The sequence below is a fragment of the Oncorhynchus gorbuscha genome, linkage group LG12 (genome assembly GCF_021184085.1).
Source record: "Oncorhynchus gorbuscha isolate QuinsamMale2020 ecotype Even-year linkage group LG12, OgorEven_v1.0, whole genome shotgun sequence".
NCBI lineage: Eukaryota > Metazoa > Chordata > Actinopteri > Salmoniformes > Salmonidae > Oncorhynchus > Oncorhynchus gorbuscha.
In genome coordinates, this window is record NC_060184.1 from 43,909,279 (window position 1) to 43,981,367 (window position 72,089).

The 72,089-nt window shown below is 45.0% G+C and overlaps 1 pseudogene; it reads right to left on the minus strand.

The window, feature by feature from the left end:
* Positions 1-1,442: 1,442 nt before the first annotated feature.
* On the minus strand, positions 1,443-50,468 carry LOC123990376 (annotated as a pseudogene).
* Between the last annotated feature and the right edge of the window lie 21,621 nt (positions 50,469-72,089).

The window sequence follows — 72,089 nt, forward strand, 5'->3', positions numbered from 1 at the left end:
ACAAAATGAGGTGGAAACTGAGCTGTACTTCCTAAACTCCTGCCAAATGCATGACCATATTGTAATGGTTTTCTTCTGGTGAAAGAGAGGCGGACCAAAATGCAGCGTGGTTAGTTTTGTACATCTTTAATAATGATGAAATAACAACAATCTACAAAAACAAGAAACGTGAAAAACCGAAACAGTCCTATCTGGTGCCACAAACACAAAGACAGGAACAATCACCCACAAGAGACCTAAAGAATATGGCTGCCTAAATATGGTTCCCAATCAGAGACAACAAACACCTGCCTCTGATTGAGAATCACTCTAGGCAACCATAGACTTACCTAGAGTACTACTCTAACCACAATCCCATACCTACAAACAACCCCAGACAAAACAAACCACATAAATCCCCATGTCACACCCTGGCCTAACCAAAATAATAACGAAAACACAGAATACTAAGGCCAGGGCGTGACAGTACCCCCCCCCCCCCCCCCAAAGCAGCGGACTCCCGGCCGCCACCTAAATCCATAGGGGAGGGTCTGGGTGGGCGTGGACCCCATTCTAACAGTCTCTGTCCACCTCCTTCACGTCCCTTGATTGGCGACCCTCGCCGCCGACCCAGGCCTACTAACCCCAACAAAGGGCCCACCTGGACTGAGGGGTGTCTCATGACTGAGGAAGTTCAGGACCGAGGGGAAGCTCGGGACTGAGAGGAAGCTCAGGCAGGTTGATGGATCCGGCAGATCCTGGCTGACTGGCGGTTCCGACAGATCCTGGCTGACTGGCGGTTCCAACAGATCCTGGCTGACTGGCGGTTCCGACGGATCCTGGCTGACTGGCGGTTCCGGCGGATCCTGGCTGACTGGCGGTTCCGACGGATCCTGGTTGACTGGCAGCTCTGGCGGATCCTGGCTGACTGGCGGCTCCTGGCTGACTGGTGGCGCTGGTGGCTACTGGCTGACTGGCGTCGCTGGGCGGACTGGCGGCGCTGGGCGGACTGGCGGCTCAGGGCGGACGGGCGGACGGGCGGCTCAGGGCGGACGGGCGGCTCAGGCGGCGCTGGGCGGACGGGCGGCGCTGGGCGGACGGGTGGCTCAGGCGGCGCTGGGCAGACGGGAAGCTCCGGCAACGCTGGAGAGGAAGGCTCTGGCAGTGCTGGACTGAGAGGCTCTGGCGCCTCTGGAATGAGGGGCTCTGGCTCCTCTGGAATGAGGGGTGGGAGCTCTGGCAGCGCCGGACAGGCGGGAGACTCCGGCTGCGCTGGAGAGGAGGTAGGCTCTGACGGCGCTGGACAGACGGACAGCTCAGATGGCGCTGGGCAGACGGACAGCTCAGGCGGCGCTGGACAGACTGGAGACTCCGGCAGAGGAGCTCTGGCGCCTCTGGACTGAGGGGCTCTGGCGCCTCAGGACTGAGGGGCTCTGGTGCCTCAGGACTGAGGGGCGCAAGCTCTAACAGCGCCAGACAGGCGGGAGACTCCGGCTGCACTGGAGAGGAGGAAGGCTCATGCAGCGCTGGACAGAGAAGCTCTGGAGCCTCTGGACTGAGGGGCTCTGGCGCCTCTGGACTGAGGGGCGGAAACTCAGGTAGCGCCGGACAGGCGGGAGCACCTGTGTTGATGGGATGGAGAGACAGCCTGGTGTGGGGTGCCGGCACTGGTGGTACCGGGCTGGGGACACGCACCTCAGGGAGAATGCCTTGCATACTACGCCAAATCAACTGCCCTCTTTCTTCACACTCACCCAATTCTATTAACACCTCCTCGAGTGTCTCCTCATCTCCCATCCGTTCACTCTCCTCCATTCTGTCCAATAACTCCTCGACCCTCTGACTTAGCTTCGCCGATAGCTCCGATAACATCCATGGCTCCTTACGGTAAACAGGGATAGTTGGCTCAGGTCTGGCTCCTGACTCTGCCACACTCTCCCTGTGCCTCCCCCCAATACATTTTTGGGGCTGCCTCTCAGGCTTCCAGCCGCTCTAGCTCCTCATAATGCCGCCTCTCTGCTTTCGCTGCCTCCAGGATTGGTTTATGGTTCTGAGTTTGAGAGAGGAGACAAAGCTGAACAATGAATTATGCCGATGCTGTCTTATCCTGTGTATCTTTGCTATAAAGGATCCCATTTTGCCGTTGTGTTGGGACTCTCAACTTTTCATTAGAGATACTGAACTGCTGAGAGTCAAAATGCTATTGCAATGTGGAGGGGGCTCTCAGAGAATTCACTGAGAGACACTGAATTACCTGAGAGTCACAGGATTGTGATAGAGCTCGTATAATTAAAGATGAACTTTGATAACTAACTCTGACTTGTGTGTGTGGTTTGCTCCCATGATTTGGTAAATAGAGGACATTTCCACGACAGGTTAGACAGGGATGCAGCTTAAGCCCCACCCTCTTCAACATATACAGTGGGGAGAACAAGTATTTGATACACTGATGATTTTGCTGGTTTTCCTACTTACAAAGCATGTAGAGGTATGTAATTTGTATCATAGGTACACTTCAACGGTGATAGACGGAATCTAAAACAACTATAAAGAAAATCACATATGATTTTTAAGTAATTAATTTGAATTTATTTAATGTTTTATTAACATTTTAGAGGCGATAAGGTGATAAGTTGGACAGATCGAGTGAAAAAAAGCAGTTTTCCCACATGACATCTCTCCTTCTCACTACCACGCATTAGTTTCGCTTCCCCACCCGCCATTTTTTTAAAGACCCGACAGAGTTCATTGCCTTCTTGAATCATGCAGAGATGGGCATCATGAAGATCTCTGCATGAATTCTGTTGGAAAGGGGAGAAATTGTGCTTTACAATGGTATTGACATTACAGTTGATCTGGAAGTATTACATTTTTTGGCCGCTAAAATAAGGTCAATTGTACGGACCTAGGCAATGTACAAAAGTGAGTGAGTTTACATTAGGTAATAAGCATGCCAAAAAAAAGATAATGCACATACCTAAAAATCCCAGGTCTCAAAATGAGTTATTTATTTTATTTTCACAAGTTCCTTAATTGAACTTTTAGCTATCCCCAACAACTTACCTTATGGGGATGGCTAGCTACTAGTCACCATAATGTCAATGCGGTAGTAGCCCGCACTACAGCTTATAGTTCCTTCAGCTGTGTAAAGACGTTGGTCAGGGTTAGCGTCTATCTAGCTAGCAACAGGATGAGCTAGCTAAAGTTAGCATTATGCTACAGATTTAATGCAACTGGCTAGTAGCAACACTTTGTTAGCTACATTACATAACCTACACAACAAAAGCAGAGCTTACATTCCATAATTACACTGTCTCCTCTTTTCTGCTTGAAGCTTAAGTGTTCTTTGTGATGCGGCCAGGGATTTCCTTTGTCGTGGTCTTCAGAAGACCCAGCCACTCGCTCTGTCTCTGTGTGTCTGTATTGTCTGTATTGTCTCCTGAACCTGCTCAACCTCGTTAGGCTCCATTTATTTTCAAGTTGATTAGGAAACCATTTTTGTCATGGCATGTAGCTGCCTTTTTTTACTGTTAGAAAATCCTGCTACGATGTGATTGGGCCGTTTTGGCGCGATATGTGAAATTGAATTTTATTGGTCCATCTGGTCATGTTACTTGTCACTGACAAACAAGTGATCAGTTCTAGCTGCTACAAAAGGTTAACTTTATGTGTTTGCTATGATGATGCGTATCCGTTATGGTAAGGGTTTAGGGAAAATCGGATTTTCAATGGGACTGAATTCTGTGTTGCCACAAGGTTAGCTGTACAAAACTGTGTGTGTGTGAGTGTGTACTGTATGCGTGCGTGCGTGTACCTGCGCCTGTCATGGGTGTTTCCCAAACCTGGTCCTCGAGTACCCCCAACAGTACACATTTTTTTTGTATCCCTGGACAAGCACACCTGATTCAATTGTCAGCTAATCATCAAGCCCTCAATGAATTGAATGATGTGTGTTTGTCAAGGACTAGTTTGCCAACTAAACTGTGTCCTGTTGGGTGTACTCGAGGATCAGGGTTGGGAAACACTGCCATGGAGTTCCTCTGGTGCAGGTAGAAGTCAGTGGGCAGCTCTCAGAGGTGAGGCTAAGACTCTAATGGTTGGTACACCTGCAAAAACAGGTTGATGGCATCCTGCCGGTCTGAAACTGAAGGGGGGGGGGTTAGAGGGAGAGAGAGACAGAGGGAGAGAAAGAAAAGACAGAATAGAAAGGAGACAATATGCACAGGACTGAGGTGTACAGAGAGTCAAATTGGACTATAGTGTTGGTCAGTTGAGCCTCTGCTGTGGTCAGTCGTCTGAATGTCGATCTTCTATCAGACATTGGTCTGAGGTGCCAATGGAAGATGGGAAATGGAAGATGAGGATTTTTTTTTTTTCATTTCACCTTTATTTAACCAGGTAGGTAGTTGAGAACAAGTTCTCATTTGCAACTGCGACCTGGCCAAGATAAAGCATAGCAGTGTGAACAGACAACACAGAGTTACACATGGAGTAAACTATTAACAAGTCAATAACACAGTAGAAAAAAGGGGAGTCTATATACATTGGGTGCAAAAGGCATGAGGAGGTAGGCGAATAATTACAATTTTGCAGATTAACACTGGAGTGATAAATGATCAGATGGTCATGTACAGGTAGAGATATTGGTGTGCAAAAGAGCAGAAAAGTAAATAAATATAAACAGTATGGGGATGTGGTAGGTAAAAATGGGTGGGCTATTTACCGATAGACTATGTACAGCTGCAGCGATCGGTTAGCTGCTCAGATAGCAGATGTTTGAAGTTGGTGAGGGAGATAAGTCTCCAACTTCAGCGATTTTTGCAATTCGTTCCAGTCACAGGCAGCAGAGAACTGGAACGAAAGGCGGCCAAATGAGGTGTTGGCTTTAGGGATGATCAGTGAGATACACCTGCTGGAGCGCGTGCTACGGATGGGTGTTGCCATCGTGACCAGTGAACTGAGATAAGGCGGAGCTTTACCTAGCATGGACTTGTAGATGACCTGGAGCCAGTGGGTCTGGCGACGAATATGTAGCGAGGGCCAGCCGACTAGAGCATACAGGTCGCAGTGGTGGGTGGTATAAGGTGCTTTAGTGACAAAACGGATGGCACTGTGATAAACTGAATCCAGTTTGCTGAGTAGAGTGTTGGAAGCTATTTTGTAGATGACATCGCCGAAGTCGAGGATCGGTAGGATAGTCAGTTTTACTAGGGTAAGTTTGGCGGCGTGAGTGAAGGAGGCTTTGTTGCGGAATAGAAAGCTGACTCTAGATTTGATTTTCGATTTGAGATGTTTGATATGAGTCTGGAAGGAGAGTTTACAGTCTAGCCAGACACCTAGGTACTTATAGATGTCCACATATTCAAGGTCGGAACCATCCAGGGTGGTGATGCTGGTCAGGCGTGTGGGTGCAGGCTGCGAACGGTTGAAAAGCATGCATTTGGTTTTACTAGCGTTTAAGAGCAGTTGGAGGCCACGGAAGGAGTGTTGTATGGCATTGAAGCTCGTTTGGAGGTTAGATAGCACTGTGTCCAAGGATGGGCCGGATGTATATAGAATGGTGTCGTCTGCGTAGAGGTAGATAAGGGAATCGCCCCCAGCAAGAGCAACATCATTGATATATACAGAGAAAAGAGCCGGCCCGAGGATTGAACCCTGTGGCACCCCCATAGAGAAAGCCAGAGGACCGGACATCATGCCCTCCGATTTGACACACTGAACTCTGTCTGCAAAGTAGTTGGTGAACTAGGCAAGGCAGTCATCCGAAAAACCGAGGCTACTGAGTCTGCCGGTAAGAATATGGTGATTGACAGAGACGAAAGCCTTGGCAAGGTCGATGAAGATGGCTGCACAGTACTGTCTTTTATCGATGGCGGCTATGATATCGTTTAGTACCTTGAGCGTGGCTGAGGTGCACCCGTGACCGGCTCGGAAACCAGATTGCACAGTGGAGAAGGTACGTGGGATTCGAGATGGTCAGTGACCTGTTTGTTGACTTGGCTTTCGAAGACCTTAGATAGGCAGGGCATCGAGAGAGAGACAAGGAAGATGTATATAATCTAATCAAACTATATCTACATGAAAGCTCCAGGGGCTCCTGAGATGAAAGCATCACTGAAAGGAAAACACAATTAAAACCAGACTACATCATGATGATGACTACACGGTTTGGGCGTGTGGCAGGTGGGTGCTGTAGAGATAATTGTTTAGTTGGTGCAGGTGCGCATGTGTGTGTGCATTTAGCGTCTATGTGCCACGTGTTGTATCATGTTGCGGTGGGGCGAGGTGTGATTGGTAAGATACACCTCCCTCTCTGCCCCGTAGCCATGTGGTAATGTACTAATGGCCATGGCGGGTAATTAGCCACTAAGCGAGGGTGTTTGGCTGCAATTACACGCTCTCACTCTCTCTCCCTGGCAATTTCTACAGGCAATTTTCAGCTGAAGATTTGTTCAATAAATCAGGGGAATTAATGTCAAACAATAGAAGTACACACGCAGGCACATGAGTCCACATACGTCAATGAGAAGAAAATGAACATGTTTTTGTCATATTATTAGGGTGTGTCATCGATGTTTGTTAATTGTACATGGGAGACAGGTGAGGGAACTGTGTGTGTGTGTGTGTGTGTGTGTGTGTGTCAGCTTGTGTTCTTTTAATTAAACAATGCAGTTTCTCTGTTCTGTACATCCTCCACAGCTCCCAATGTAATTGATTACATGTGTACAGTACAATGTGATGTCAAGGCAATTTCTGTCCTTCTCCAAATAACATTTATTTAGGGTATAAAACTGAGAAATGGAGTGAAAGCTTAAACTTTAGAAAACAGTTGTGGAGCTGGTGTGTGCGTCTCTAGACAGTTGCATTCATATTACGTTTTTCTGCAAGAATATCGTCAAATCTGTATGCTGGACTTTGATTTAGCTTTCCAGTATTAGTAGCCATATTATAAGTTCAACATTTGCAAAACAATCAGTTTTCATAACTTCATAACTCTGAATATTCTGATCATTTTTGTGCAAAAGGAAAAGGCATGCTGTCACAAAAGGTTAGCCCCTTCATTTTGCAACAGATACAGGGTTTCCAGATACTCCCATAAAGCCCAGCTCAGTGGCTATCTAGCTAGCTTTGTTTGACACCGATTGGTGGTTATTTGATAAAGTTAGTCAATCAAATGAAGACCGGCCGCGTCATCGGCGTGCCAAGAAGGCGTCGCTCTCTGACCTAATTTGGTGTCCTATAGGATACACCCCTAATTATATAGTGAAGTCTGGTTATGTTCTAGGATCTCTGAGGAATACATACGAACGTGGTTTGACTGCTGGAAACAACGTTTAGGGTTACATTTTCACAGATTCCTTTCTTTGCAAATTGAATGAGTGGAAATACAAAATCGATCGTGCACTCTATTTTTAGGATATGAAAAAGGATTTTATCTAACAAAACAACCCTTCATGTTATCTCTGGGACCCTTTGGATGATAAATCAGAATTTCAGAATGTAAGTACACATTTGAACTTCAGAGGTGAATTTATCAAACCTATTTCTGTGAAAAAAGTATTTTGTTGTTAGGAGCTCTCCTCAAACAATAGCATGGCATTTCTCCGCAGTAATAGCTACTGTAAATTGGACAGTGCAGTTATATTAACAAGAGTTTAAGCTTTCAGCCGATAGACACTTATATGTACCGACGTTGTTTCTCTAAAATCTCTCAAATTTGTGACACAAAGCGCTGCATGTCCCATGTCCCAGAATCCTACTTTTTTGTCACTCTAAATTGAAAGAACTCAAGGAACATAATTATTTTCTGTGAAATAATCACTCTTGTCTTATATTTGAATCAAACCCAAATGGTTGTGCTCAATGGCTAGCGGTATAGTGAGTTTCTCTCTCCAGGGGACAGTGTGAGGTGTGGAACGTGCCAACACACACATAAAGACACACACACATGCAATGCACTAAGCTCACTAATGAAGACCTGGCCACCACACTGGGACATTGACCTGATTCCCACTCTCACTCAGCAGACAGTGAAGCTACAACATAGTGAGAATGCACTTACTGAACTCAAGTGCATCACACTCTCAGGCCCCTGATCCTCTCTTTTCTCTCACTCACTTCTCAAGCCCTATTTTTTTCTCCCACTCACTCCATACCAGCCAGGCCCCAGCAGAGCTCTTTCTGGATATCTTATATAACCCCTGTGGATTTAGTGCACGTCATTTCACTGAACCAAAGTTGCATTACCACCACAATCAGATAACTCACCTCCAAAGCCCTGTGTGTGTGTGTGTGTGTGTGTGTGTGTGTGTGTGTGTGTGTGTGTGTGTGTGTGTGTGTGTGTGTGTGTGTGTGTGTGTGTGTGTGTGTGTGTGTGTGTGTGTGTGTGTGTGTGTGTGTGTGTGTGTGTGTGTGTGTGTGTGTGTGTGTGTGTGTGTGTGTGTGTGTGTGTGTGTGTGGGGGCAGAGGGAGCAGATAGTGATGACAAGACACAGCCAGACACTCAAACACACACAGACACACACTGTGTGTATGTAGTCAACACACAAGGTCAATTACATGAACCTAGGGAGCCTCAAACGTTTTAATATGAAAAGACCATGATGCAATATCAACGATAATAATCTCATCTAAATAAACAATTCCCCCTATAATCCAATATTACCATCTCTCCCATCAGGCCTCTGTTGAGTGGATCAATCCCATTACTCACTAGGATTGAGGTAAATCGATCAAGGCCCCCAGTAAAAAACTTCAGAGTCGCATTCCTCACTAAAGTCCTGAGTAGGAAATAATGTGTTGGTTAACGAGCTGAGAAGCCATTTTGTCCTCTGTAAGATGGCAGTGTGACTGAAGGGAGATATGGGTTCTGTGGTGATGATAGAATGGGGGAGGTGGGTGGGTGTACGCGTGTGTGTGAGAGAGTGAGAGTTTGTGTGTGTGAGAGTGTGTCTCTGCGCACATGTGCATGCGTGTGTGAATAAGTATTTTCACGTGGGAGTGTTTGAGGGTGATTCAGAAGAAAATTCTCTGGGAGACCCGGGGGAATTTCTACAGCTCTATTAAATCCTCCACTAAACAGGAGAGATATGAAACAGAGACAAGGGGAAGCTTTTCTAATAAACTCTGTGTCTACAGTGTTCTACAATACCAGAGCTGTGAAGTCAGAAATAGAGCCATTGTGATTTGAAGGGATAGGAACATAACATAAGCCAGGAACATAACACTTAGTGCTCTGTATTGAAGATTTCCCCTGTGTTCTATATTGGCTGTTCTAAGGTACTCCAAGGCAACAACAATGGAGAGTTCTACCCCTCTGCTCTCTACTTTAACTATTCCCTAGAATGTCGTTGGAAATGAGAATATGTCCTCAAACAACGGTGCCAGTAAATGCAATCAATAAATAAATGGACACATTTACAATGCATTGGAAAGTATTCAGACCTCTTGACTTTATCCACATTTTGTTACGTTACAGCCTTATTCTAAAATTGATTAAATAAATAAACTTCTTACATTTAAGAATGATGTAGGCCACTGTATTGTCAATTATGCATAAATTGTTGGTACCATTCCCCAGATCTGTGCCTCGACATATTCCTGTCTCGGAGCTTCCTTCGACCCCATGGCTTGGTTTTCGCTCTGACATGCACTGTCAACTGTGGGACCTTATATAGACAGGTGTGTGCCTATCCAAATGATGTCCAATCAATTGGATTTACCGCAGGTGGACTCCAATAAAGTTGTAGAAACATCTCGAGAATGATCAATGGGAACATGGAAAAATGTTACATGTTGGAAAGATTTTACATTTCGAGTCTCATAGCAAAGGGTCTGAATACGTAATGTAAATAAGATATTTCTGTGTTCTTATTTTAATAAATTTGCACAAAAACAAAAAAAACTGTATTCACTTTGCCATTATGGGATATTGTGTGTAGATTGATGAGGGAAAAATGTATTTAATCCATTTAAGAATAAGGCTGTAACATAACAAAATGTGGAAAAAGTCAAGGGATCTGAATACTTTCTGAATGCACTGTACATTTAGGGTTGATTTATGAAGATAATGTCCAGCTCTCTACAAAGTGTTTGTCTACCAGAATACTCTACAGCCATAGTATCCACTGTAATGCTAACAGTGTGCCTTCACAGTGTGTGTGCCTTCACAGTGTATGTGTATGTGCATGTGTGTGTGTGTGTGTGTGTGCAAGGTCGTGGGAAAGAGTATGTACAATTCACTTGATGTATGATATTATTAAGAGGTCGCCGCTCACCGTACACTGGGTCTACAAGCTCATAATTGATTCTCTTTGAAATTTAAAGCTTTGGGTAAATGAAAGATGGGAGAGGGAGGAGGGGGGAGAGCTGGATCTTGTTATGTAACAAGAGTTCAGGTCTGGATGACGAATCAGTGTTTCCATGGTAACGGGGAGAGGCAGGGGTGGTAGGTTCATGGGGGGCAGGTGTGGGTGGAAGGACAGACAGATTAATTGGCAGGGCTCACATTATCTGACAGAGAGAGCATGGAGGTAGTGGGAGCACTGGTTCAACAGTAGTGGGAGAAGGGGAGAGGGGTGAGGGGATGAGGATGGGGTGAAAGGAATTCACTAGTGGATAAGTTAAGCAGTGGTCTCATAATTACAGGGCAGGGGTGTGTTGTGTGGGTAGGGGTGTGTGTGTGTGGTGTCTACCTGAGAAAGCATTGCTGTCGTAGCAGGACAGGGTCTGCATGATGTCTTTTGAGTGCTGTGTCCAGGGGGTTATCTTGCAGTAGGCCTTGACCCTGTGGCCCAGCTGGGAGCCCCTGTACTGCAGAGACAGGGTGGCCCCCACGGTCCTCATACAGCTTCTCAAAAAGCCTACATGGGGGTAAAGGTCACACAGAGGGCACCGCAAGGTTAGAGAACTGAAGTCAATGTATATTTGATGTACTGAATGCTTTAAGTTCTTATGTCAGCTTTCTGTAATGTTTAAATGAATTTCTGGTTAGAGTAAGGAGTAGGGTAGGGTTTAACCTGACACAGTCCGTGTCAAACTGCAACCATGACTTGTCAATCATGCCCAGAGAGTAGAGCTGATAGACAAGAGCACACTTCCCCACTATGAACTGGGTGGAGTTAGTACGGTACAGACAGTCCACACAGTATTCCTCAACACACCCGTCTGAGTTGAGGAGAGGGAATCTCAACAACAACGAAAAAACATCTCAAAGTAGGTGCTGATAAAAGTTGGGCAACATCTCCATCTTGAGGTTTCAATGTCTTTCTAAAGCCCCTGACCCAGATCCACTGCAGATTCATTGGAAATAAACAAGACAACATAAATGACAAGACAACATCTTTAATCCATCATTCCTCACTTATATAAGCTATAAAACAGCTAAGGGGAAAAAACATGGCTGTCATGCTAGGAGCAGCCAAGCCACAGGAAAACAGTAAGTTGATATGTGCCCTCTTGAGGTGAGAAATCCAGCAAGGTATCCCCACCCGAGGAGGGTATGTTTAGTATGTTTGTTGAACTTTTATACTCCAATTTTCTAGAGATGGCACAACTCTAAGTTTCTGAATCTGAACACATTTAGGACAGGTGCATTAAGTGATATTGGAGTAATTCTCCAATTCCACAATGGCCTATAGCACTGTATGATAACAACCAGAGGAACATAGGCTCTACTCATAGCATCTCTTTCATTACCATCCAGATTACCATCCAATCTTCTCTGCTTATCCATTTAGTCACTCTAGGCTTGCTTCATTGTCAAGTCCAGCCCCATGCTCTTATGCAAAGCATCATACGCTAATGTTTTTTCCATCCATGTCTTGATTTGATGGGGTTGAACTCAAGATGCAATCTAATCAAAGCTAGAGATACAGTATTAAGACCTAGCTGTACTAGCCTGATAACAGATTATATAAGCGGTCATGCTGACATCTCATACAGGAGACAAGGTTACAGGCCAACCAAGGCTGGCTGAGGAACCAGTATTGTCCTGCCTCTTCCCCAGCAGAGCCCAAAATCCTTACCTTCCATTCTCTTTCCTGCTTTAAAAAGCTGGCCCTCCAGAGAGCAGCATGGTAGCCTCCAAGCGAGAAACCCCAGAGCTACTCAGAACGTCTGAAAGTAAGAAACAAATAGCAAAATAAGAAGTAAACAGAGGTTTAACGGCTTTGTGTGTGTATGTGTGTGTGTGTGTGTGTGTGTGCCTGTGTTTCTTAGGAGTGAGAACTTGCATAAAAGCGAGTGAGTGGGAGGGTGTTTGATAATGTAACATATAAGGCTAGTAAATACAGGCAGTAGAAGCATGGCTAGTAGGTTATGTAACCAGATGGAAATGTCAATGCATGTGATTAAGATATGCAGATATTGTGAGCAGAGCACCTCTCCACACCCTGATTCTGCATGAACTGTAATCTACTCAGAAAGTCAGGGTAACCCTGGCCATGAGCAAGACCAACTCCCATCTTACACACCCATCTACTCCCATTACTGAATATAATTCATATTGGAAGGAAAGGTTCTACATTAAATTGCTATTAATGCATGATTGTGAAATATGATTCGCTATCAGATGGAACTTTACCGCAGCCCTCTGAGGAACTCTCTAACCTTAAAGTTCTCTCTTGATACGTCAGTCAGTGACAGTCACTCAATTAGTCATGTCAGTTAAGACTTTTTAGATTGGTAATTTAGTCTAGCCAGCTATATAAAATGGTAATAATCTTGGCAGAATTACCAGCCAGGCACGCAGGGCACGTACCCAGGTGCCCTGACCTCCATGGGACCCCCATTGATTTTGTTAGTCACTCTCACTCAGATATCATATTAACATGGCAGCAACATTTTCTTTACACCCCATGGCAAAATGTGAAGAATTGCAGGAAATTAAATGTAAAACTAAAAATGTTCTCTCCGTCAAGTGCGGAGCCACTCTCACCCAACCAAATCTTGCTTAGGGCCCCCAAAAGGGAGCACGTTTTCATGAGCTTGGGTCCCAGGAAACACTGAATTTCTCATTTGGTTCCCAGGCTCCTCCAACTCCTGGTCTAACCCTTTAAAACAAACTTAACAATTATCAGAACTGAAACCAATTATGACAATTTAACACCAACCCGCCAACAAATCTAGAGGGTGGGTGAACATGTGAGTGTTAGGGGTGGTAGGCATAGAAGTATAGGTTGTGTTTCCCCCTTAAATGGTGAAGAATAAAACTTGGGGAGGGAAAGCTGATCCAAGATCTGGGTTCCTCCATACCTCTTGGTGTACCGGGCCATGTCCCAGGCGATGTAGTCAATGTAATGTTCTGGAGAGAGGAACTGGTTGAGGTTGATGACTGATGGGAAGAGCTCCTCAGGAAGGATCTTATCATGCTTCCTCTTCTCTCGTTTCTACATACAGACACGGAGACACACACATCGTCAGCGTTACCCATTTAGACTGAAAGAAAAGTCTCTGATTTATCAAAAAAGGCATGAAAGTCTATGGCAATGTCATTACTTTTGTCTTTGGGCAAAATTTCTTCTGCTGCAAAACTAGGTTGTTTGAACATTTCGATCCATTAACTACCTAACTAAGATCAGCTGGAGCTACGTTACAGAAGAGAAGAGGAGATGGATGAAATTGTGAATAAGGGGTGACCACCCTACCCTCCTCCCTCCCTCCCTAACCCCACTCCTCAGTCCTCTGCCTGCACATGGCCAGAGCTTGTGCAAGCAATGGATGGTTGTGATAGGCTATTTCTGTCCTCGCTCCCTTGTGTCAACGTGCGCAGGACACCTGAGCTCAAGTGCAAGAAGGGGTGTGTGTGTGTGTGTGTGTGTGTAATGGCGTGTAATGGCGTGTAATGGCGCCGGTGTCATGTTTTGTCATTTATTATCTTGTCTTGTCCCTGTGCTTCCCATTCTATTCGTTTCCCTCTGCTGGTCTTATTAGGTTCTTTCCCTCTTTCTATCCCTCTCTCTCCCCCTCCCTCTCTCACTCTCTCGCTCTCTCTTCTCTCTATCGTTCCGTTCCTGCTCCCAGCTGTTCCTATTCCCCTAATCATCATTTAGTCTTCCCACACCTGTTCCCGATCCTTTTCCCTGATTAGAGTCCCTATTTCTCTCCTTGTTATTCGTTTCTGCCCTGTCGGTTCCTTGTCTAGAATTCACCGTGCTGTGTTTGTGTATCGCCCTGTCGTGTCGTGTTTTCCTCAGATGCTGCGTGGTGAGCAGGTGTCTGAGTCTGTCTGGTTCAAGTGCCTTCCCGAGGCAACCTGCTGTTCACCTGCTGTTCAAGATCGAGTCTCCAGTTTGTCCTCGTCATTTCGAGTGATTGTTGTGTTTTTTGATTGTATTTACTTTACTGGATTAAAGACTCTGTTTTCGCCAAGTCGCTTTTGGGTCCTCTTTCACCTGCATGACAGAAGGAACCGACCAAGGAATGGACCCAGCGACTTCAGACGCTCGTTACACTGCCGTCGAGATCCAAGGAGCCATGCTCGGCAGACACGAGCAATTGTCTGCTGCTCGCCATGCCGTGGAGAACCTGGCCGCTCAGGTTTCCGACCTCTCTGGACAGTTCCAGAGTCTACGTCTCGTGCCACCTGTTACTTCCTGGCCTGCCGAGCCTCCAGAACCTAGGGTTAATAACCCACCTTGCTACTCCGGGCAGCCCACTGAGTGCCGCTCCTTTCTCACGCAGTGTGAGATTGTGTTCTCTCTCCAACCCAACACATACTCTAGAGAGAGAGCTCGGGTTGCTTACGTCATTTCACTCCTTACTGGCCGGGCTCGAGAATGGGGCACAGCTATCTGGGAGGCAAGGGCTGATTGCTCTAACAAGTTCCAGAACTTTAAAGAGGAGATGATTCGGGTTTTTGACCGTTCAGTTTTTGGTAGGGAGGCTTCTAGGGCCCTGGCTTCCTTATGCCAAGGTGAACGGTCCATAACGGATTATTCTATTGAGTTTCGCACTCTTGCTGCCTCTAGTGAGTGGAACGAGCCGGCGCTGCTCGCTCGTTTTCTGGAGGGACTCCACGCAGTGGTGGATGAGATTCTCTCCCGGGAGGTTCCTTCAGATGTGGACTCTTTGATTGCTCTCGCCATCCGCATAGAACGACGGGTAGATCTTCGTCACCGGGCTCGTGGAAGAGAGCTCGCATCAACGGTGTTTCCCTGCTCCGCATCGCAACCATCTCCCTCCTCTGGCTCAGAGTCTGAGCCCATGCAGCTGGGAGGGATTCGCATCTCGACTAAGGAGAGGGAACGGAGGATCACCAACCGCCTGTGCCTCTATTGCGGAGTTGCTGGACATTTTGTTAATTCATGTCCAGTAAAAGCCAGAGCTCATCTGTAAGCGGAGGGCTACAGGTGAGCGCAACTACTCAAGTCTCTCCATCAAAATCCTGTACTACTTTGTCGGTCCATCTACGCTGGACCGGTTCGGGTGCTACATGTAGTGCCTTGATAGACTCTGGGGCTGAGGGTTGTTTCATGGACGAAGCATGGGTTCGGAAACATGACATTCCTTTCAGAGAGTTAGAGAAGCCTACGCCCATGTTCGCCTTAGATGGTAGTCATCTTCCCAGTATCAGATTTGAGACACTACCTTTAACCCTCACAGTATCTGGTAACCACAGTGAGACTATTTCTTTTTGATTTTTCGTTCACCGTTTACACCTGTTGTTTTGGGTCATCCCTGGCTAGTATGTCATAATCCTTCTATTAATTGGTCTAGTAATTCTATCCTATCCTGGAACGTTTCTTGTCATGTGAAGTGTTTAATGTCTGCCATCCCTCCCGTTTCTTCTGTCCCTACTTCTCAGGAGGAACCTGGCGATTTGACAGGAGTGCCGGAGGAATATCATGATCTGCGCACGGTCTTCAGTCGGTCCCGAGCCAACTCCCTTCCTCCTCACCGGTCGTATGATTGTAGTATTGATCTCCTTCCGGGGACCACTCCTCCTCGGGGTAGACTATACTCTCTGTCGGCTCCCGAACGTAAGGCTCTCGAGGATTATTTGTCTGTGTCTCTTGACGCCGGTACCATAGTGCCTTCTTCCTCTCCGGCCGGGGCGGGGTTCTTTTTGTTAAGAAGAAGGACGGTACTCTGCGCCCTGCGTGGATTATCGAGGGCTGAATGACATAACGGTTAAGAATCGTTATCCGCTTCCCCTTATGTCATCAGCCTTCGAGATTCTGCAGGGAGCCAGGTGCTTTACTAAGTTGGACCTTCGTAACGCTTACCATCTCGTGCGCATCAGAGAGGGGGACGAGTGGAAAACGGCGTTTAACACTCCGTTAGGGCATTTTGAGTACCGGGTTCTGCCGTTTGGTCTCGCCAATGCGCCAGCTGTTTTTCAGGCATTAGTTAATGATGTTCTGAGAGACATGCTGAACATCTTTGTTTTTGTCTATCTTGACGATATCCTGATTTTTTCTCCGTCACTCGAGATTCATGTTCAGCACGTTCGACGTGTTCTACAGCGCCTTTTAGAGAATTGTCTCTACGTAAAGGCTGAGAAGTGCTCTTTTCATGTCTCCTCCGTTACTTTTCTCGGTTCCGTTATTTCCGCTGAAGGCATTCAGATGGATTCCGCTAAGGTCCAAGCTGTCAGTGATTGGCCCGTTCCAAGGTCACGTGTCGAGTTGCAGCGCTTTTTAGGTTTCGCTAATTTCTATCGGCGTTTCATTCGTAATTTCGGTCAAGTTGCTGCCCCTCTCACAGCTCTTACTTCTGTCAAGACGTGTTTTAAGTGGTCCGGTTCCGCCCAGGGAGCTTTTGATCTTCTAAAAGAACGTTTTACGTCCGCTCCTATCCTCGTTACTCCTGACGTCACTAGACAATTCATTGTCGAGGTTGACGCTTCAGAGGTAGGCGTGGGAGCCATTCTATCCCAGCGCTTCCAGTCTGACGATAAGGTTCATCCTTGCGCTTATTTTTCTCATCGCCTGTCGCCATCTGAGCGCAACTATGATGTGGGTAACCGTGAACTGCTCGCCATCCGCTTAGCCCTAGGCGAATGGCGACAGTGGTTGGAGGGGGCGACCGTTCCTTTTGTCGTTTGGACAGACCATAAGAACCTTGAGTACATCCGTTCTGCCAAACGACTTAATGCCCGTCAAGCTCGTTGGGCGTTGTTTTTCGCTCGTTTCGAGTTTGTGATTTCTTACCGTCCGGGTAGCAAGAACACCAAGCCTGATGCCTTATCCCGTCTGTTTAGTTCTTCTGTGGCTTCTACTGATCCCGAGGGGATTCTTCCTTATGGGCGTGTTGTCGGGTTAACAGTCTGGGGAATTGAAAGACAGGTTAAGCAAGCACTCACGCACACTGCGTCGCCGCGCGCTTGTCCTAGTAACCTCCTTTTCGTTCCTGTTTCCACTCGTCTGGCTGTTCTTCAGTGGGCTCACTCTGCCAAGTTAGCTGGTCATCCCGGTGTTCGAGGCACTCTTGCGTCTATTCGCCAGCGCTTTTGGTGGCCGACTCAGGAGCGTGACACGCGCCGTTTCGTGGCTGCTTGTTCGGACTGCGCGCAGACTAAGTCGGGTAACTCTCCTCCTGCCGGTCGTCTCAGACCGCTCCCCATTCCTTCTCGACCATGGTCTCACATCGCCCTAGACTTCATTACCGGTCTGCCTTTGTCTGCGGGGAAGACTGTGATTCTTACGGTTGTCGATAGGTTCTCTAAGGCGGCACATTTCATTCCCCTCGCTAAACTTCCTTCCGCTAAGGAGACGGCACAAATCATTATCGAGAATGTATTCAGAATTCATGGCCTCCCGTTAGACGCCGTTTCAGACAGAGGCCCGCAATTCACGTCACAGTTTTGGAGGGAGTTCTGTCGTTTGATTGGTGCGTCCGTCAGTCTCTCTTCCGGGTTTCATCCCCAGTCTAACGGTCAAGCAGAGAGGGCCAATCAGACGATTGGTCGCATACTACGCAGCCTTTCTTTCAGAAACCCTGCGTCTTGGGCAGAACAGTTCCCCTGGGCAGAATACGCTCACAATTCGCTTCCTTCGTCTGCTACCGGGTTATCTCCGTTTCAGAGTAGTCTGGGTTACCAGCCTCCTCTGTTCTCATCCCAGCTTGCCGAGTCCAGCGTTCCCTCCGCTCAAGCGTTTGTCCAACGTTGTGAGCGCACCTGGAGGAGGGTGAGGTCTGCACTTTGCCGTTACAGGGCACAGACTGTGAGAGCCGCCAATAAACGCAGGATTAAGAGTCCAAGGTATTGTTGCGGCCAGAGAGTGTGGCTTTCCACTCGCAACCTTCCTCTTACGACAGCTTCTCGTAAGTTGACTCCGCGGTTCATTGGTCCGTTCCGTGTCTCCCAGGTCGTCAATCCTGTCGTTGTGCGACTGCTTCTTCCGCGACATCTTCGTCGCGTCCATCCTGTCTTCCATGTCTCCTGTGTCAAGCCCTTTCTTCGCACCCCTGTTCGTCTTCCCTCCCCCCCCTCCCGTCCTTGTCGAGAGCGCACCTATTTACAAGGTACATAAGATCATGGACATGCGTTCTCGGGGACGGGGTCACCAATACTTAGTGGATTGGGAGGGTTACGGTCCTGAGGAGAGGAGTTGGGTTCCGTCTCGGGACGTGCTGGACCGTTCACTCATTGATGATTTCCTCCGTTGCCGCCAGGATTCCTCCTCGAGTGCGCCAGGAGGCGCTCGGTGAGTGGGGGGGTACTGTCATGTTTTGTCATTTATTATCTTGTCTTGTCCCTGTGCTTCCCATTCTATTCGTTTCCCTCTGCTGGTCTTATTAGGTTCTTTCCCTCTTTCTATCCCTCTCTCTCCCCCTCCCTCTCTCACTCTCTCGCTCTCTCTTCTCTCTATCGTTCCGTTCCTGCTCCCAGCTGTTCCTATTCCCCTAATCATCATTTAGTCTTCCCACACCTGTTCCCGATCCTTTTCCCTGATTAGAGTCCCTATTTCTCTCCTTGTTATTCGTTTCTGCCCTGTCGGTTCCTTGTCTAGAATTCACCGTGCTGTGTTTGTGTATCGCCCTGTCGTGTCGTGTTTTCCTCAGATGCTGCGTGGTGAGCAGGTGTCTGAGTCTGTCTGGTTCAAGTGCCTTCCCGAGGCAACCTGCTGTTCACCTGCTGTTCAAGATCGAGTCTCCAGTTTGTCCTCGTCATTTCGAGTGATTGTTGTGTTTTTTGATTGTATTTACTTTACTGGATTAAAGACTCTGTTTTCGCCAAGTCGCTTTTGGGTCCTCTTTCACCTGCATGACAGCCGGAGGGGATGGCTGCCATTTTACGTCTCCTAACCAACTGTGCTATTTTGTGTGTACATAATGTTTCTGCTATTGTGTTACTTTACATTCAATGTCTTAGTTCAGCCTATTTAGTAAATATTTTCTTAACTCTATTTCTTGAACTTCATTTTTGGTTAGCTTGTAAGTAAGCATTTGACATTAAGGTCTACTACACCTGTTGAATTCGGCGCATGTGACAAAAAAACATTTTATTTGATGTATATTTAAGGTGGTTTTCAAACGGCTTATAACCACTAGCCCCTAACCAGTTTCATCCCTCTAGGATTCCTCTTCTATACCTCTTACTTTCAGAGTAAGCACAGCTACTGTTCTTTTCCAATGGATTGACAAAGCTAGGGATTTAGCCTACACCTTGTCCAATCACACAGAGATGCAATTCCAGGAATCCTGGTATCTTAGAATAATCCTCAATTGAAATCCTTAGTCATTTTCTTGTGTCTGTCAACACTTAATTTTCACCATGTTGGAGTTTACATCAGATTTCCCTTGTTTCTTCCTCTCCCTTTTTTTCCTCCTCCACCCACCCACAGTGAAAGAGACATCAGAGACGCACACTTGAGAAAGCAGTAATGTCGTAGAAAGCTTGGAAAAGAATACTATAGTTTCCAACACATATTGCAGAACCAAGAACAACAAGAACCAGGAACAATCACTTTCCTTCAAAGAGAGAATTAAACAACATGGCTGATTGAGTCATAGAAGTGCTTTTATAACCACAATAACAGAGGCCTTTGAGTTTGAAGTCAGAGCAGCAACATATTGGCAACAAAAGTACTGCTTGCGGGTCAGGTCCTCTCACTACTGCTGGAATGGGCTATAAAAGCCAAGGCAGTAGTAGTATCTTTCATTGATTGTGGTGTCTGAAGAGGCATTGTTTCCCCTATACTCATTTAGCAGTGCTCAGGGTTTCCGTAAGGAAATTTTGACGCAGGATATCGTGACCGACAAGACTTAAAATTTACCTGACATTTGAGAAATTTACCGGACATCCATATATGCTGGGTGCATAACGCATTAGGTCGTCCACCTAGGGTGCTCAAAAACATATTTAAGACATTGTAATATATCTGAACAGAATAGAAATCAGCCTTTAAAGTTGTACTAAAATAAAGTAGAACGATGTTCTTATACCAACATGACAGGTTTTATTGAAAAGCAAAACATTGTACGTTGTGTCTTCATCTCTGCTATAAATCATAAATATTTTATTATATATATAAAAAAACATTTAGCCTAGAAGAACAAGTCACCTACACAGTAATAAAACAACTTTAAAAAATAATATTGTATAATATAATTTGTGAAGACCTGTCCTATAGGCTATTTGCATGATTTAAAAAATAATAATAAATAACAAAACACAGCTAATTTCATTTAGCCTATCTCACTCTTTATACAGTTCTACTGCATGATGTTAATGTTTATTGTAATTTGAACTATTGTGGGGTCATGACTTGTCATGTGTGATATATGTGGCTTGTTGATAACTGTTTCCTACTATAGGCAGCTGGCTGCCTAGTGATTGGATCATTGTTACTCTTCGATGTGAATAGTGGGCAATGATGTTTCATTTCCAAGTGCTACTGGAATGCACTAATTGCGCATGATACACAGCATTACTCTACTCTAGTCGATCAATCCTTTCCAAATCTTTATAGCCTACTATACATGACACAGGGGTGGCATATGTTGATCTTATAGGGCAGCAGGCGAGCTGCTAGGACCAGGCCTGTTGAACACAATAATCCTCTATGAGGCTGTGGAGGGATCCACATCGTGGATTTAAAATAAAACATGAATCATCAGCGTACAATGACACCTTTGTTACAATGAAGCCCTGGATTTCTAAATCCTTGATATTATTGTGGTATCTGATTTTAATAGCTACCATTTTGATGGAAATAATAAATAGGAATGCTGATAGAGGACAACCTTTTGTACTCCTCTTGACAGTTCAAAACCTTCTGAGAAGTAGCCATTATGTACTATTTTACACCTAGGGTTACTATACTTATTCAAAAGACTTTTCAAAGTCAGCTCTGAATACCAGGCATGGTTTCCCAGATTTTTCATAGTGTTGTATTGGAAACACTTGTCTTCTATTATCTCCAATGTATCGTCCATGTAAAAAACCTGACAGGATTGTGTCGAGGCAAAGATCTGGGGAAGGGTACCAAAACATGTCTGCAGCACTGTAGGTTCCGAAGAACACAGTGGCCTCCATCATTCTTAAATGGAAGGGGTTTGGCTCTGTTACTAATCCCTTTTGGCCCAACAGTCTAGGGGGGATGGTAATGAGACCCGTAACATAACTCATGCAAATTATAATTGTGACAAAGTAAAAGTGAGAACGAAATAACCACGACTACTGAAATCTACCGTCAAACTCAGGGTTTATTAAGAAACACACGGTAATGGGGGGGGGCAGGAAAAGGGGCTGAGCTGGACCCAAGGAAAGAAACAATAAGTTTTCAAAAACACCCCTAAGCTAGACTAGCCTACTTTAACAACAGCTAACTAACTAACCAAAAATACAGTGGGTGGTCCGCCCAGTTCTAACTAGTGTATTTAACAAAGTCTACCTACGGGTAGTGTATGCCCATGGGCGACTTGTCTTGGTTTCCCCTTTTCCCACCAGCAAACAAACAAACACCATAACCAAAAACAATACTCACAGGTGATGACAAAGTGCTATGGAGGTGCTCAAACAAAAGAGAGAGTGAAACATAGAGACCTACAAACATGGCATTTACAGAGAGATTGAGCTCTAGAGCAAACAACTAACTGAGTTTTTAAACCAAGGGAAAGGAATTGTGATAGGGTAGGAAACAGGAGGAGGTGTGTCTTCTGATTGATGATTGGATTGGTGACTGATTGGGGAGGGATGATTTTCACCTGTGAGGGGAGAAGAAGAGAAAAGAACACAGAATACACACACACACACACAGGACACACACACACAGGATACTGGTATCCGTAACAGGCTCCACCTAGACTCTTCCTAGAGCTAGCCATCCGGCGAAACAGAACTTTCGGGGGAGAAGGGCCTTGGTCAGGGAGGTGACCAAGAACAAAATGGTCACTCTGACAGAGCTCCAGAGTTTCTCTGTGGATATGGGAGACCTTTCCAGAAGGACAATCACCTCTGCAGCACTCCACTAAACAGGCCTTAATAGTAGAATGGACAGATGGAAGCCAATCCTCAGTAAAAAGACAAGACAGCCTGCTTGGAGTTTGCCAAAGGGCACGTAAAGTCTCTCAAACCATGAGAAACAAAATTCTCCGGTCTGATGAAACCAAGATTAAACTCGTTGGCCTGAATGCCACGCGTCATGTCTGAAGGAAACCTGGCACCATTCCTGAAGCATGATGGTGACGGCATCATGCTGTGGGCATGTTTTTCAGCAGCACTGGGAGACTAGTCAGGATCGAGGAAAAGATTAGCAGAGCAAAGTACAGAGAGATCCTTGATGAAAACCTTCTCCAGAGCGCTCAGGATCTCAGACTGGGGCGAAGGTTCACCTTCCAACAGGACTTCCACCTTAAGCACACTGTCTCTGAATCTCCTTGAGTGGCCGGTATTTGCGAAATTTCTCCCATTCTTCTCTACAGATCCTCTCAAACTCTGTCAGGTTGGAAGTGGAGCATTGCTGCACAGCTTTTTTCAGGTCTCTTCAGAGATGTTCGATCAGGATCAAGTCCGGGCTCTGGCTGGGCCACTCAAGGTTATTCAGAGACTTCTCCCGGAGCCACTCATGAGATTTGATTAACCACTGTCAAGTCCTAGGTGATGGCGATTCAATCAAATCGAATCAACCCCCCCAAAATATTTGTCTTATGTGCCGAATACAAAAGGTGTTCACCTTACAGTGAAATGCTTACTTATAAGCCCTTAACCAACAATGTGGTTTTAAGGAGATAGAGTTAAAATAAACTAAATATAAAAAGTTACACAATAAAATAACAATAATGAGGCTACATACAGCGGATAATGGTACCGAGTCAATGTGCTGGGGTACAGGTTAGTCGAGGTAATTTGTACATGTAGGTAGGGGTAACTATGCATAAATAGCAAACAGTGAGCAACAGCGGGGGGGGGGGGGTGTCAATGCAAATAGTCCAGGTGACCACTTGATTAATTGTTCAGTAGTCTTATGGCTTGGGGGTAGAAGCTGTTAAGGAATCTTTTGGACCTAGACATGGCACTCCGGTAACGCTTGCCCTGTGGTAGTAGAGAGAACAGACTTGGGTGACTGGAGTCCGACTTTTTTTTTTGGTCCTTCCTCTGACACTGCCTAGTATATAGGTCCTGGATGGCAGGGAGCTTGGCCCCAGTTATGTACAGGGCAGTACGCACTATCCTCTGTAGCGCCTTGTGGTCGGATGCTGAGCAGTTGCCATACGAGGTGGTGATGTAACCGGTCAGGATGCTCTGGATGGTGCAGCTGTAGAACTTTTTGAGGATGTGGGGACCCATAACAAATCTTTACAGTCTCCTGGGGGGGAAAAGGCGTTGTCGTGCCCTCTTCACGACTGTCTTTGTGTGTTTGGACCATGATAGTTTTTTTGGTGATGTGTACACTAAGGAACTTGAAACTCTCGACCCGGTCCAGTACAGCCCTGTTGATCTGAATAGGGGAATGTCCAGCCCTCCTTTTCCTGTAGTCTACGACCATCTCCTTTGTCTTGCTCACATTGAGGGACAGGTTGTTGTCCTGGCACCACACTGCCAGGTCTTTGACCTCGTCCCTATAGGCTGTCGTTGGTGATAAGACCTATCCCTGTTGTCATCAGAAAACTTAATGATGGTGTTGGTGAGCCTCTCGACCTGTGGGGCGTTGTCTGGGTTAGGGCAGGATTTGACTGGCACACTATCGACTCCTGTGGAGGGCCGGGCACATGCACATTGACACGGTCGTCAGGTGTACGGTGTTTCCTCTGACACATTAGTGTGGCTGGCTTCTGGTTTAAGCGGGCATTGTGTCAGTAGGTACACGTCTCTGTGTGTGGAGTAAAGGTGGAGTTTTTTTCCCTCTGGTTGCATATGTGACATGCTGGTAGAAATGAGGTAAAACGGATTTAAGTTTGCCTACATTAAAGTCCCCGGCCACTAGGAGCACCTCCTCTGGATGAGCATTTTCTTGTTTGCTTATGTAGCTCGTTGAGTGCGGTCTTAGTGCCAGCATCGGTTTGCAGTGGTAAATAGACGGCTATGAAAATATAGATGAAAATTCTCTTGGTAGATAGTGTGGTCTACAGCTTGTCATGAGGTACTCTACCTCAGGTGAGCAATACCTCGAGACTACCTTAATATTATACATTGCATTCCAGCTGTTAATAACAAATAGACAATGCATGGAAAACCCAGCCAACTGTAAATGATCCGCGTCATCGTTCAGCCACAATGTTAAAAAATGTTTATGTCCCATTGTTAGGATAGTGTCAAACAGCGTTCATCCAGTTTTTTCTCCAGTGATTGCACGTTAGCCAATAGAGTGGATGGTAGAGGCGGGTTACCCACTCACTGACAAATTCTCACAAGGCACCCTGATCTGCGTTCGACCAACCCTGCCAAGCTAAGCAGGCTCAGAATCTTGAGGGGGCTGTGCTGCTTTAGTCGGTCTCTGACCGCATTCACCTTTCTGATTTGGCTGCATATCGGCTACTTACAGAAGGCCCATAAAACAGATAAGGACTTCTCCTAAGTGTATGGGTCACTCAGGTGGGCGTCTAGGGTATAGGGTTGGGTACCGTTCCATCATGATAGGACAATAAATAAACAATACTTGTAATTTATTTTTAAATGTATATCTGCACAAAATTGAAAGCTTTCTCTCACAACCCCTGCTCACAAACACACATGGGCTCTGGGATTTGCAACCTTTTTCCTTTTTCACTCACTTAACTCCACACTTTTCCAAACACCAAAAACACACACCACACCTTCCATCACAGTACATCCACACATACTGTGCCTTCTATGTCCTCAGTTTGCTGTGTTTCATCTCTACCATGTTGATTGAATCATTTTGTGTTCCAGTTCCTTATATTTGAAGATCTATTATTTTGCTAGTTATCCTTTCTGTCTTATCCATTTTTAAAATACCATAAATGGAAAGTTAAATACGAATTATTTGCCAACATTCCCTCTCTAGAATGGTATAGTGTAGTTGTAGTTTATTTCTTTAACAATTGTTGTATTTTATTGCTTTCCTATATATTTTTTTATTACAATCCCTACCATGGCTAGTATTGGGTGTTACATCATTTGACTCCTCTATGGGAACTGTGTAATATTTAAAATAGCCACGGAGTAGTTTTTGTGTCTCGGAACATTTGGTTGTCAATATACAGTTGATCAAATACGAGAGCGACACCTTTGAATCTATTCTCCTTGAAGATTGGGTACAGAACTTTGCCACGTTCTGCAATTTCCTCCGGAAACTGATCATTCATGCCTATTTTCGTGACAGCGAGACTTATACCAAGGCTTTTAACCATTATTTTATCTTTAAAGAAAGCAAATTTGGCAATGATTGGGCGCTCGTATCTCTGTCCTCTCTGTCCGAAATGGTGTACATGTTCGAGTTGGATTTTGTCGACAGCTTCGCGTGGGATCTGAAGCGTTGTAAGAAACAGTTCCTTCATCACACTTTCAGGAACTTCTCCTTATTGTTCTTGGATCCAAATAAGTACCAGCTTCTGTCATAGATCTAGTCTGTATGTCAAGTAAAGGCTTCTCTCAGAAAGATTTTAAAGTTCATTAACGTCCATTTCAATCTTACTGACTGTCCCTTTTAGCTTGTTTGTTTCTTTCTCCATTGTCGTAGCTTTATCGTCACTCGTCTCGAGGATCCTTTATATCAGGGGTGTCAAACATACGGCCCGCGGGCCGGAACCGGCCCCCAAGGAGGTTCGATCAGGCCCGCAGGATAATTTGAAAGTGGAAAAAATGCATAAAAGACATGGAATTAATATTTTTAATTCGCTGCAATTCATGGATTATCCGCTAAGGGGCGCACTCTTTCCATCAGAGTAGAAGACAAGCCGCATCACTGAGACAGACTGAAAACAGCAGACGGTATCAATGCGCCATCTGCTGCTTGTTACGACGTTGTTAATACCTTGGTCTCTACCTCTCCGCTACACCATCATTAGCCAAAATGTCGTTATCCAAACGGAGAAAAGTAGATAAGGAGTGTAGAATTTTCAAAGAAAAATGGACCACGTCCTATTTATTTACAGAGATGCACAGAAAACCTTTGTGCTTGGTGTGTTTGCAACAAGTTTCGGTATTGAAGGAATATAATATTCGACGCCACTACGAGACTCATCACAGCGAAAAAATATGACGGCTTGCAAGGACAACTGAGAAGAGATAAGATTAACGAATTGCTGGCGGGTCTGAGGAAACAGCAGTCAACTTTCATCCAGAGCCGAGAAGTCAGTGAAGCAGCGGTAAAAGCCAGCTACCTAATTGCTAGCGAAATAGCATTAGCATCGAAGCCGTATTCGACGGTGACTTTGTTAAACGATGCATGATGAAGGCGGCTGAACTTGTATGTCCCGAGAAGCGACAAGCTTTTGCCAATATTAGCCTGACGAGGAATACTATAGCAGAGAGGATTTCGGAACTATCGGCAGATTTAGACAGTCAATTGAAACAGAGAGTCAAGTCATTTATTGCATTTTCCGTGGCAATTGACGAGAGCACTGACATCACAGACGTGGCCCAACTGGCCATATTTATTCGAGGAGTTGATGAGACATTGACTGTTACTGAAGAGTTTCTTGAGTTGGTGCCAATGATGGACACCACAACAGCCGAGGACATTTTCGGCTCTGTCGTTGCTGCATTGGACAGAGTTGGAGTGGACTGGTCCCGCGCTGTCAGCCTGGCTACAGACGGCGCGCCATCCATGGTCGGAAAGAAAGCAGGTGCCGCGACAAAGTTCAAAGACAAAGTACAAGCCCTTAATGGAGGAGATCGTTTCTGGACATTTCACTGTATTTTGCACCAGGAGGCATTGTGTTGCAAGTCGCTGAAAATGGACCACGTCATGGAGGTGGTTGTTCGCACTGTAAATTTCATCCGGTCCAGAGGTCTGAACCATCGTCAGTTTGATAAACTTCTCAGCGACAGCAACATTACCCACAGCCTGCCATACCACACTGAAGTGAGATGGTTAAGCCGAGGCGCTGTGCTGAGGCATTTCTTTGATCTACAAGAGGAAATCAGACAGTTTATGGAGAAAAAAGGAAAACCGGTGTTGGAATTACAATCTCAGGAATGGCTACGGGACCTTGCATTCTTGGTTGATATTACTGAACACTTGAACAATCTGAACAAAATGTTGCAAGGCCGCAAAAAAGTTGTCACACAGTTTTCTGACAACATACATGCATTTAAGTTGAAGCTGACTTTGTGGGAGATGCAACTGGCAAATGGCAACCCTGCTCATTTCCCCTGTCTGAGAGATGTGTGTGTGACCAGACCTGATGCGGACATGAAACGGTACAAAGACAAAATTGCAGGACTACTGCGGGAGTTTGAGAAACGTTTTCAGGTATTTGGTGAACTTGAGACAGAATTTTCAGTTTTTCGCTCACCTTTCACAGTTAAAGCTTCTGATCTGCCGGTCGAAATTCAGCTAGAGATAATTGATTTGCAGTGTGATGCAGATTTGAAGGGCAAATTTGCCTCTGTAGGTCTGGACAGATTTTATCAGTATCTACTACCAGGTTACTCCAAATTAACAGCCCTGGCTGCTAAAATTTTGTGCATGTTTGGGACAACCTACCTTTGTGAACAAATTTTCTCAGTGATGAATATCAATAAAACAAAAATGCGTTCAAGGCTCACAAACAAGCACTTAAATGACATTCTGAAAGTGACAGCTAGTCAGGACATGACACCTGGTGTTGATGCACTTGTACAGGCCAAAAGATGCCAAGTTTCAGGTACAAATACAAGTCCAGACTAGACTAACACCTTTAAAATGCTGCCTTAGATACTGTTTGCATTGAAAGAATACAGCTCTGTGAAGATGAATCCTTACTGTGGTGATTTAAAAAATGTGCACTTTAATGTTAGTCAGCAGCTTCAAAACAAAAGTTGTGTGATGGAATTCTACTGTTCATACAACTCCATAAATTTTCAGTATGTATTGTATGTGTATGTATGTTTCATGTATGAAGTTTACAGATTTACAGGACAGGCGAACACTTTCTTCATTACACATTTAAAATCACTCTCCTTAGTTTGTAAGGTGTACGCAGGGATTACATTTAGATTTTATATGCGTATGTGTAAGTGGTTTAAAAATTCCTTTCTTTAAAAGTCTCATTTAATCTTAAAGTGCATTACTATATTTTTCAGTACCAATTAAAGTTGTGTGCCTTTGTACAATCAGTGGGATCAGTTGCAATGCATATTTGTGAATGATAAAAGTAAATTGCACATTTGTCTAAGGAAATATGAGGTGTTTCATGAAATGTTTTGTAAAAGGATAGTTCATTAAATTTCAATATTTTCCTAATGTTCTTGTGCTTCTTTACACCAAAACAAAGGAAAGACATGTTATTTTGGTTATTTATAGCAGAGTATGGTATAATTTTAATGGTCCGGCCCACTTGACATCTCCCTAGGCCGTATGTGGCCCACGATGCGAAATGAGTTTGACACCCCTGCTTTATATCTTTACTGACTAATTAAAGTATACCCAGTTTGTCATGTATCGATTTTAACAGATCGGTTTCCACCCTTAACATTCCCAGTGGTGTGTGTGTCCATCGAGGATTCTTGTTTTCTTTTGGAGATTCATTCTCCATGTTTACTCTCTGTCATGTTTGGGTGTTGCTTGTTTTCATAATATTTGTCAATACATTTTTTTAGCCTTATGATTTGTTTTGTGTTGTTATCCAGATTGAAGGTTACTACCCATGAGTATGTAAAGGCTAGTATTTAATCGAAGATACAGATATTGAATATGATGTTTTATCTTGAGGCGATCTGCACCACTGTGTTCAGTCCACCATCTTGTTTAGGTCCTGCTATTCTAGTGGTTGGGGGACCTCAGCATTTGATTGGTGATGTTAATTAGACGATGAGAGATACTGGAATCTGGAGTTCACGGAAGAATAAAAGCTGGGCTTAAACTTAGATTGTGGGGTCATAGTGGGGAATTTTGTGGGGGAAGAATCACAATTACTTAGGTAACATAGATAATTAAGATTTCTTATCTGCATAATATGCTTATATGATATGCGTGTTATCAGAATGCATCCCTTTGGACACTGGTGTTCGCAGTTGCACTTCCTCCCTCAGCTGGGTCTCAGTCACCAGGGGCCCAAAGAGGAGAGAAGTCAGGCTTGTCTTTCACATGTCCCTGCAGAATATCAGAAAGAATATCAGAAAGAGAAGAAGACAGAAGGGAACTTGTCTTCACATGTGAATGTGTCTTTACCTATTTTTAAACCATGTGAAGGAATGGCGTGATTAATGGTGAACCAACTACTTGTCTCCATAATGTCTTTGCGCCATTCACTCTCTCCTTTGGCCTTGAGGGAGATAAGGTCTGAGACAAGATGTGTGGGGTAGTATCTGGAACCATTGTATGTCATCTCTGATGTTTCACCTATCCTGGGATAGTGTATGACCTAGAGGCTCACTCCCCTCAGTGAGCTTGTCCTGGCGTGTGGTCAAGATGGGGTTTTAATTGAGATGGGAGTATCTGGAGTTGACAATTGAGACAAGATTGGACCCTTGTTTTAGGGGCCAGACTCTGAACAATAAGAACAGTCTTCGTAGAAAATGATATCTGACTGTGGGATATTTCTTTCTCATATATCAAGTTTCACCCTGTGACCCATTCCAATTTCAACATGCTTATAGGAAAGGACACTCAAGAAGCACAGCACTTACACAAATGACTGATGATTGACTGAGAGAAATTGATGATAAAAAGATTGGGGGGGCTGTATTGTTAGTAGTAGTCTGCTGCTGGAAATTGTATGTGTTATGGCTTTACAACCCCTGCTATAATGTGGATAGAGTTAATTGTCTAACAAAACACAAGAGGGCCTTCTTTAATGGAAGCCTCTCAAATATAATCCAGTTAGAATCAGGAATTCCCCAGAGTAGCCGTTTAGGCCCATTGCTTTTTTCAATGTTTACTAACGACATGCCACTGACTTTGAGTAAAGCCAGAGTGTCTATGTATGCAGATGACTCAACACTATACATGTCAGCTACTACAGTGACTGAAATGACTGCAACACTCAACAAAGAGCTGCAGTTAGTTTCAGAGTGGGTGGCAAGGTCTAAGTTAGCCCTAAATATTTCTAAAACTAAAAGTGTTCTATTTGGAACATAACACTCACTAAACCCTAAACGTCAACAAAATGTTGTAATAAATAATGTGGAAATTGAGCAAGTTGAGATGACTAAACTGCTTGGAGTAACCCTAGATGGTGAACTTTCATGGTCAAAACACATTGATGCAGTAGTAGCTAAGATGGGGAGAAGTCTGTCTATAATAAAGCGATTCTCTGCCTTCTTAACAACACTATCAACAAGGCAGGTCCTACAGGCTCTAGTTTTGTCGCACCTTGACTACTGTTCAGTCGTGTGGTCAGGTCCCACAAAAAAAGGACAATTGGCTCAGAACAGGGCAGCACGGCTGGCCCTTGGATGTACACAGATAGCTAATATTAATAATATGCTTGTCAATCTCTCCTGGCTGAAAGTGGAGGAGAGATTGACTTCACTACTTTTATTTATGAGAGGTATTGACATGTTGAATGCACCGAGCTGTCTGTCTAAACTACTGGCACACAGCTCAGACACCCATGCATACCCCAAAAGACATGTCACAATAGGTCTCTACACAGTCCCCAAGTCCAGTACAGACTATTTGAGGCACACAGTACTACATAGAGCCATGACTACGTGGAACTCTATTCCAAATCAAGTAACTGACACAAGTAGTACAATTTGATTTAAAAACAGATTAAAAAACACCTTATGGAACAGCAGAGACTGTGAAGCAACACAAACATTGGAAAAGACGCATGCACACACACACACACACACACACACACACACACACACACACACACACACACACACACACACACACACACACACACACACACACACACACACACACACACACACACACACACACACACGATAACATAAGCACTATACATCTGTTTGTCATTTAGACTGAAAGGGAGTATCTTTTCTATAAAATATTTCTATTCTTCGTATGTCAGCACTACTCGCCACAACACTTGGTAGTGTTGAGCCCACCAGCCTCATCATTATAGAAGCAATTACTCTATGCTTTCCTTATTAATAAGTTTTGAATAAAGTAATATCCTGATTGGTGATTGACCTTGCTCTCTCATTATTATTGATTACAATTTCCATGACTTTTTTCTATGCTGTTAAGACTTCGAACAGTATTATTTTTATCTTGTTAATTATATTCTTATTCCGTAACTGTAACAAATCAGATTATTTTTCGAATGGATACGAACCGAAGTCCTCACATTTCCGAGTAATATTCCTTGAATTATTATTTGGTAAAATGTCTAATGGTAAATGTTACTCACAATACACATAGCATATATGCTTGGTCTCTAACTCTGCATCTCTGAGCTAAGCTTAACTCAATGATTTAACCCTTGTTTGGGTCTTTGGGACCCATTTTCAATGTTAACAATTAACTATTTTTTAAACCTGAGACTCATTGGCCTTTGCCCATTTTCTGTGAAGAACATGTAAAATAACACATTTTCATTGAGTGCACAATGTGCATCCCCCTACACGTTTATATTACATATGTGTTGTTCGGGTCCACAGGAGCCGTGTGGAAAAGTGTGTGTAGGCGAAAACAAGTAAAAATGAAACAAAAAGGTTTTCTGGGTGCCTTCCTCCTCCCTGGGCCTGCTCTTTCAACATAGCACCTAGAACCTGTGTGTCAACCCTGCCTGTCTCCCGCTTTTCTCGCACTCTTTACCCTTTGTAGAGTGTGAAACTACACAATGTCTTGCAGGAACCTGCACAATGTTACATTATTTTGAAACAGAAGTTTTTTGTTGTATTTTTCCACATTCTACCACATCCAGGTGCAAATTGGGGGTGGGACACAACAAATAAATAGGTTTGCATGGGTGGCTCCTTACCACAATCAATCAGTATGGCAAAAATCAGCTCTGCTCAAAGGGACTTAGAAATAATTTTTGCAGAGAGAGAAGCTAGGAGCGTCTTCCACTTTGGAAGATGAAGAATTTTCCGAATATGAGGATCATGTCTCTGTCAATTCGGAGTCAGACAGTGAGTTAGAAGAAGAGGATGAGATTGACCCCCAGTGTCACGCCCCGGCCTTAGTATTCTGTGTTTTCGTTATTATTTTGGTTAGGCCAGGGTGTGACATGGGGATTTATGTGGTTTGTTTTGTCTGGGGTTGTTTGTAGGTATGGGATTGTGGTTAGAGTAGTACTTTAGGTAAGTCTATGGTTGTCTAGAGTGGTTCTCAATCAGAAGCAGGTGTTTATCGTTGTCTCTGATTGGGAGCCATATTTAGGCAGCTATATTCTTTAGGTCTTTTGTGGGTGATTGTTCCTGTCTTTGTGGCACCAGATAGGAGTGTTTCGGTTTTTCACGTTTCTTGTTTTTGTAGATTGTTGTATTTTCATCTTTATTAAAGATGTACAAAACTAACCACGCTGCATTTTGGTCCGACTCTCTTTCACCAGAAGAAAACCGTTACAGAATCACCCACCAACCAAGGACCAAGCGGCGTGGTAAACAGAGGCAGCAGCAACAGCAGCAGCAGGAGAGGCGACAGGTGCAGCAGGAGCAACAGCAGCAGCAGCAAAAGCAGCAGCAGGAGAAGCAACAGAGGCAGCAGCAGCAGCACTAGCAGCAGCAGTGGGAGAGGCTGCACTATTTGGAGAAATGGACTTGGGAGGAGATCCTTGACGGGAAAGGACCCTGGGGAGAGCCAGAGCGGCTGGAATCCTGAGAGGCAGCCCCAAAAATGTATTGGGGGGGGCACAGGGAGAGTGTGGCAGAGTCAGGAGTCAGACCTGAGCCAACTCCCCCTGTTTACCGTAAGGAGCCATGGATGGAATTGGAGCTGTCGGGGAAGCTGAATGCTGAGTCTGAGAGTGTTGAGGATGTATTGGACAGAGTAGAGAGAAAGCTGTTGGTTTGGCATAGTATGCAGGGTCCGGTCTATCCAGTACCACCTCCACGCCCCAGCCCTCCGATGGCAGCTTCCCGCACCAGGCTTCCTGTGCGTGTCCTCGGCCCAATACCACCAGTGCCAGCACCACGCACCAGGCCTATAGTGCGCTTCGCCTGTCCGGCGCTCACAGAGCTCCAGCCCCTCAGTCCAGAGGCGCCAGAGCCCCTCATTCCAGAGGCGCCAGAGCTCCTCAGTCCAGCGCTGCCAGAGCTTTCCTCTCCAGCATTGCAGGAGCTTCCCGTCTGCCCAGTGCCGTCAGAGTCGTCAGTCTGCCCAGCGCCGCCTGAGCCACCCGTCTGCCCAGTGCCGTCAGTGCCGCCAGTCTGCCCAGCGCCGTCTGAGCCACCCGTCTGCCCAGAGCTAGCCAGTGTCGCCAGTCTGCCCAGAGCTCGCCAGTGCCGCCAGTCTGCCCAGCGCCGCCAGTGCCGCCAGTCTGCCCTGCACCGCCAGTCTGCAAGGAGCCGCCATTGCCGCCAGTCTGCAAGGAGCCGCCAGTGCCGCCAGTCAGTCAGGAGCCGCCAGTGCCGCCAGTCAGCCAGGAGCCGCCAGTGCCGCCAGTCAGCCAGGAGCCACCAGTGCCGCCAGTCAGCCAGGAGCTGCCACTCAGCCAGGAGCTTCCAGTGCCGCCAGTCAGCCAGGAGATGCCAGTGCCGCCATTCAGGCAGGATCCGCCAGTCAGCCAGGATCTGCCATAACTGCCAGTCAGCCAGGATCTGCCAGAGCCGTCATTCAGCCAGGATCTGCCATTCAGCCAGGATCCGCCACTCAGCCAGGAGCCTCCAGTGCCGCCGGTCAGCCAGGAGAAGCCAGTGCCGCCAGTCAGCCAGGATCCGCCAGAGCAGCCAGTCTGCCAGGATCCGTTAGATCCGCCATTCAGCCAGGATCCGCCATTCAGCCAGGATCCGCCAGTCAGCCAGGATCTGCCAGAACTGCCAGTCAGCCAGGATCTGTCGGACCCACCAGTCAGGCAGGATCTGCCAGAACCACCAGCCAGCCAGGATCTGCCAGATCCATCAAACTGCCTGAGCTTCCTCTCGGTCCCAAGCTCCCCCTCGGTCCGAGCTTCCCCTCGGTCCTGAACTTCCTCAGTCGTGAGGCACCCCTCGGTCCAGGTGGGCCCTTTGTTGGGGTTAGTAGGCCTGGGTCGGCGGCGAGGGTCGCCAATCAAGGGACGCGAAGGAGGTGGACAGAGACTATGTTGGAATGGGGTCCACGTCCAGCGCCAGAGCCGCCACCGTGGACAGACGCCCACCCAGACCCTCCCATATGGATTTAGGTGGCGGTCGGGAGTCCGCTCCTTTGGGAGGGGTACTGTCACGCCCTGACCTTAGTATTCTGTGTTTTCGTTATTATTTTGGTTAGGCCAGGGTGTGACGTGGGGATTTATGTGGTTTGTTTTGTCTGGGGTTGTTTGTAGGTATGGGATTGTGGTTAGAGTAGTACTCTAAGTAAGTCTATGGTTGCCTAGAGTGGTTCTAAATCAGAGGAAGGTGTTTATCGTTGTCTCTGATTGGGAGCCATATTTAGGCAGCCACATTCTTTAGGTCTTTTGTGGGTGATTGTTCCTGTCTTTGTGTTTGTGGCACCAGATAGGACTGTTTCGGTTTTTCCACGTTTCTTGTTTGTAGATTGTTGTATTTTCATCTTTATTAAAGATGTACAAAACTAACCACGCTGCATTTTGGTCCGCCTCTCTTTCACCAGAAGAAAACCGTTACACCCAGCCAGTCCCAGTACCAGCCCGTCAGCAGCCAGTCCCAGAACCAGCCCGTCAGCAGCCAGCCCCAGGACCAGCCCATCAGTAACCAGCTCATCAGCAGCCTGCAGGAGGAAAAATATGGAAGTAAAACAATTGTGAAATTGAATGGTATTCTTGCCCAAGGAATGAGCCACCCTGCAAGGCTGCCAATGTGATAGGATAAAACCAGGGCCGATGCGGATAGTGCTTACTCATGTCCATCCCAGACACCATCCCAAAAAGGAGTGAGTGCACTAATTTGGAAGGAATGCGTGTTTTTGGAGAGATGGACCCAACTCATTTACATGCATACTTTGGGGTTCTTATCCTTGCTGGTGTTTTCAGATCCGATAGGGAATCCACAGAATCCCTGTGGGATGCAGAAACTGGCAGAGAACTTTTCTGTGCAGCAATGTCTCTGGAAAACTTCCACATTATTTCCAGGATTATCCGCTTTGAAAACTGATACACCAGACCAGCTCGGCGGCAGAGAGGCAAGCTAGCTGCAATCAGGTCAGCGTGGGACAAGTGGGTGGACCGCCTTCCCCTGTTTTACAACCCTGGGCCCAACGTTACTGCTGATGAGCATCTTATGCCATTTAGAGCCACTCCCCCCTTCAGGCACTACATAACGTCAAAACCCGCAAAATATGGAATCAAGATCTGGGCTGCCTGTGATGCTGCTTCATCATATGCGTGGGACTTGCAAGTGTATACAGGGAAGCCAGATGAAGGAGCCCCTGAAAAGAACCAAGGGATGCGGTTGGCCTGGATGTGATACAGGGACTCTGTGGCCACAACATAACGTTTTCTACTTCGCACAAGCTGGGACAGGAGCTCCTCAAGAGTAATCTGACATACGAAAAAAACAACCAGAGGAACCATACGAAAAAAACAAACCAGAGCTCCCACCTCAGCAGTTCAATACACAGAACGGCCTTATCAATTCCTCTAAGTTTGTGTTCACGGCCGACACGTCCCTAGTGCCCTACGTGCCAAAGAAAGGCAAAAATGTGGTACTCCTGAGTACGCTGCATAGGGATGGGAGAATCTGTGGCCAGGAACCTCAAAAAACAGAAATCATAATGGATTACAATGCTAAAAAAGGAGGGGTGGATAATTTAGACAAGCTGGTGACTGGCTACAGCTGCAAAAGAAGAACCCTACGCTGGCCACTTGTGATATACTTCAACATCTTGGACATCTCGGCGTACAACACGTTTGTCATCTGGATGGCATTGAACCCAGATTGGAACAGAGGGAAGTTCCAGAGGAGACAGCTCTTTCTCGAGGAGCTGGACAAGGCATCGGTAAGACCTCAAATCCAGAGGAGGCAACATATCCCAAGGACCGCAGCTTCTGCAGCTATTGTCAGGAGGATTCAGGAGGAGGATACTGGTGCCCCATCCGCCCGACCCACAGAAACAACAACTCCAATACCGGAAGTAAGTGTGAGTGATGTTGTTTCATGTGTGTGTGTGTGACTCTACTACCTTGGCCTGCTGTAACTACACATGTGAGTGAGTGAGATGTTAGTAAAATTCCCAAACTGAGTGTTTTCATCACTCTAGATTATTGCATCCGGCAGCAACAAGAAGAAGCACTGCGATGTGTGTAGACCGAGGGACAGGAAGACACAGTACATATGCATCAAGTGCTAGAAATAGTACATTTGCAACACACCCACAGTTAAACTCTGTCCTTCATGTGGTGTGTAGACAGGCCTTAATTTGTGTTCAATGGGGCTCATTTATCATTTCCATAAAATACTGTATGTAAAATTTGTCCTTCCAATTTCTTCAGTTCAAAACAATAAGCATAAATAGGGTAGCCTAGTGGTTAGAGCATTGGACTAGTAACCGAAAGGTTGCAAGTTCGAATCCCTGAGCCGACAAGGTACAAATCTGTCATTCTGCCCCTAAACAGGCAGTTAACCCACTGTTCCTAGGCCGTCATTGAAAATAAGAATTTGTTCTTTAACTGACTTGCCTAGTAAAATAAAGGTAAATTAAATAAAAAAAAACCTTGTTTCATTTATATTTGTTCAAATTAGACATGATTTATTCCACCCGTCTTGATTATAATTGGTTTTGTTTACAAAAGTGTAATTTTTTCAAGCAAATAGCACTTTTATTTATAAACGTGATCTAGCAGAGGTAAATGGCATATACTAACCATGTATGCTGTCTTTATTGCTTGTAATTGATAGAAGTCAATATCTAAGTATGACATTTTTTACAGATTGTTATGGCTGTATTGTTTTAAAAACCCAATAATGCTGTGGGTCCATCAGACCCGCAGCATGAACGTGAACACTACACAACATGAACACTACACAAGGGTTAATGCTAGGACATCAATTGCAAGATATGAACTCCTTGTCCCTTAGCCTCCTTAGCCTCGTTGCATAATGATTAACCTAAATACGTGCATCTTATAGTATTACGAGCGGTGAGGTTTGCAGTATTGGCAATACCCACTGGGTACGATTATGGGCATATAGCGTTCACATGATAATGGAGTCAGATGGTATATCATAGTAGGGCCATAGAACCCTACACTAATTCTCAGTCATCCTCAGACTAACTTAATTTTCACTTTTTTACACACCCTAGAATTTATTGTATCCTGCTGGAGTTATAACGAAAAAGAAAGATGGATGAAAAGAGGAGTAGATTGGGGGGGGGGGGCGCACCCTGGCTTCTCTTCCATCTCATTCACAGTGGTACAGAGAGAAAAGCCCTTAAGGATAACCAGCAACAGTTTTGTATGCATTTATTCAGCTCTCTTGCTTGGGTCGTTGCATGTCATTCTGCCATGGAAAACATTACCATATCATACTAGCATGGTCTGTTTGGGCAGTGTATAGTTCATTATATTAGCACTACTGTACAACTACTACTGTAAGCACTGCATCTCTGTGAGCGTATCTCACAGTGTATGGATGATGGGGTTATGTCCAGAGACCAGTAGAATACATGATATTCGGTACAGTGTACATGGTAATGATGATAGAATGTTATATCGTATAGGTGGTTTAGGAATCATGATAGAGATAGAATATAGTAAAATAATGATACTGTAGTGTACATAGTAAATGTAATAACATTAATACAATAAATATCTTACGTCTTATGGGTGGTTTGCGCATCATGGTGGAGATATCCGGGGACCAGTAGAGGGGTACGGAACCCCTGACCTGAACGTACGAGGAGTGAATGACATCACCGACGCATCATGGATGATCTGCTCTGTCTCTACCTCATTGGCTACGTAGCACTCTCCTCTGCATGATGAGCAAACCACCAATATGACGTAAGATACTTATTGTACCACCTTGACCTCTGTTTGAAGAGCTCCTGATCTACATATGAGGGCAATTTACTTGAGAACTATACTCTTTGATGACCCCACATTGTTTTATTTATTAATTCATTTTTATTTTTAAAAATCGTGCAAGTTTGGACCTGTAATTGTTTCATGGTCAGGACCATACAGTATACTGAACGAGAAACTCATCCCCAAATGGAAACACTAACATGGGCCTAAGCTTAGCAGCATGTAGGGAAAAAGGCTTCACCACTGAACCTCTGAAAACACAGCACGCTGACTCTGAACCCATTTATCAACCACTCAACACACACACAAAGAGATGCAGACAGAGATGTTACATTAACCTCATGCCCACTACATAACCCACCCAGAGTTTGTCCTGTTATCATGGCAACGGGATGTGGTGGATGGGTACCTCGCAGTTGGCTCCTCTCTTGAGGAAGCGGGTGCCGGTGAATTTACTGAAGTGCCTGGCGATGAGGGTGACTCGTAAACCGGAGGACCATACTGTAGATCAACAGAGGTTAAGGTGGAACACATAGGCATAAAATAATAATGGTTTCTAATAACAATTTGCAAATTCTTGAATTGGAATTTACTTCCTGAATTGTAATGGCGTTAACCCCAACCCTGCTAATCATCGTTCCCTTCTCTATACCCTCCATCTCTTTCTTGCTCCCACTTCTTTAACCCTTTGTCACTCTGTTACCTCTCAATTCTCTTCTTTACCTCTCAATATACACACACAACATAACACACACACACACACCGGTCCTATTCAGCAATGTTTGCTGTCAACAACAGCATCTATCAATTTCCCCTTTCATCTCTCCCTCATTGGGAGAGCGGGGGGGGGATATAACGGTGGACAGATCCCAGTTCAGTTATTAATGTCATGACTGTGGAGGTGATTGATTAATACATGCATATACAAGGTCAATAACAACTTCAGTCAAGTAGTAAAGTAATTAGCAAGAACCTCTCAATGGTAAATGGTGCAATGTAGTGAAGGCTCCTGAGAGGGGGAAGGGGAGGACCATCCTCCTCAAGTGAATTTCATAAAAAATAAAAATAGTAAAACATTTAAAAAGTTATCCTTTTTAGACAAAACTATACTAAATATATCCACATGTCACAAATAATTGATTAAAACACACTGTTTTGCAATGAAGGTCTACAGTAGTTTCAACAGCACTCTGTAGGTAGCACCATGGCGCATCCGGAGGACAGCTAGCTTCCTCCTCTGGGTACATTGACTTCAATACAAAACCTAGGAGGCTCCTGGTTCTCACCCCCTTCCATAGACTTACACAGTAATTATGACAACTTCCGGAGGATGTCCTCCAATGTATCAGAGCACTTGCAGTATGAACTGACGTGTTTTCCACCCAATCAAAAATCTAAGAATGAATCTAGTGCTGAAAGCATAAACTATAGCTAGCTAGCATTGCAGTGTATAAAATGTGGTGAGTAGGTGACAAAGAGAGAGAAAGACAATAGTTGAACAGTTTTGAACAAATACATTTCTTCCAAAATGAAGGAGAAGCAAGACTAGTACTTTTTTTCACATTCACTTACTTAGCTAGCAAATGCAGCTAGCTAGTTTAGCCTTCAACCTACAACCTGCTCAAACAGAGGGATGCTATGTTAGCTAGCTGGCTATGACTATCCAACACAACACTGTAACTCAAGGTAAGGTAAGGTTTTGGTTTTACAAATTTATTGACATCGGGGCCAGCCGGTGTAAGTGTTAAACTGCTTACTGACTACATTGTGACATTACTGCAGGAGTGAGTGAGTTTACTAATCTGTTGACTATGAAGTTACTTTAGCTAATATAGTGATATAGTGTGTGTAACAAGTATAATATGGTTTGGCTTGGAAAGGTTTTGTCTCCTGGTCACATACACCTGATGTGTTGTGCATTGAAGTCCACAAGTGAAGGGAAAAGGTGAGGAGGAGAGTGTATAGATGTGAGAAGGAATACAATCTTCAACGGAAGCAAACGGAAAGATAAGGAGATAAACGTACCGGAATTTGTCTAATAGAAACTCTCGCTTGCAACTGTTGAACTTATGATTACACCCTAGATCAGCTAGATGCAGGCAAGAGTGTGCAAAGCGGTCTGTCCATGTGTCACTATCTGTCACCTCAAATTTTATCTCGACCTGTGTGTACCTACGTTGTAAACTCTAAGTTAAAGCAACCTCATGATGGGTATAGGCAAAATGTGAGTATCATGTAGTAGCCTAAACCTATCGCTGTTACATTGAACTGGGTGAATGGAAAATGAATGACAGTCATGCAATATGCTGTAATAGAAATAAGGCCATGCTCATGAGAAGAAAAAATGTCCACCCTCATCTTAAACGGCACCAACCGCCACTGGTTCAATGAATAGTTATGGTATCTTAATGTCTGCTTATAAGATCGGCACTGACAAATAGTTTAACAGGGTTCTTCAAATGAAGGACATACAGTAATTCATCAGATTTAGTTCTTCTCCATCACTTCTACCCAAGCATCCACACTCAAATATGCATCAATTTAACTAAACCATGTATCAATATTTTTATTTAACCAGGTAGGCTAAGTTCTCATTTACAACTGCGACCTGGCCAAGATAAATCATAGCAGTGTGAACAGACAACACAGAGTTACACATGGAGTAAACAATTAACAAGTCAATAACACAGTAGAAAAAAATAAAATAAAATAAAAGAGAGTCTATATACATTGTGTGCAAAACATTTAACATTACATTACATTTAAGTCATTTAGCAGACGCTCTTATCCAGAGCGACTTATGACATCCAGTGGAACAGTCACTTTACAATAGTGCATCTAAATCTTAAAGGGGGGTGAGAGGGATTACTTATCCTATCCTAGGTATTCCTTAAAGAGGTGGGGTTTCAGGTGTCTCCGGAAGGTGGTGGCATGAGGAGGTAGGCGAATAAATACAATTTTGCAGATTAACACTGGAGTGATAAATGATCAGATGGTCATGTACAGGTAGAGATACTGGTGTGCAAAAGAGCAGAAAAGTAAATAAATATAAACAGTATGGGGATGAGGTAGGTAAATTGGGTGGGCTATTTACCAATAGACTATGTACAGCTGCAGGGATCGGTTAGCTACTCAGATAGCAGATGTTTGAAGTTGGTGAGGGAGATAAAAGCATCCAACTTCAGCAATTTTTGCAATTCGTTCCAGTCACAGGCAGCAGAGAATTGGAACGAAAGGCGGCCAAATGAGGTGTTGGCTTTAGGGATGATCAGTAAGAATCACCTGCTGAAGTGCGTGCTACGGGTGGGTGTTGCCATCAGTGAACTGAGATAAGGCAGAGCTTTACCTAGCATGGACTTGTAGATGACCTGGAGCTAGTGGGTCTGGTGACGAATATATAGTGAGGGCCGACTAGAGCATACAGGTCGCAATGGTGGGTGGTATAAGGTGCTTTAGTAACAAAACGGATGGCACTGTGATAAACTGCATCTAGTTTGCTGAGTAGAGTATTGGAAGCTATTTTGTAGATGACATCGCCGAAGTCGAGGATCGGTAGGATAGTCAGTTTTACTAGGGTAAGTTCATATAACCAATCCAGGCATTCAAGTGTATTTTGTCTTTGGCTTAGTGGAGACATTAGCTGCGTTTCCTCGTCCAAACAGAAGGACAGTCTAGCTAATATGAACAAATATTATGCTAAATATCTCTTTCTCCATCTCTTTTTTCTCCTCCATCTCCTCTACCAAATGGGCAGATTATGCAAACACTTCATTGTTTGCAGACTTGATAAGCAACCCTTAATTGCCTTAATCGTTATATTTTTTATATAGACCAGAATACAAACACATATTGCTTAATAATTAATCAGAAGGCATGAGGTGATGTGGTATATGGCCAATACCACATCATATACCACGGCTAAGGGCGGTTCTTATACACGATGCACCAAAGAGTGCCCGGATATAGCCCTTTGCCGTGGTACCTTACTGATATTATCAACTGGTTACAAATGTAATTAGATCAGTAAAAATAAATGTTTTGGTCATACCTGTGGTATACGGTCTCATATACCACGGTTTACAGTCTATCAGAATTCAGGGATTGAACCATCAGTTTATGATGCAGCTTAACGCAGTTTTGCGGCCGGGCAAGCATCTGGCTAATTGGGTATTTCACGTGTTGTGGAACGAGGAGGCAGTAAGCAGCATTTCAGACACAGACAAGGGGGAGCGGAGGAGTCGAGGCGACGGGAAAGAACACAAGAGGAAAAAAGTTTGGTCTTCTAAAGGCTGCCTGTCAAAGGACAGACAGACCAAGAGACAGACTTGGAGGGAGGTAGAAGGAGGTAGGGAAGAAAGGCAAGTATAATTGGGGAGACAGAGTGGATTATATTCCTTTGAGCTGCACGTTAAAAGGTGCTTCAGAAACCCAGGGAATGGAAATAAAAATATTGTCAGGTAACTGATGGTCACAATCGGTGGATTCTAAAGCTACTGTATATAACACAACAAGACCCACTAAGTGGATACCAACATCTAGAACAAGTACTGACACAACCACATGTGCACATTTGCAACACCTCATGCTGACTACTAAATTAAACAGAGAGGACAAAAATGATACTAGACTGGCCACAGAAGCCATGGATGATGTACATTAGCCAATCGGGATGCACCATGTCCTTGAGACGCTCCAGGAGCTTACCATATCACACGTACTTGCCGTACGGTTCACACTGTAGGCTGTAGAACACTGCAGTGTAACCGTTACAGAGGAACACAAAACACTGCAGATCAGTTTACATGGACAGGATTAGACCAAGGGGGTGGTTTATCACAGATACAGTAGATGGAAACTGTATTGAGGAGAGATGGATCAGCTAAGTAAAGGCTTTGGTTTCTGGGCTAGTAGTGATGTCCTGATCAACTCTGTATTTAGCTGGTGAATGGCTTTATGAGTTGTGAGGATGTTTTTATTTTTGGTACCACTGATTTAAAGGAAAGATTGTGCATCTCAGAGATATTATTTCGATGTGTAGGCGAGCTATTGCCATTCAAGCAGACAGAAATTTGGACAGTATGACGTAGCCTTGTGATAAAGTCACTCTGACTACATTGGACGTTAATAGGAATATGACTTTTAGATGGTTAAAATGTCTATCATACATGTCAGATTTCAATACTGGCAGATGTCATAACGTGGGAGGTTGTCTTCTCTCGAATGAGCCATTGATCGTATTTTTGCAATATTGTACCTCGAGAAATGTATATTTTAACAGACGGTCCATGCATTTTCTACTATTTGTCTGCCTCTTCAGGCCAGGGCAGGAACCAGTTCAGGGTACAGAACTGAAAAAAAGAACGGAATATAATCAGAACCAGGAATGAAAGTGATCTATACGGATCTTTTTGGCCTTCCTGTGACATCGGGTTCTGTAGGTTGTGGAAGGCTTCCCGAAACATTTGATCCAAGTTAAACAATTTAAAGTTGATGCTACTAAATACTAATTTCGTGTATTTCACTCAAATCTGAACGTGACTTCATTTTGTTGCTCTCGGCCTATAGACAAACTAAAACAGGAAACGCCCGTGCCCAGGTCAATACAACACTGGTCTGACCAAGCGGATTCCACGCTTCAAGATTGCTTCGATCATATGGACTGGGATATGTTCTGGATAACCTCAGATAATAACATTGATGCATACGCTGACTCGGTGAGTGAGTTTATTAGCAAGTGCATCGGAGATGTTGTACCCTCTGTGACCATTAAAACCTTCCCTAACCAGAAACTTTTAATCATGGAAAGGTTCCCGGAAACACGACCGAATAAAAACAGTGCAGCTATTCACTCCGCAAGGCAATCAAACAAGCAAGCAAACCGTCAGTATAGAGACGAAGTAGTCGCAATTCAAAGGCACAGACACGAGAGGTATTTGGCTGGGTCCACAGTCAATCACGGATGACAAAAGGAAAACCAGCCCCGTCGCGGACACCAAAGTCTTGCTCCCAGACAAATTAAACAACTTCTTTGCTCGCTTTGAGGACAATACAGTGCCACTTACACGGCCCGCTACCAAAGCCCGTGGGCTCTCCTTCTCCATGGCCAACATGAGTAAAACATTTAAATGTGTTCACCCTCAAAAGGCATGCATAGCTGCATCCTCAGAGCATGCGCAAACCAGCTGACTGGTGTGTTTATGGACATATTCAACCAATCCCTATCCCGATCTGTTGTCCCCACATGCTTCAAGATGGCCACCATTGGTCCTTTTTCCAAAAAAACGAAGGTAACTGAACTAAATAATTTCCCCTTTGCACTCACTTCTGTCATCATGAAGTGCTTTGAGAAATGAGTCAAGGACCACATCATCTCCACCCTACCTGATACCCTAGACACACTCCAGTTTGCTTACCACCCCAATAGGTCCACTGATGATGCAATCGCCATCACACTGCACACAGCCCTTGTCACATTCTGACCATTATTTCCTTTGTTTCATAGACAAACAAACAGACTGCCCACCCAAATCACGCCCTGACCATACTAAATAAATACAAAACAAAGGAAATAAAGGTCAGAACGTGACAGTACCCCCCCCCCCAAAGGTGCAGACTCCGGCCGCAAAACCTTAACCTAAAGGGGAGGGTCTGGGTGGGCGTCTGTCTGAGGTGGCGGCTCTGGCGCGGGACGCAGACCCCACTTCACCATTGTCTTAGTCCGCCTTATTGTCCGCCTCCGGAGTCTCCCGCCTGTCCGGCGCTACGGCCGGAGTCTCCCGCCTGTCCGGCGCTGCTGCCGGAGTCTCCCGCCTGTCCGGCGCTGCTGCCGGAGTCTGAGGCGCCAGAGCCCCTCAGCCCAGAGGCGCCAGAGCCGGAGTCTCCCGCCTGACCGGCGCTGCTGCCGGAGTCTGAGGCGCCAGAGCCCCTCAGCCCAGAGGCGCCAGAGCTTCCGCCCCTCTGTCCCGAGCTGCCGCCCCTCTGTCCCGAGCTGCCCCTCTGTCCATTGAGAAGAGTTGCCATGGTTAGGAAGCTACGGAGGCGGACAATAAGGCGGACAATTCGCTTGAGCGATCAAGGAGGCCTACAAACCTGACTCAGTTACACCAGTCAGGAGTAATGGGACAAAATTCACCCACATTATCGTGGGAAGCTTGTGGGAGGCTTCCCAAAACATTTGATCCAAGTTAAACAATTTAAAGTTAATGCTACTAAATACACTGCTCAAAAAAATAAAGGGAACACTTAAACAACACAATGTAACTCCAAGTCAATCACACTTATGTGAAATCAAACTGTCCACTTAGGAAGCAACACTGATTGACAATAAATTGCACATGCTGTTTTGCAAATGGAATAGACAACAGGTGGAAATTATAGGCAATTAGCAAGACACCCCCGATAAAGGAGTGGTTCTGCAGGTGATAACCACAGACCACTTCTCAGTTCCTATGCTTCCTGGCTGATGTTTTGGTCACTTTGAATGCTGGCGGTGCTTTCACTCTAGTGGTAGCATGAGACGGAGTCTACAACCCACACAAGTGGCTCAGGTAGTGCAGCTCATCCAGGATGGAACATCAATGCGAGCTGTGGCAAGAAGGTTTGCTGTGTCTGTCAGCATAGTGTCCAGAGCATGGAGGCGCTACCAGGAGACAGGCCAGTACATCAGGAGACTTGGAGGAGGCCGTAGGAGGGCAACAACCCAGCAGCAGGACCGCTACCTCCGCCTTTGTGCAAGGAGGAGCAGGAGGAGCACTGCACGAGCCCTGCAAAATGACCTCCAGCAGGCCACAAATGTGCATGTGTCTGCTCAAACGGTCAGAAACAGACTCCATGAGGGTGATCTGAGGGCCCGACGTCCACAGCCCAACACAAAACGGATGGCACTGTGATAGACTGCATCCAGTTTGCTGAGTGGAATGTTGGAGGTTATTTTGTAAATGACATCGCCGAAGTCGAGTATCGGTAGGATAGTCAGTTTTAAGAGGGTATGTTTGGCAGCGTGAGTGAAGAAGACTTTGTTGCGAAATAGGAAGCCAATTCCAGATTTAATTTTGGATTGGAAATGCTTAATATGAGTCTGGAAGGAGAGTTTACAGTCTAGCCAGACACCTAGGTATTTGTAGTTGACCACATATTCTAAGACAGAACTGTCCAGAGTTGTGATTCTAGTCAGGCAGGCAGGTGCGGGCAGCGATCGGTTAAGCATGCATTTAGTTTTACTAGCATTTAAGAGCAGTTGGAAGCCACAGAAGGAGTTTTGTATGGCATTGAAGCTCGTTTGGAGGTTTGTGAAACACTGTCCAAAAAGTGCCAGATGTATACAGAATGGTGTCGTCTACGTAGATGTGGATCAAGGAATCACCCGCAGCAAGTTCGACATCATTGAAATATTACAGAGAAAAGGGTCTGCCTGAGAATTTAACCCTGTGGTACCCTTAGAGACTGACAGACTGCCAGGTCCGGACAACAGGCCCTCCGATTTGACACACTAAACTTTATTTGAGAAGTAGTTGGTGAACCAGGCGAGGCAGTCAATTGGGAAAACAAGGCTAGCACAGTGTTGTCTAGCACAATGTTAGCTGAGCACAGTGCTAGCTGAAGAGAAGGCTTGAGAGCCTATTTTGACCATACTACCGTGCAGTATAACTGGTCAGTTAATCCTTAGCTAGTTATTTCACATATTCGAGTGCCTGGCTTAGTTCGCCCAGTACGGAGAAGCAGTAGCTGTAACTCCGGGTGAAAATGTTCTATCAACCGGGTTATACATGTCCTACTCAAAGCCTGACCGTAAGGTCTGTACAGCTTAGCTAGGTAGCAGTAGCCTAGTGGGCTAAAGCCTGTAGTTAACATTTCGTTAGATGGAGAACAGCACACGGGGGTATTGTGCTACAGGCTGAAAATCTCCCATGACTGCTAGTAACGAGAGGCAAAACCAGTCAGTTTAGGTAGCGAGGGCTCTGGTAAGCTAAATGAGGGGAAAAGTAATGCTACCAAGTGTAGGTAGAAAGAACTAGCAGAATGAGCGTGTTCCGGCCTACGGTAGCTAAAAAGCTATTACTGGCGTTAACTAGTTAGTGTTCAACTCATGGGCTAATAGCCTAGCTATTGCTAGCACACCGCTATCTGAAGAAAAAGCATGTGGCATACGTCTTCAGTGAGCTAGCTAACCACATCTCCAGAGGCTCTTTTCTCTCTTCCAGCGTGGTCGGAAATAGCAGCACTAAGCTGGTAGCTAAGTGGGCTAGTAGGGCGAAGGATAGCCATGTGGTGCTAGCTTCCACTGGAGACTGAGAAGAAGCAAACTTTTCCTTTTGGCAAAAGTACTCAATCCTCTAATCAAAAAGCTGTAATCCTTAACTGGGTGGCAAATCCTAGTGGATCACCTGTGAACAGTTAAGCAGGACAACAGTAATTCCAGTTGTGCTGAGAAGAGCTAGAGACAGCTTGTGATCTCCGTAATAAAGAAACGATAATGAGTTAGAGGGCAGGAGCGTGACACCTTATAAGGAGTGGGGTTCCCCACTATTCGCCAGGCTTCCTGTCTAGGAAAGACGTTGTGTGATTGGAGCTTTCTGGTGATAACGCCTCGAAGGGCGTGTCCCCATAGTGAGATACCGAAATAAGTATTTGAAAGAGAACCAAAAGTAACATACAATAAATGTTTTTAGTGATAAGAAATGGAAACAAACGTATTCATTCCGTCTATTCACATGTTTTGAAACTGTAAAAGCAGCTGTTTTGAAACTGTTAAAACTGGGAAAATAAATTAGGTATAGTGTGAGAGGGCGGGTGCCATCTGACCTTGTGTGGGCAGGCCCTTGTCCTCAAAGTTGTTGAAGCTGTCCTGCCTGCTGCTCTATATGTGCACCTCCTCCATGGTGCCCGGGTCGCATGGGCTATGCAGCAGGGTCAGGTTGTACTGCAGAAATGGCTCGGATCAGAGCTGTAGCTGGGGGTCAAAGATCATAGGTGGAAAGGCCAATAGGGATGGCGAGAAGAACAACAGTTGTTAATCAGAGAGTGAATCGATGAGATGGATGAATGGAGTGATGGGTAGAAATAATAATATATAGAGGAATGACTGAAGAACCGATTAAATTCATAATATTAAGCAAACGGACAGACAGACAGACAGACAGACAGACAGACAGACAGACAGACAGACAGACAGACAGACAGACAGACAGACAGACAGACAGACAGACAGACAGACAGACAGACAGACAGACAGACAGACAGACAGACAGACAGACAGACAGACAGACAGAAACTTTTGAAAGGAGTCCAGCTGTACTTTGATGTTACATAACTATTCTTTCCCTCAACAAGCAGAGATGGCAGTGATGTCATTGTGTTTTTTTCCACTTAACAAGAAGTGGATAGTACTACTTTTCAATTAAAGAAAATACATACAATTCAATGGATGGATGGAAATACAAGACAACCTTTTGTTTGAATGAAATTTGCATTTGTGTATACATTTAATGAGGAGAATAGTACTACATACACAATGCCACGGCAATGAAAGATTCAGTCTTGAAAGTGTGTGTGTGTCAGTATGTGAGAGAGATATGACCTCTGTTATATATATATATATATCTGTGACATTTGTTACAACAAACCAAGAGGCATATTGTATCACGTAATAAACATTCAGGGAAAGGACATAAAGTCAGGCGAATATACACCCACACGTTGCAGCCATGCCAATGCCCCAGTGGTGACATTGGGCAACTGGGTAGACTGTGGTTGAGGTGACACATACTGCCACCAAGATCCTTACCTCATGTGACACATCACAACACACCATTGGGAGACGCATTACTACGGAGACCCTGGAGACTGCAAGGCAGGCTTACCTAAAGTAGAAGTTACTGGACAGGTCCATGTTCTGAAAGATCCTCACGTATCTACAAGGGGAAAAATAAACAGTCACAACCTTAAAACCAAGACCTAATAGTAGTGGCAGGAGTCTCATCACCAGTCGCATCACCTGACCTGTCCCTGCACAAGGTCACATAGGAAAAAGTCCTGGAGATATAACATTATACAGTAAGAGCATGTTACCTTATGGCATCACAATTAAAAGGTGAGAGTAGACAAGGCAATATTACTTTCCTGTGCACTGCATATAGAGACCCATGTACTGAGTGACCCTTATCCCTTTGCCAGCCACACTTGGTTAATGGTTCGGTGAAGCCGTCACACCGCATAGCCATGTGTGAAACGTTGATTACCTCATGATCTCATTGGATGCTTGGTGTGTGTGTGTGTGTGTGTGTGTGTGTGTGTGTGTGTGTGTGTGTGTGTGTGTGTGTGTGTGTGTGTGTGTGTGTGTGTGTGTGTGTGTGTGTGTGTGTGTGTGTGTGTGTGTGTGTGTGTGTGTGTGTGTGTGTGTGTGTGTGTGCGTGCGTGCGTGCGTGCGTGCGTAAATTGAGTGAGAGAAAACATTTAGGGAAAGGAGAAAGTCTCCAGTGAAGTATAGGGTATTTAACTGTCTGTCGACCTATTGTACCTGGCCTCATCAGGATGCATCACGCTCACTGAGTCATTGGGGATCACGTTGGTATTGTCAATCTCTGTATCGGGGTGTCAAACTCATTCCACGGAGTGCAGAGTATCTGCAGGTTTTTGCTTTTTCTTTTCAATTAAGACCTAGACAACCAGGTGAAGAGAGTTCCTTACTAATTGGTGACCTTAATTCACCAATCAAGTACAAGATTGGAGCGATAAACCCTCATACACTTGGCCCACCGTAGAATGAGTTGACACATGTTGTGTATGGATTGACCACCAATGTTTGCCATCTTCCTCCGCTTGATGATCAAGACGATGTAATACCCCTCTAGGAATCAGACAAAACCTGCAAGACCAGGATAATAAATACACATAAACAGCACAAATAAGCCTATTATTACTGTAGCTTACAAGGATACCCCAAAGCACCCAGATAACTTATACAACTCGTATGCAACTTTTACCATGAATTTCTCATCCACAATGCTTTTTTCAGGCCACCTTTTCATATACAATATCTATTCTCATCTCAACAAGCAAATGAGTTCCCATCTGTGTGCGTGTGTCTTTATGATACATGAGACCACTTGTTTTCATGCTGCATGATCACGACACACTCACAGCCTTTTCATCATTCTTACATAATTCATTATAACCTTCAAAAGCTTTTTGTGAAATCATATTTTCGGTTCCAAAATATGGTTTCAGTCCTCGAATGTGTATTCATTATTGTAGTACACTTTATCTACTCACAGAGAAGCAGAATATATGTTCTCTAAGAGCTCATTATTGTTTCTCAATCATATTAGTCAGGCTCTTTCACTTTTATCTCCTCTTAGAAGTCATTGACAACAGCTAGAAACAAAGACTACTACCGCTGTTTTGCTTAGATTAAAGCTGTGTAAATGGGGTGGTTGAGACCAACAAGTAGTGATGGGAGGGGTGTAACGGTTTTCCTCCTCTTCTGAGGAGGAGTAGGAAAGATCGGACCAATGCGCAGCGTGGTTAGTGTCCATATTTTAATGAAAGATAACCGAACACTGAATACAAAAAGAACAAGAGAAATAAATTAAAACCGAAACAGTTCTGTGTGGTAAAACACAGAAAACAACTACCCACAAATCTTAGTGGGAAAATAGGCTGCCTAAGTATGGTTCTCAATCAGAGACAACGATCGACAGCTGCCTCTGATTGGGAACCATACCAGGCCAAACACAGAAATACATAACCTAGAATACACAACATAGAATGCCCACCCCAACTCATGCCCTGACCAAACTAAAACAGAGACATAAAAAAGGAACTAAGGTCAGGACGTGACAGGGGGGATACTTGTTGGATACGATTTTTTGAAGATATGGTATCATATTGTTTTAACAATATCACAATATTATTATTGTGCTAGTTGGCTGTACCTGCATCAAAAAAAAGTATTTTTCCTCCATAGTTCTCCAACGTCTTTTATATAGGGAGTGTTGATATAAGTTTTTGTCATGCAGGTGAAAGAGGACCCAAAAGCGACTTAACAGAAACAGAGTTTATTCAAGTCCAAACAGAAAACGACAAATCCTGAATCCTTAACAGGAAATGTCCAAACAGGGAATAACAGAAATCCTCTAGTCTGTAGAGGGGAATAACAGGAGAAGCGGCCACAGACTGCAGGTCGCTTCGGGTAGGCGCAGGCCGTAGCTGACAGAGACACCTGCTCACACGCAGCATCTGATGAAGGCAAAAACACGACAGGACAGGGCGATACACAATCACAGCACGGTGAATTCTAAACAAGGAACCGACGGGACAGGAACGGAACACAAAGGAAGAAATAGGGACTCTAATCAGGGGAAAGGATCGGGAACAGGTGTGGGAAGACTAAATGATGATTAGGGAATAGGAACAGCTGGGAGCAGGAACGGAACGATAGAGAGAAGAGAGAGCGAGAGAGTGAGAGAGGGAGGGGGAGAGAGAGGGATAGAAAGAGGGAAAGAACCTAATAAGACCAGCAGAGGGAAACGAATAGAATGGGGAGCACAGGGACAAGACATGATAATAAATGACAAACATGACAGTACCCCCACTCACCGAGCGCCTCCTGGCGCACTCGAGGAGGAATCCTGGCGGCAACGGAGGAAATCATCGATGAGTGAACGGTCCAGCACGTCCCGAGACGGAACCCAACTCCTCTCCTCAGGACCGTAACCCTCCCAATCCACTAAGTATTGGTGACCCCGTCCCCGAGAACGCATGTCCATGATCTTATGTACCTTGTAAATAGGTGCGCTCTCGACAAGGACGGGAGGGGGGAGGGAAGACGAACGGGGGTGCGAAGAAAGGGCTTAACACAGGAGACATGGAAGACAGGATGGACGCGACGAAGATGTCGCGGAAGAAGCAGTCGCACAGCGACAGGATTGACGACCTGGGAGACACGGAACGGACCAATGAACCGCGGAGTCAACTTACGAGAAGCTGTCGTAAGAGGAAGGTTGCGAGTGGAAAGCCACACTCTCTGGCCGCAACAATACCTTGGACTCTTAATCCTGCGTTTATTGGCGGCTCTCACAGTCTTCCCCGCAGACAAAGGCAGACCGGTAATGAAGTCTAAGGCGATGTGAGACCATGGTCGAGAAGGAATGGGGAGCGGTCTGAGACGACCGGCAGGAGGAGAGTTACCCGACTTAGTCTGCGCGCAGTCCGAACAAGCAGCCACGAAACGGCGCGTGTCACGCTCCTGAGTCGGCCACCAAAAGCGCTGGCGAATAGACGCAAGAGTGCCTCGAACACCGGGATGACCAGCTAACTTGGCAGAGTGAGCCCACTGAAGAACAGCCAGACGAGTGGAAACAGGAACGAAAAGGAGGTTACTAGGACAAGCGCGCGGCGACGCAGTGTGCGTGAGTGCTTGCTTAACCTGTCTTTCAATTCCCAGACTGTTAACCCGACAACACGCCCATAAGGAAGAATCCCCTCGGGATCAGTAGAAGCCACAGAAGAACTAAACAGACGGGATAAGGCATCAGGCTTGGTGTTCTTGCTACCCGGACGGTAAGAAATCACAAACTCGAAACGAGCGAAAAACAACGCCCAACGAGCTTGACGGGCATTAAGTCGTTTGGCAGAACGGATGTACTCAAGGTTCTTATGGTCTGTCCAAACGACAAAAGGAACGGTCGCCCCCTCCAACCACTGTCGCCATTCGCCTAGGGCTAAGCGGATGGCGAGCAGTTCACGGTTACCCACATCATAGTTGCGCTCAGATGGCGACAGGCGATGAGAAAAATAAGCGCAAGGATGAACCTTATCGTCAGACTGGAAGCGCTGGGATAGAATGGCTCCCACGCCTACCTCTGAAGCGTCAACCTCGACAATGAATTGTCTAGTGACGTCAGGAGTAACGAGGATAGGAGCGGACGTAAAACGTTCTTTTAGAAGATCAAAAGCTCCCTGGGCGGAACCGGACCACTTAAAACACGTCTTGACAGAAGTAAGAGCTGTGAGAGGGGCAGCAACTTGACCGAAATTACGAATGAAACGCCGATAGAAATTAGCGAAACCTAAAAAGCGCTGCAACTCGACACGTGACCTTGGAACGGGCCAATCACTGACAGCTTGGACCTTAGCGGAATCCATCTGAATGCCTTCAGCGGAAATAACGGAACCGAGAAAAGTAACGGAGGAGACATGAAAAGAGCACTTCTCAGCCTTTACGTAGAGACAATTCTCTAAAAGGCGCTGTAGAACACGTCGAACGTGCTGAACATGAATCTCGAGTGACGGAGAAAAAATCAGGATATCGTCAAGATAGACAAAAACAAAGATGTTCAGCATGTCTCTCAGAACATCATTAACTAATGCCTGAAAAACAGCTGGCGCATTGGCGAGACCGAACGGCAGAACCCGGTACTCAAAATGCCCTAACGGAGTGTTAAACGCCGTTTTCCACTCGTCCCCCTCTCTGATGCGCACGAGATGGTAAGCGTTACGAAGGTCCAACTTAGTAAAGCACCTGGCTCCCTGCAGAATCTCGAAGGCTGATGACATAAGGGGAAGCGGATAACGATTCTTAACCGTTATGTCATTCAGCCCTCGATAATCCACGCAGGGGCGCAGAGTACCGTCCTTCTTCTTAACAAAAAGAACCCCGCCCGGCCGGAGAAGAAGAAGGCACTATGGTACCGGTGTCAAGAGACACAGACAAATAATCCTCGAGAGCCTTACGTTCGGGAGCCGACAGAGAGTATAGTCTACCTCGAGGAGGAGTGGTCCCCGGAAGGAGATCAATACTACAATCATACGACCGGTGAGGAGGAAGGGAGTTGGCTCGGGACCGACTGAAGACCGTGCGCAGATCATGATATTCCTCCGGCACTCCTGTCAAATCGCCAGGTTCCTCCTGAGAAGTAGGGACAGAAGAAACGGGAGGGATGGCAGACATTAAACACTTCACATGACAAGAAACGTTCCAGGATAGGATAGAATTACTAGACCAATTAATAGAAGGATTATGACATACTAGCCAGGGATGACCCAAAACAACAGGTGTAAACGGTGAACGGAAAATCAAAAAGAAATAGTCTCACTGTGGTTACCAGATACTGTGAGAGTTAAAGGTAGTGTCTCAAATTTGATACTGGGAAGATGACTACCATCTAAGGCAAACATGGGCGTAGGCTTGTCTAACGGTCTGAAAGGAATGTTATGTTTCCGAACCCATGCTTCGTCCATGAAACAACCCTCAGCCCCAGAGTCAATCAAGGCACTGCATGTAGCACCCGAACCGGTCCAGCGTAGATGGACCGACATAGTAGTACAAGATCTAGATGAAGAGACCTGAGTAGTAGCGCTCACCAGTAGCCCTCCGCTTACTGATGGGCTCTGGCCTCTTACTGGACATGAATTAACAAAATGTCCAGCAACTCCGCAATAGAGGCACAGGCGGTTGGTGATCCTCCGTTCCCTCTCCTTAGTCGAGATGCGAATCCCTCCCAGCTGCATGGGCTCAGTCTCAAAGCCAGAGGAGGGAGATGGTTGCGATGCGGAGCAGGGAAACACCGTTGATGCGAGCTCTCTTCCACGAGCCCGGTGACGAAGATCTACCCGTCGTTCTATGCGGATGGCGAGAGCAATCAAAGAGTCCACATCTGAAGGAACCTCCCGGGAGAGAATCTCATCCTTAACCACTGCGTGGAGTCCCTCCAGAAAACGAGCGAGCAGCGCCGGCTCGTTCCACTCACTAGAGGCAGCAAGAGTGCGAAACTCAATAGAATAATCCGTTATGGACCGTTCACCTTGGCATAAGGAAGCCAGGGCCCTAGAAGCCTCCCTACCAAAAACTGAACGGTCAAAAACCCGAATCATCTCCTCTTTAAAGTTCTGGAACTTGTTAGAGCAATCAGCCCTTGCCTCCCAGATAGCTGTGCCCCATTCTCGAGCCCGGCCAGTAAGGAGTGAAATGACGTAAGCAACCCGAGCTCTCTCTCTAGAGTATGTGTTGGGTTGGAGAGAGAACACAATCTCACACTGCGTGAGAAAGGAGCGGCACTCAGTGGGCTGCCCGGAGTAGCAAGGTGGGTTATTAACCCTAGGTTCTGGAGGCTCGGCAGGCCAGGAAGTAACAGGTGGCACGAGACGTAGACTCTGGAACTGTCCAGAGAGGTCGGAAACCTGAGCGGCCAGGTTCTCCACGGCATGGCGAGCAGCAGACAATTCCTGCTCGTGTCTGCCGAGCATGGCTCCTTGGATCTTGACGGCAGTGTAACGAGCGTCTGAAGTCGCTGGGTCCATTCCTTGGTCGGTTCCTTCTGTCATGCAGGTGAAAGAGGACCCAAAAGCGACTTAACAGAAACAGAGTTTATTCAAGTCCAAACAGAAAACGACAAATCCTGAATCCTTAACAGGAAATGTCCAAACAGGGAATAACAGAAATCCTCTAGTCTGTAGAGGGGAATAACAGGAGAAGCGGCCACAGACTGCAGGTCGCTTCGGGTAGGCGCAGGCCGTAGCTGACAGAGACACCTGCTCACACGCAGCATCTGATGAAGGCAAAAACAAGACAGGACAGGGCGATACACAATCACAGCACGGTGAATTCTAAACAAGGAACCGACGGGACAGGAACGGAACACAAAGGAAGAAATAGGGACTCTAATCAGGGGGAAAGGATCGGGAACAGGTGTGGGAAGACTAAATGATGATTAGGGGAATAGGAACAGCTGGGAGCAGGAACGGAACGATAGAGAGAAGAGAGAGCGAGAGAGTGAGAGAGGGAGGGGGAGAGAGAGGGATAGAAAGAGGGAAAGAACCTAATAAGACCAGCAGAGGGAAACGAATAGAATGGGGAGCACAGGGACAAGACATGATAATAAATGACAAACATGACAAGTTTTGATCTGTAATGCACTTTTATATCCATTACTGATCAAAACTTGTTTGCTCATGGCTCTCTTGTCCCTCTGCAGAAGACATTTTGTGAGCAAGATGTTTGGAACATTGAATCGCATACAGTATCGAATTGCAATACATATAAAATCGTGAGAATCACAATATATATCGTATCGTCACCTAAGTATCGTGATAATATCATATCAATTTCCCAGCCCTACCAACAAGTTGGTCACACTTATTATACCCTTTTCACAATACTGAACCGAGCTGAGATGAACCAAGCTATACTTGGGTTTTAGATAAGATTTTATTGTCCTCTAAGGAGGAAATTAATTTCCACATGCTCATACATAGACAGAGACTGCCAAGAAACCCACACACCCAGTCATTACATTTACAATGCCAAACTTCTCTCCACCCAGGACAGATAAAACAGACAGAAGACAAAGACAGCGCATAGGAAGGAATATAGTCCTTCAGCTGTCACGCCTGCCCCTGCTCTGCACTCTACATTACGCACTCCTGCCACCATCGTTTACGCACACCTGCCTTCCCTTGTCACATGCTTCAGTGATATTGGACTCACTCAATCACCTATTTATTACCCCCCTATATTTGTCAGTTCCCCAGCTCTGTTCCCGCTGCTGCATTGTTTGTCGTCTGTCTTTCTGTTTCCCAGTTCTGACGCTGTTCCTGTCCTGTCCTGCATGTCCGTTCCGATTTAAAATGTCAACTCTCCGTACTGTCATTCCTTACATTAGCTGTTGAGGGTGTTTATGGCTGTGGGGAGGAAGCTCCTACTGAACCAGTATCTGTGGCCAGAGGGATCTTTCAAAATAGTGGTAGAGTGAGAGGCTATGGTAGTTTAAACTTGTTGACATCTCCTCTATAGCTGCTGGAACTTATCAAGGAAGGACAATGTGAACACACTGGGCTGGGGACAGAATCATTATTCTTTATGTTGAAAATAATCTGGACAGATACTGATATGCCAGGATTTGTGTGTAGCTAGGAAATAAGAGTTGTTTGATGTTGCAATGGATGGGGAGGTGACCATTGACAGCCTGACCCAGTTCTGCTGTGCTTATATGTTTTGAATTACGGTAATGACAGGGGAAGAGACTATAAAATATTTTACAGGCTACACATGTTCCTGGAGGAAATAGCCTACAGGAGATAAACATAAATGCATATGGATAAATTATATGAAGCATAAATGGTATGAGGAATGGGAGGAGAGAGGGGACATTGTGTACATCACAAAGATACCCTAACCCATTTTCCACCATCATAACCACTAATTTTCTGTCTGTGACACATTGACATGTTTCAACGTTTGCTCATGAAATGACGAGCCGTACAATACGTCAAATTTGACCGCTTAGGTATCAGGCGTCAGAATCTGGGTCGGTTTCCTAGATCACCATCCAGCTCAATACAGATGACTTCCAAGAAATGTTTCTCTGAAGCCCATATCATGCCATGTTACCAATGCAATTGCAGTTGTGATTTCAGCAAAAACAAATCGAATCAAAAGCTATTTTCATAAACAACAGGTGTACAGGTGTAACAGTGAAATGCTTACTTACGCATCCTTTTCTAACAATAAAGAGTTAAAGATTAAATATAAATAATAAATAATGCACAGTGAATAACAAATAACAATAACGAGTAAAAATAACACGGTATACAGGGAGTACCAGTACCGAGTCGATGGGCAAACGAGATTGGGTGTGTGCGTGCGTGTCCTTGCTGGTGCACATCTTTGTGTTGTCCTCCCCATTACTGTCTGTAGGTCAGTGCTGATAGGAAGATAAGTGTCATTCAAGCTACTGTCACACCAATTATCTGTTTGTTTAATACCACAAACACACTGGCCTGGTTAGGGGAAGAGTGACGCAATGCACCATGATCAAAGCCTCACAACATTGTCAGGTCAAACTACTGACATCTGACCCTTCAAATAAAAGGATTTGAGTTTGTGGATTTGAGTGTGCGTGAACAAAAATGTGAGAGGCGGATCATTAGCGAAATGTGAGAGATGCTCCCCTCTCAGGATCCCTTTTTTCCCCTCTCTCCTCCGTTCAGTGTAACCTTGATCTCAAAGCTTGACATTTCTCCTAGCAACATCATCCAAACCCCACAGCAGCAGCCATAATACAGCAGAGAAAATTAGGCTCTCTCAACTCTTCACCATGATATACTTGTTCTTCCCAGGGAAAAAGCTGGAAAAAGGTTGAGACACCGAAATTAGCAATTAAGTAACAAAATTGGCTATTCAGAGAAAAAAGGTTGAAGACGGCCTGGCAGGAGGTTGGTTCTCCAAATCACTTCAAGTGGGCAACCGAAGGCCTTGTGAGATCAGGTATCAGCGTGTGCTGATGAAAGTAGAAATAGGCATAGAGAGGTGTAAAAGATCCTTCGATTGGAAATCTGTCATTCCTCGTTTAGCCTCTCTTTGCCTCAAAGATTTGATGCTATCCTAAAAATACAAAATATTAAGTATACCAGTCCAGCATCAAAACACATTTTATTCCACCTGGGATCCGATGGTATCCTATTTTGAGCATCTCCAAACACTTCATTCAGGTTAGTACTATAGGCCTCCCCCCCACCCCTTCCCTTGAGGTTACTGCTAGGATCACCTATCAACTGACAAAGTTAGGCTGTTGTATGTTTGCATTATGCTGTATACTTAAAAAATATATATATGTAACCAATGTTTGAAAGCATCGGTGGGGGGAGTGAGAACTTCTTGCGACTCTCAAACCCGGATCCGGGAGCGTAATCGTCGCCTGAAACTAATTAGCATAACGCAGCGGACATAAATATCCCTAGAAAATCTCCCTATTCATAGCTTAGCCTTTTGTTAATCACACTGTCATCTCAGATTTTCAAAATATGCTTTACAGCCAACGCTAGACAAGCATTTGTGTAAGTTTATCATAGCCTACCATAGCATTATGCCCTGCTAGCAGCAGGCAACATTTTCACGAAAATAAGAAAAGCAATCAAATTAAATCATTTACCTTTGACGAACTTTGGATGTTTTCACTCAGGAGACTCCCAGTTAATTAGCAAATATTCCCTTTTTCCAAAAATATTATTTTTGTAGGCGAAATAGCTCCGTTTGTTCTTTACGTTTGACTGAGAAATCGACCGGAAAATGCGGTCACTACAATGCCAAACTCTTTTTCAAATTAGCTCCATAATATCGACAGAAACATGGCAAACGTTGTTTAGAATCAATCCTCAATGTGTTTTTCACATAACTATTCGATAATATATCCACCGGGACAATTGGTTTCTCATTAGAAGCGATTGGAATAATGGCTACTTCTGTACTTTACGCAAGATTTTCTGCGGGAGCCATCATGTGACCACTTGCTCAATGTGGTCCCTTACGGCTATTCTTCAACATAAATGCGTAAAAAGACGTCACAATGCTGTAGACACCTTGGGGAATACATAGAAAGTGTAAGCTCATTCGTAGCCCATTCACAGCCATATAAGGAGTCATTGGCATGCAGCGCTTTCAAAATATGGGGCACTTCCTGATTGGATTTTTATCTGGGTTTCACCTGTAACATCAGTTCTGTTGCACTCACAGACAATATCTTTGCAGTTTTGGAAACATTAGAGTGTTTTCTATCCAAAGCTGTCAATTATATGCATAGTCGAGCATCTTGTCGTGACAAAATATCCCATTTAAAAAGGGAACGTTTTTTATCCAAAAATGAAATACCACCCCCAGAGTTCCAAGAGGAGGGAGAAAAAAGGGTAAAATGTACAATGCCTTAATATTTTATGTTACATTTTCTATGAATAAAAATATATAATAAAAATAATAAAAATAGGCAGATACTAACGTGTCTGTCATGTCTATGGCCAGAAATACATTTGAATGGTGGTGGATTACTCAACCGATTAATGGGTCAACTAGGTAACCCAAAACTGTTATGCAGGTGAATGAGGACCCAAAAGCGACTTGGCGAAAACAGAGTCTTTAATCCAGTAAAGTAAAATACAATCAAAAAACACAACTTCCACTCGTAATGACGAGAACCGACTGGAGACTCGATCTTGAACAGCAGGTAGCCTCGGGAAGGCACTTGAACCTAGCAGACTCAGACACCTGCTCACCACGCAGCATCTGAGGGAAACACGACACGACTGGGCGATACACAAACACAGCACGGTGACCAATACATACAAGGATCCGACAGGACAGGAACGGAAAACAAAGGAAGAAATAGGGACTCTAATCAGGGGAAAGGATCGGGAACAGGTGTGGGAAGACTAAATGATTGATTAGGGGAATAGGAACAGCTGGGAGCAGGAACGGAACGATAGAGAGAAGAGAGAGCGAGAGAGTGAGAGAGGGAGGGGGAGAGAGAGGGATAGAAAGAGGGAACGAACCTAATAAGACCAGCAGGGGGAAACGAACAGAAGGGAAAGCATAATGACAAGACAATATATGACAAAACATGACAGTACCCCCCCACTCACCGAGCGCCTCCTGGCGCTCTCGAGGAGGAACACTGGCGGCAACGGAGGGAATCATAGATCAAACGGTCCAGCACGTCCCGAGAAAGAACCCAACTCCTCTCCTCAGGACCGTAACGGAAAAACGAAAAAAAAAAAAAGGGAAACTAGGGTACTACTCTAAAAAAAAAATGAGACACGGGTAGAGAACTGAAAACTTTAGAGCAAACAGGACCACACAGGCCAGGAGAGTAACAACTAGGGACAGACTGAGACACAGCAAGGGCAGGAACAAGAACAGGAGAGATGCGATGGCAGGGAACAGACTGAGACCCAGCAAGACCAGGAGCAGAAGCAGAAAAATACGCACAAGGGTGGACCCCATCGTCAGTATCGGAGCGCTGGGACAGAATGGCTCCCACGCCCACCCCCGACGCGTCAACCTCAACAAAAAACTGTTTAGTGACGTCAGGTGCAACAAGGATAGGAGCGGAAGCAAAACGCTTCTTAAAGAGATCAGAACAACAATCATACGACCGGTGAGGAGGAAGGGAGTTGGTTCTGGACCGACTGAAGACCATGCGCAGACCATGATATTCCTCCGGCACTCCTGTCAAATCACCAGGTTCCTCCTGAGAAGAGGGGACAGAACAAACAGGAGAAATAGCAGACATTAAACACTTCACATGACAAGAAACGCTCCAGGAAAGGACAGAACCACTAGACCAATCAAAAGAAGGGTTATGACACACTAGCCAGGGATGACCCAAAACAACAGGTGTAAAAGGTGAACAAAAAATCAAAAAAGAAATGGTCTCACTATGGTTACCAGATACAGTGAGGGTTAAAGGTAGTGTTTCATATAATATACTGGGGAGAGGACTACCATCCAAGGCAAACATGACCGTGGGCTCCTCTAACTGTCTGAGAGGAATGTCATGTTCCCGCGCCCAGGCTTCGTCCATAAAACAGCCCTCTGCCCCAGAGTCTATTAATGCACTGCAGGATGCTGCCGATCCGGTCCAGCGTAGATGGACCGGTAAAGTAGTACATGTACTTGACGGAGAGGACCGTCTAGTAGCGCTTATCAGTCGCCCTCCGCTTACTGATGAGCTCTGGCCTTTAACTGGACATGAAATGACAAAATGACCAGCGGAACCGCAATAGGAGACAGAGGCGGTTGGTGATTCTCCGTTCCCTCTCCTTAGTCGAGATGCGAATACCCCCCAGCTGCATGGGCTCAACACCTGAGTCAGTGGGGAAAGACGGTAGTGTCGGAGAGAGGGGAGACACAGTTAACGCGAGCTCTCTTCTATGAGCTCGGTGACGAAGATCTACCCGTCGTTCAATGCGAATAGCGAGTTCAATCAAAGAATCCACGCTGGATGGAACCTCCCGAGAGAGAATCTCATCCTTAACCTTAGCGTGGAGTCCCTCCAGAAAACGAGCGAGCAACGCCTGCTCGTTCCAGTTACTGGAGGCAGCAAGAGTGCGAAACTCTATTGAGTAATCCGTTATGGATCGATTACCTTGACATAGGGAAGACAGGGACCAGGAAGCTTCTTTCCCAAAAACTGAGCGATCAAAAACCCTTATCATCTCCTCTTTAAAGTTCAGATAATTGTTAGTACACTCAGCGCTTGCCTCCCAGATAGCTGTGCCCCACTGCCGAGCCCGACCAGTAAGGAGTGATATGACGTAGGCAATCCGAGCTCTCTCTCTTGAGTATGTGTTGGGTTGAGAGAGAACACGATATCACACTGGGTGAGAAAGGAGCGGCACTCAGTGGGCTGCCCAGAATAACAAGGTGGGTTATTAACCCTAGGTTCCGGAGGCTCGGAAGAACCGGAAGTAGCTGGTGACACGAGACGAAGACTCTGATACTGTCTTGAGAGGTCGGAGACCTGAGCGGCCAGGGTCTCAACGGCATGCCGAGCAGCAGACAATTCCTGCTCGTGTCTGCCGAGCATCGCTCCCTGGAACTCGAGAGTAGAGTAGAGAGAATCCATAGTCGCTGGGTCCATTCTTGGTCGGATCCTTCTGTTATGCAGGTGAATGAGGACCCAAAAGCGACTTGGCGAAAACAGAGTCTTTAATCCAGTAAAGTAAAATACAATCAAAAAACACAACTTCCACTCGTAATGACGAGAACCGACTGGAGACTCGATCTTGAACAGCAGGTAGCCTCGGGAAGGCACTTGAACCTAGCAGACTCAGACACCTGCTCACCACGCAGCATCTGAGGGAAACACGACACGACTGGGCGATACACAAACACAGCACGGTGACCAATACATACAAGGATCCGACAGGACAGGAACGGAAAACAAAGGAAGAAATAGGGACTCTAATCAGGGGAAAGGATCGGGAACAGGTGTGGGAAGACTAAATGATTGATTAGGGGAATAGGAACAGCTGGGAGCAGGAACGGAACGATAGAGAGAAGAGAGAGCGAGAGAGTGAGAGAGGGAGGGGGAGAGAGAGGGATAGAAAGAGGGAACGAACCTAATAAGACCAGCAGGGGGAAACGAACAGAAGGGAAAGCATAATGACAAGACAATATATGACAAAACATGACAAAAACCTCAGTGACAGCATTGATTAGTCTCTTATAAAATAGAGCCTGCTAGGAGCCCTAACTGTGTGTCATCTCAGAACCCTCCAAAAGCTGGTTCCCACAGCAACACAAGTACACAAAATACACATTTTGCCCCTAATAACGGATTCAGAATCAGCTCTCCTTGCTTCAGTCTTAGTAGCCTTCACATCTCAGCCAAAACCCTTGTACAGTACTCACTAGACAAGACATGCCCTGACAGGCTCATGGCCATTCTTACGGCAACTGGTAGAGGAGAGGAGTGCCGTTTTGTCTAGACTAGCATTTAGATAATGGCCATACATTTTAAAATAGATGGACTGTAAAGTCTCTGCTTGTGTGCATCACAAACAGTAAATAAATTCCCTCTGCAGAGAACAGAACAGTACATACTGTATCATGTGTATTATGAACAGTAGCCTACAGCCAAAGAAGACATAATGGATGCTCTTCTAAATCAATCAACTCCAGAACTGCATCACGATCCCATAGCAGCCAGCTACCGTGTACCACATGCATTGGCCATTTAGCAGTGCACCAACACAAACCAATCAAATGTAAATATGATGCACATTTCCCACTCTAGGCTTTAGTATTTACAGGAATGGATGGGAGCATTGGGAGGATCATGATGGATGCAAAGGGAGCTCTCCAGTTGCCACTCTGTACTGTAATAACAAATTAATCAGAATTATAATCATTTGATAACAAATAAATCTCCTCCACTCTCATACAATGTGGAAATGCTGACTGCAAGGGAGGCGTGTTAATGTACAATACAGGCTCTCAGCCCTCAAAAGCATGGCTGTCCCCCGTGCACACCTGGGAAGATGACAGATTGTAAATTTTCCCTGAGGTTTGCTGTGAAACATAAGGGCCGTGATTGATGCTACTGTAAAGCAGTTGCGTGGCATGCAGCAACTCAATCATCAATAATTTCCAGGTTGTTTGGCTCAGTGTGGTCGATTTTCAGAACACGGTTTTTGGTTTTGGTATGATTGCTCCCCACAACAAAATATCTCCGGAATCAAATAACACATTGAAGTGTGTGAAAAACGAGAAATCGATAGATACAGTAACATGATGAGCCTCACTCAACAGCGGGATAAAAGCAGTGCTTCGGTCGATGAATGAAGTCAGATGAAAGAAGTACAAAAAAAATATAGTTTTATACAGACCATGCTTTTCTCCTGAACACAATTAAGATGAAAGTTAGGAGTATCTTTCTTCTGACCATTATGTGTTTCTGTATTGGTGTGAGATTTGGTGTGGGGACATCCAGTATGTCTGGCCACAATGTCCTGTTCTACCTATCATCTACACCTCTATGTTGTTAATGTCTGAACATCAGTGAACCAATGAAAGGAGCAAGGCTAAACTGAAACTCTTCCAGTGTAATCAAAGCTGGTTCTTTACAAAAGTGATCCTCAACCCTAGGCCGTTCTGCTGAAGGCAGGGTTTGCAAGCCCTTGTCTGAGACCAGTACACATATGTGGTGTATTCTTTAGTCAGATTCCAAAATGTTTAGTCTGTTGCAAAATGGTTTACTCCAAAACACTTTTCAGTTCTGTTTTCAAATCGAATCAAACTTTATTTGTCAAATGTGTAGACCTTATCGTGAAATGCTTACTTACAAGCCCTTACCAACAGGGCAGTTCAAGAAAGAGTTAATGTAGTGAGGTGCATACAGGCGGCAGAGAAGTCAGGCGCAGGAGAGCTAAAACTGATTTACAACGGTGTCATTTAATATCCATAAACCACAGTCAATAGAACAATAAATGAGTCAAACAAAACACGGTAAATACCAGCTTACCGTGCATAAGCACTACAAGAAACAATTACCGACAAGGACATGGGGGGGACAGAGGGTTAAATACACCACATGTAATTGATGGAATTGGAACCAGGTGTGATGGAAGACAAGACAAAACCAATGGAAAATTAAAAGTGGATCAGCGATGGCTAGAAGGTCGGCGACTTCGACCGCCGAACCCCGCACGAACAAGGAGAGGGACCAACTTCGGCGGAAGTCATGTCAGTTAAGAAAATATTTACCAAATAAACTAAATTAAAAAATAATTTAAAAAGTAACACAATAAAATTACAAAAATGAGGCTATATACAGGGGGGTACCAGTACCGAGTCAATGTGCAGGGGTACAGGTTAGTTGAGGTAATTTGTACATGCAGATAGGGGTGAATTGACTATGCATATATAATAAACATAGAGCAGCAGCAGTGTAAAAACAAAGGGAGGGGGGGTGGGTCAATGTAAATAGTCAACGTAGGTCATTTGATTAATGACGAGTTTGGAGGGTACTTGTTGTTAGACGCTGAGCTGTAGTCGATTAACAGCATTCTTACATAGGTATTCCTCTTGTCCAGATGGGTTAGGGTAGTGTGCAGTGTGATTGCGATTGCGTCGTCTGTGGACCTATTGGGGCGTTAAGCAAATTGGAGTGTGTCTGGTCAGGTAGGGTGGAGGTGATATGGTCCTTGTCTCTCAATGCACTTCATGAGTGAATGCCACGGGCGATAGTCATTTAGCTCAGTTACCTTAGCTGTTTTGAGAACAGGAACAATGAAGCATGTGGGAAAAGCAGAGATAAGGATTGATTGAATATGTCCGTAAACACACCAGCCAGCTGAGGATGCGGCTGGGGATGCCATCTGGGCCGGCAGCCTTGCGAGGGTTAACACGTTTTAAATGTTTTACTCACGTTGGCTGCAGTGCCCGCAGGTTTTGGTAGCGTGCCGTGTCAGTGGCACTGTATTGTCCTCAAAGTGAGCAAAGAAGTTGTTTAGTTTGTCTGGGAGCAAGACATTGTGGTCCGCGATCGGGCTGGTTTTCCTTTTGTAGTCCGTGATTGACTGTAGACCCTGCCACATATCTCTCGTGTCTGAGCCGTTGAATTGCGTCTCGTCTTTGTCTCTATACTGACGCTTATCTTGTTTGATTGCCTTGTGGAGGGAATAGCTACACTGTTTGTATTCTGTCATGTTTCCGGTCACCTTGCCTGATAAAAAGCAGTGGTTCGCGCTTTCAAGAATGCTGCCATCAATCCACGATTTCTGGTTGGGGAATGTTTTAATCTTACAGCTCCCCCCTACTTTGTGCAATTTCCGCCTGAAGACATACCCAACTCTAACAGCCTGTAGCTCAGGCGCAGAACCAAGGATAAGCATGTTCTTGGTACCATTTGAAAGGAAACACTCTGAAGGTTGTGTACATGTGAATTGAATGTAGAAGAATATAACACAATAGATCTGGTTTTGATAAAACAATGAAAATAAAACGTTTTTTATTTTTGTATCATCATCTTTACAATGAACAAGATAAAACAAACATTCAGATAGGATGATGGGGACAATTTCAGTGACAAATATAAGAGGGCAACAGTACTTGTGCAATGTAGCCTAGTGGTTAGAGCGTTGGACTAGTAACCGGAAGGTTGCGAGTTCAAACCCCCGAGCTGACAAGGTACAAATCTGTCGTTCTGCCCCTGAACAGGCAGTTAACCCACTGTTCCCAGGCTGTCATTGAAAATAAGAATATGTTCTTAACTGACTTGCCTGGTTAAATAAAGATTAAATTAAATTCAGAATGATATAACTTCCAAAATGAGTGTGCTACATGACATTTATCATGAAGTCACCTAGGTGTCCCACACAAGTGGCCAAATTGGTGAAGGTATACATTTTGAAACAAATAACTATATACAAAATACCAAAATGGTATTCTAACACACCCCCCCCCCAAACAATGGAGAAAAATAAATAAATAAATAATGGAAAAAATAATAATTATTGATTAAAAAATATATACGTATATATTTATAAAATAACATGGGTAACTATTTACACACTTTCAATATTTGGAAGACCCTCAGTCCTCTATCAAATCAAATAAATTTATATAGCCCCAGCCTAAAACCCCAAACAGCAAGCAATGCAGGTGTAGAAGCACAGTGGCTAGGAAAAACCTAGAGAGGAACCAGGTTATGAGGGGTGGCCAGTCCTCTTCTGGCTGTGCCAGGTGGAGATTATAGCAGAACATGGGAAGACGTTCAAATGTTCATAAATTACCAGCATGGTCAAATAATAATAATCACAGTAGTTGCCGAGGGTGCAACAAGTCAGCACCTCAGGAGCAAATGTCAGTTGGCTTTTCATAGCCAAACATTGATATCTCTACCGCTCCTGCTTTCTCTAGAGAGTTGAAAACAGCAGGTCTGGGACAGGTAACATGTCCGGTGAACAGGTCAGAGTTCCATAGCCGCAGGCAGAAGAGTTAAAACTGGAGCAGCAGCACGTCCAGGTGGACTGGGGACAGCAAGGAGTCATCATGCCAGGTAGTCCTGAGGCATGGTTCTAGGGCCCAGGTCCTCCGAGAGAGAGAAAGAGAGAATTAAAGAGAGCATACTTAAATTCACACAGATCACTGGATAAGACAGGAGAAATACTCCAGATATAACAGACTGACCCTAGCCCCCCGACACATAAACTGCTGCAGCATAAATACTGGAGGCTGAGACAGGAGGGGTCAGGAGACACTGGGCCCATCCGATGATACCCCCGGACACTGCAAAACAGGCAGGATATAACCCCACCCACTTTGCCAAAGCACAGCTCCCACACCACTAGAGGGATATTTTCAACCACCAACTCACCATCCTGAGACAAGGCCAAGTTTACCCCACAAAGATCTCTGCCACGGCACAACCCAAGGGGGGTGCCAACCACTCCTCTTTCTTTTTAATAGTATCTTTTCTCGTCACTCTTTTCTCTCCGTTTGTTAAGAATGACCTTGTCACCCTTCTCTGTTTCTAGGAGTACGGGCAAACTATACTGCTCAAAAGAATAACGGGAACACTTAAACAACACAATGTAACTCCAAGTCAATCACACTTCTGTGAAATCAAACTGTCCACTTAGGAAGCAACACTGATTGACAATACATTTTTACATGCTGTTGTGCAAATGGAATAGACAACAGGTGGAAATTATATGCAATTAGCAAGGCACCCCCAATAAAGGAGTGGTTCTGCAGGTGATGACCACAGACCACTTCTCAGTTCCTATGCTTCCTGGCTGATGTTTTGGTCACTTTTGAATGCTGGCGGTGCTTTCACTCTAGTGGTAGCATGAGACGGAGTCTACAACCCACACAAGTGGCTCAGGTAGTGCAGCTCATCCAGGATGGTACATCAATGCGAGCTGTGGCAAGAAGATTTGCTGTGTCTGTCAGCGTAGTGTCCAGAGCATGGAGGCGCTACCAGGAGACAGGCCAGTACATCAGGCGACGTGGAGGAGGCCGTAGGAGGGCAACAACCCAGCAGCAGGACCGCTACCTCCGCCTTTGTGCAAGGAGGAGCAGGAGGAGCACTGCCAGAGCCCTGCAAAATGACCTCCAGCAGGCCACAAATGTGCATGTCTCTGCTCAAACGGTCAGAAACAGACACCATGAGGGTCATCCCACATTGGCTCTGCTCTGTTTGACCTGTATTTCTAGCATGTTTCACAGGCTCTGAATGTCTACTCTTTATCAGCATTCACCTTGGGCCAGAATAACACTGCTTCTGCACATAATTTTGACCTTTCCATCCCTAGATGGCTTTTTCTGTAACACACTTGATATCACAATTCTTGAACCCTTAAATAGAATTCCATCAAGTAGAGATAGCTCATCCCTGTATTGACCACAAGGGTATGGTATAGCTTGTACAGACCACTCACATGTTATGAATTGAATCACCTTTTGCAAACATCTTATTTTGCAGTAGCATGTGATATAACTGTCCACATTCCATCTGAGACTGGGCAAGTCTTTCTGATAAGGTTTACATGTATGGTCTCGTCCTGCTCGTACATCTGGTTTGGTTCTGAGCTGTCAAAAGCTCTGGACAATGTGTCTGCCACTAACAATTGTTTCCCTGGCCTGTACTTGAGTTGCAAGTCATATTTTAAGTTTTGTAAACAGTCTCTATACCCTTGTTGGTGTGTATGTTAGACCCTTCTTTGCAATAGTAACCAAACGTATGTGATCTGTTTCTGCCAACACTGTTTTACCATAGATAAACACATGGAATTTCTCACATGTATGTGGCAGTGCCAATGCCTCTTTCTCAACCTGAGCAGTTACACTCAGAAGTTGTCAGAGCCCTGGAAGCATATGCGACTGGGCGCCATCTAGTGCCATATTGCTGTAACAACACGGCACCTAAACCTGCTTTATAGGCATCTGCTGAGATTTTGGTTTTTGCACTTTTCATCATAGAACTTCAGCACTGGAGCTTGCATGATCAATGCCTTGAGCTCCTCTTTCTGGTGATTACTGTTCCTACACCACTCTGTAGTTTTACACAGTAGATGTCTCACCTGACTTGTGTGAGTTGCCAGAATAGGTACAAATTTACATCTACCTCCAGCACCAATGTGCATGTCCCTGAAGTAGCAATTGCTTCACTACTGTAATTTTCTGGAATTATGTTGAACTGTGTTCCAGAGTCAAATTTGAACACAATGTAATTTCTATTAGACATGTAGGAAGCAGTCCAGCCCTCATCTGGTCCTGCAAGTGCGACTGTTCCCACATAGTGTACTGTATTTTTTGTCTCCGCTGCTTGCATTTGAGTGTAAAGTGTTTTTTCATGCCACCACAGGTGTAACACCCTTTTCTATATGCTGGGCACTAGCGAGGTCTGTGCTCTCCTCCACAGTTGCTGCACAAGCGCTGGTTCCCTGAAGTGCGCTGCTGACTGCTGTAGGGCGCTGTCCTTCGAAGTCAAATCAAATCAAATCAAAATGTATTTGTCACATACACATGTTTAGCAGATGTTAGTGCGAGTGTAGCGAAATGCTTGTGCTTCTAGTTCCGACAATGCAGTAATAACCAACAAGTAATCTAGCTAACAATTCCAAAACTACTACCTTATAGACACAAGTGTAAGGGGATAAAGAATATGTACATAAAGATATATGAATGAGTGATGGTACAGAGCGGCATAGGCAAGATACAGTAGATGGCATTGAGTGCAGTATATACATATGAGATGAGTATGTAAACAAAGTGGCATAGTTAAAGTGGCTAGTGATACATGTATTACATAAGGATGCAGTAGATGATATAGAGTACAGTTAGCCGTTTAGAAGTAGCTCTTCCTTTGCTAACATACTCCACCCTGCATACTGTGTCACTACGAACACCACTGTCCATTGACCATATGTGACTCTGAGTCACCTTTCTAGCTTAACACATTTGTATTGCTCTTTCAATTCATTCTCACAAAGTAACTTTTCTCTCAGTCCCTTGTCGCTCAACCCAATAATAATTCTATCAGCGAGTCTGCAATTTGACCAAAATTACATGGCTGACATTTCAGTTAAGTCCATAATAAATTCCTCAACAGTCTCTATTTTATTCTGACATCTACTTTTGAAAACATAACTCTCAAATGTCTTGTTTCTTCTGGGAGTACAAAAAGACAGAAATTTGGCTAATACCAGTTCATAATCTGCTAGCTCTTCATCCCTTAGCTGAAAGCTGTTGCATACATCAATGGCGTCCAGGCCAACAAACGTTACTGTGAGAAACAGTGCGACCTTCTGTGCGTCGTCTTTTTCAGCCACTCCTATTTCCGTCATTTGAATTGCTTCCATTGCTCTTCAGCATTGCCGTTAAGTTTCAGTTCTGTTGGAGGCTTTAGCTGCTCCATGTCGTTAGCCAGCTAGTACTGCAAAACGACTAGGTACATGCACTGCACGCTCCGTTAGCTCTGGCGTGGTTATTTTTTACATCAGTCTGGTTAGCCCAGTGGCTAGATAGCTAACATCAGCTAAAGTTAGCTAGTTGACGTGAAGCCTCTTGGCACCGTTAAGCATTTTTTACCAAAACTCCATGATGGATGAGTTAATGGTGAGTTCTGTCACTCCTGGTACCATGTTGTATTTTCTTGTCGAAGAAATACTAAAGAAAACAACAGTTGTTTAAAACATAAGTCCTTCTTTATTCAAGTTAACTGGAGTCATGCAAGTATAGTGCATTGAGCTGAGATTTTCCGCGGACTGCGCGTTCCTTAAGTGATCACGTGGCCTCTGATACGATATGCCACAAAATGTATAAGCAATAAATAATGTATGTTAGTGTGACAATAAAACGGACTGCTAGAAGGTGGAAACATTGTATCTACCCAGCTAACGGTCTATAGCGCCAAACATCCCACCACGAGCAGGTTGGCCTGTGAGACAACCACAGTCATTGGTGACAACGATGATGCACCAAATGTTGTGAGCTGATAAGATGTATGTTAAATTGCTGCTTAAAATGTTGTTTCGAACCGTGCTCAAACAAACAACCCAATATCATAGAACTTCAGAAGAACAAACACATTTGCCATGCACATTTCTGATCATGCATTTGTTTCGACCAGATTTTCTATGCAGGTGACTTTTATGAACTTCAGCTGAGACAATTTTATAAACCTATGATAGAGTTGTAAGAATGCAATGTTTTTTTGTGTTATTGACTGCAATGT